We start from the raw sequence: 70,587 nt of genomic DNA, 5'->3' as shown, positions 1-70,587 counted from the left end.
CTGTGCAGAGATATGACTTCTTCCTGCCACCCAGAACTGTTACTTTTCAAAATACTTTGCTATCCCTTTGGGTCAGCATATTTTGCCACCCTAAAGTCCTTGTGGTTGTTAAAAAGTAGCCAGTTAAGATGGCTTGAATATAGAATGTCCTCTCCCCCTCATAGACTCTGTGTTTGTTTGATGAAATCTCGTACTTAATCACCAGCTGGTGGTGATTTTGGACGATGGAACCTTGCTAGAATAAGTGTGTTGCTGGGGGGGGGGGAAGCACCTTGGGGTGTTATTGCTCAGCTCACTTACCGCACCTAGCTAACTCGTTCTATTTCCTCCCTGCTGATGTGAACGTGTGAATCCTGTCTGCTCCTGCCATGCTTTCCCCACCATGATAAAACTTCCCTTCAGAACTGGAAAACAGAGCTGGAGAGATGGCTTAGCGGTTAAGGCATTTGCCTGCAACGCCAAAGGACCCCAGTTTGATTTCCCCAGGACCCACATAAGCCAGATGCACAAGGAGGCACATGCATCTGGAGTTTGTTTGCAACAACTGGAGGCCCAGGCACACTCATTCTCTGTCTCCCTCTCTCTGCCTCTTTCTCTCTCTCTCTCTCAAATAAATAAAAATTAAGTTTAAAACAAAAAAGGCTATAAACCAGAAATCAACTCTTTCCTTCCATATGCTACTTCTGGTTTTGTGTTTTGTCCAAGCAACAAGAAGGTAACTGTCACAAGATATTGATACCAAGGTGAGCCCATCACTGCAATAAACCCACCCACGTGGTTTTTAGTCTTTTGGAACTAGTTTGCAGGAGCAATATGGAGGATTTGGAACTTTGGACTAGAGAAGGTATTTGTCCTGCTGGTTTTCCATCTTTCATTGGTTCAATCTTTCCTTACTACAGTCCCATTACTCCCTTTTGGAATGGAAATGTTTAATCTCTACCAGTGTGAGTTGAGAGTAGGTAACCTGTGTTGCGACTTAACAAGTACCACAGTTAACTGTCTTGTGTCTTAGATGAGACTTTGGACTCTTGAACTGTATTGAGATGAGTAAAGACAATGGGGACTTTAAAAAGTTGGACTGGAGCCAGCCATGGTGATATACTCCTTTAATCCCAGCACTAGGGAGGCAGAGGTAGGAGGATTGTTGTGAGTTCAAAGCCACCCTGAGACTACATAATGAATTCCAGGTCAGTCTGGGCTACAGCAAGATCCTACTTCAAAGAGGAAAAAAAAAAAAGAGTTGGGCTGGATGCATTTTGTATCATGAGATGGCCATGTGTCTATGGGGGCAAAGGGCACAATGTGTTGATTTGAATGTAGATTGCGCCCCATAGCCTCATGTGCTTGTGATTAAGTCTCATACTTATTTCCTACCTGGTAGAGACTTTGGGTAGTGGGTCCTTGCTGAAGAAGGTGCGTCACTGGGGACAGGCCCGAGGTGTATTATTGCCCAGCACCACTGACCACACTTGATTGGTTCTCTGCCTCTTCCCTGCTCATGTGGGCATGGGACACCTGTCTGTCTGCTCCTGCCATGTTTTTTCACCATGATGGAAGATCCATTTGAAATTGTAGGCTGGAAATAAACCCTTTCTTCCGGTAAGCTGCTTCTGCTTTGGGTGTTTTGTCCCAGCAATAATAAAGAGGTTCCAGGTGAAGAAATATGCTTACAATTGGTTGGTGTCATTCACTCCAAGGATGTTTTTGAGAAACACCAGTGAAAGGATTTCTCCTTCTATCAGGTCACCTGATGTTATCAAATGACAGCCCGTGGGCAAAGATGACATCCACAGAGAACAATAACACATAGAAAAAGAGACAGCAACATATGCCTGGGTTACTCTATACCCGAATCCTGAACCTTATGGTAATTGAGTCAACTGTCATATTGCTTGATCCAAATATGTACTGGTTCTCTAACACCTGCAGCTTCACGCATCCCGGCCAAGCAGCTTCCATGCCCCTTGACGTGTAGAGTTTGGAGCTTCCCTCATCCTAAAGTTGTTTTCCTGCTGAATTCACATCCATGGTGCTGAGTCGCAGCTACACAATTGTCAAAGGAGGCCCCTGATCTGACACACGGGGGAACCCGTGCTGCACTGGCCACTTCTCACGTGTGTAAGGCATGCACACGCATCCGCAGCCTCATGCTTGCAGAATCCACCCTCGCCTTGGGTTGAGGACTGAAGCTGGCATATACCAGGACAACTTCTGCTTCCAAAGACCAGAAGGAAGAGTTTTTATTGAACTCTAATGTCCTAGAGGGAAAACATGCAGTGGAATGAAGGAGGGACTGGGCCTAACATCAACTAACAGGGGAGTTCTGTGCTCAGCTGGAAGGCAGCTCCAGTGAGGATTTTTGAGAAACTAGATGCACCAAAGGTTCCCAAGGGCCCCAAGAAGTGAGCTGACGATGAGTGAGGGTTGTCAAGAGGCTGGGGAAGTCCTGTTCACAATTACAGGTCCACTCCCAGGATCCTTTAGTTTTCCACAGGACCCACCCTTCTCCAACTCACTGTGAGCTCAGGGAGAAGGGCGCAGTGTGGCTCCTCGCTGAGCCCTAGCTGGCCCAGTGCTACAAAACAGAATGGAAAAATGCTTATGTGAGCTCCCAGGAGCTTAGGGCAGACAGGCAGGGTGCCCACTCCAGTGGGGCTCTGTTCCACAGTAGCATCTAAATGAGGGAAAGATGATGCCATCCTGCCAGGGTATGTGTGGTCCACAGCAGCCCTCTCTGTGCCCAACCCTGTCAGCTGTAACTGTCTGACCTCCTAAGCAGCGCTAAGTATCTGCTGTCCACGCTGATTTCCTCCAGTGTCTTTCCCATCTCTGCATTTGCAGATTTCCCTGAGCGGAATCGACAGAGGAAGTGCAGCGAGGTCTCAGGAGTCAGGGATGAGGGCTGAGCTCATGAGTGCAAGATCTCCTTCCTTTCCTCTCCTGAGTTCATGCAGCAATTGGTGTCCACCTGGTCCTTAAATGTCTCTCTCTCTGCAATGAGCTTTCCCGTACCCATAATCCGCTCTAGTAGAACCTAGACCTTGCTGTTTCAGCCAGACGTGGGCATGAGAGCTCAGTGGCTGAGTTCTGGAAGGTCTTATGCAAACAAGTACCCTCCTCCCCATCTACCCACACTGGGCTCTGTGCGGCAGAGCGGGTCTTGAAAGGCTCCTGTTGAGCCGTGGGACCTCCTCACTCTCTGTCCCTTGACCGCTTAGGTGCTCAAGGTCACATCACTCCAAGTGACTTTCTGTGCTGATGCTCCTCCCAAAAGTAGTTCCGAACTGAAGTGTGACAGTGTACCAGCATCTGGCAGGCTGAGGCAGCAGGATGACAAGTTCTATGCCATCCTGGGTGACATATAGTGAGATCCATGGTGACACTCTGTCTCAAGAAATCAAGGGCTTTGAGGCTGAAGAGATGGCTTAGCGGTTAAGCACTTGCCTGTGAAGCCTAAGGACCCCAGTTCAAGGCTCGATTCCCCGGGACCCACGTTAACCAGATGCACAAGGGGGCGCACGCATCTGGAGTTCGTTTGCAGTGGCTGGAGGCCCTGGTGCGCCCACTCTCCTCTTGCTCTCTCTCTGCCTCTTTCTCTCTCTGTCACTCTCAAATAAATAAATAAAAATAAACAAAAAAAAATTAAAAAAAAGAAATCAAGGGCTTTGGAATAGTTCAGTGATTGAGAGCTTGTTTAGCATGCACCAAGGCCCTGGGCCCAATTACCAACATAAAAGAAAACATCACGTAAGGCAGGGCTGGTGGCGTGGCTCATTAGTACTGCACATGAATGAGACTCTCTGTTCAATGTCCACCTCCAAAAATCTTCAGATATGGGAGCTAGAGAGATGGTTTATCTGTTAGGGTGCTTGCCTGCCAAGCCAAAGGACCCAGGTTCAATTCAGCAGAGCCCACGTACAGTCAGATACACAAGGTGGTACATGCATCTGGAGTTCGTTTGCAGTGTCTAGAAGACCTGGCGCATGCTGTCTCTTTCTCTCTCTCTCTCTCCATATATATGTAGTCTGCCTCTTTTTGTCTCTCTCAAATAAATAAATAAAATATTAAAAATTTTCAGATATGCAGGCACCAACTACTCTCCCAACCTCTCACAGACCCTGAGACATAGGGAGGGAAGAAAAGGCTCCTCATTTTAATAACAGAAACTGAGGCCCAAAGAGAGGAAATGGCTTTGTGAAGTCACAAAGAGCCTCACACCACACCCGCCCTCAAGACTCCTACCCAGCCTTCTCGTCCCGCTGCACTGAGACGTGAAAGCCATCGAGCTCTTCCTCTCACCCTGAAGCTACTGAAACAACCAATTGTCAAAACGAGCGGACTGCTCTAGAAAGATAGCTCAGTCAGTAAAATGTCTGCCTCGTAAGCACGAGGGCCTGGGTTCAGTCCCCAGTCGCCATGCGAAATCAGGCATCATGGCGTGCATTGGGGAGGCAGCGGATCCCTGGGGCCAGATGGCAGCCATTCTAGACGAGTCAGAGTGCTCTGAGCCGGTGAGAGCCCCATCTCAAAAAGCGATGGATGGTGCGACTGAGGGGGATACCCAAGGCCACCCTCTAGCCTTCGCAGGCATACATACATGTGCCCAAGCACCTACACACATGCATCCCCTGTACACAGAAACACACACACACGTATGTGCGCACAGGCAAACAAAAAAAAAAAGGAATAAGAGACAAGATTACAGAGAAGGTAGCAACTATGTAGTGGTTTTCCAAAATTCCTTTAATGCTTGAAAACGGATCCGTTCTCCAGACCAGCCCCACCACAACCGCCCCGCCCCCACACACAGTGCGGAGTCTGTCACTTTTGTCGGTGCAGGAATGGAACCCAAGGCTTTGTATATGTTAGGCAAGTAGTCTACCACCGAGATGTATCTCCAACCCTTTTTCGCTTTTTTAAGTATTTAGTTATTAATTTCCAAGCAAAAAGAGAGAGAGAGAAGAGAGCAATGGAGAGAATGGGCACACTGGGACCTCCAAGCCATAACAAACAAACTCCAGATGCTTGCACCACTTTGTGCATCTGGCTGTATGTGGGTACTGGGGAATCTAACCCAGGTCATTAAGTTTTGCAGGCGAGGGCCTTAATTGCTGAACCATCTCTCCAGCCCCTCCATCTTTTCACTTACTAAAAAAAATTATTATTTATTTATTTGAGAGAGAAAGACACAGGGGGAGAGAGAAAGAGAATGGGCATGCCAGGGCCTTCAGCCACTGCAAATGAACTCCAGACACATGTGCCTCCTTGTGCGTCTGGTTTATATGGGTCCTGGGAAATCGAACCTGGGTCCTTTGGCTTTGCCAGCAAATGCCTTAACCACTAAGCCATCTTTTCACTTTTTGATACAAGGATTCACTGAGGTACATAGGCTGACCTTGGGTTCACTCCGTAGCCCAGGCAGACCTTGAGCTTATGATTCTCCTGCCTCAGCCAAGTAGTTGGGATTACAGGGCCATGCACCATGCTCAGTACCAATATTTTTTAAAGTGGCAGATCAAATCGTTTCTGATGTCTTCAGGAGCTCCATGTCAAAAACTGATGTTAATACTTTGTGAGAGGCAGGCCCAGTGAAACAAATGCACAATCAATGCCATCTGTCTCCAGGAAACTACTGGGGACTCCAGACATCACCGCAGCCAAACGCACGCAGGGTCGGGAATGACAGCCCCCACTGAACAGAGGGAGGGGGAAATGAGAAGACCCATGTCTGGTCAGAAGAAATCCCTCTTTGAACGTTAGAAAACAAACAGCCAGGGGTAATGAGATAGCTCTAAAGTCAGTAAAGTGAGCATGAGGACCATCCCCAGCTCCCACATGACAATCCAGGCCCAATGGTGCACGCTGGTAACCCCAGTGCTGAGGAGGCAGAGACAAGACAATCCCAGAGACTCGCTGGCTAAGCCAGTCTAGCTGAATCAGTGAGCTCCAGGTTCTCTGAGAGACCCTGTCTCAAAAAAAAAAAAAAAAATAGTGCTGCAAAAGGTTGAGGAAGACACTTGGTGTCAACTTCTGGACTCGACATGCATGCGCGCACACGTGCACACACACACACACGCGCGCACACACACACACACACACACACATGGCTGTTACAGGGCAAAATTCCTCTGCATTGAACGCAATGAACAGCTACCGCCTGTTCTATCAAAAGCAGATGGGACAACTCATGAGCAAAGGCATGGAGAGGCTTATCCCGCCCCCACCCAAGACCTCAAGTGCCCTCTGGGCCAGCTGTATACAAGGAACACACGGGGGAAGACAGGGAATATACAAGGTAAGCGATCAAGGGATACTGAGCTCCATCGAGGTGGTTTCTTCAGAGTCTCCATGCTCCCTGTTTAAGTCTTCACCCCAAGGCTGAGGCAGGAACATCCAGGGGGGTAACCCTGATAGAGTGAGCCCTACTGAAGTGCTGCTTTGGGGTCTCCGTGCTCTGTAAGTAAACCCTCACCCCCAAGGCTGAGAGAGGAGCATCCGATGAGTAACCTTGACAAGTGGCTGCTTTGGGATGCTCCACGTTCCTGGAAATAACCCCTCCTCGTACTCTTTAAGTGACTTCCCAGTAAATTTCATTGATTCACCGAACCGGTATCAGTGAGATCGTACTAGGTATGCCGTCGCAGTCCTACTTGGAAAAAGTGTGTTCACACCTCCAGGGGAAGAGTTTCCCATGACAATGTCACACTCACACAAATAAAGTACACAAAACAGCAACAACAACAAAAGCAGTGATTGGGCTATTTCTGAATGATTCTTCACTCTGAAACCCTCAGTCCAAACACAAGTTTATAACAGCTACACTTGACAGCAAGGCGGCCCGTGCTCAGATAGAGGTGTGGGGCTCGGGAACAGGCCAAACAACGAGGCTGGTGGACACCCGTTAGGACCCATGCCTGTTCAAGACATGCCCCAGAGCTACTTGCAGGACAAAGTTATTTATTAGCAGCCAGGCTCAGCAGGTTCCCTCGTCAGAAGCCAGGTCTGGGCTGGGGCAGAGATGACTGTAGAAAGGACACTGTATCAGTTACTTTTGAGAAGCTGTGGCCAAAGTCCCTGACAGGGTGATTTTGGCACACGGTTTTAGAGGACTTTTAGTACATCTTGGAAAAGGTCACAGTGGCAGGAGTGTAGACTCAGGACTCCTCACCTGGTGATGGGTCTGGAAACAAAACACAGCCAGAACCAAGGAGGGCTATAACCTCCAAAGACTGGCCTTCCGGATGCATTCCCGTAAGCCAGGCGCCACCTCCTAGGAGGCCATCAAAACAGCACCACAGGACAGGGGCTCAGTGTTCCAACCGTGAGCCTAAGGGGGACATTTCAGATTCTAGCCATACCTGACACTAAAGCCTCATGGATTCGCAAGGCTGAGTAACCAGTGGCAAAAGCCCAAGCCATGGGGTTTACCAAAGAGTCCCTGGAGAAAAAGGCAGAGCCCAGGGCTGCACTTAATGCCCAGGGGCATGACCTTTCCAGCTCTAGCACCCCAAAACATGCATAAGCTCCCCGAATGGCAAACATCCTCTCCCACTAGGCACAAGACCACTGGTGTGGCAGGGGTCTCCGGACTAAGGAGGGAGCATCTAAGAAGTAATCTTGACACAGGAAGCCCCATCAAAGTGGCTTTTGGGGAAGGGACACCTCTTATCTCTAGGTGACATGGTCCTCAAACCTTGGCAGGACACAGAGTTTGATATGATGCCTGGGCATGGGAGCAAGGGAAAGATTGAAAGCTTAGAGAACGTGGGCCACGGGGTGGTTCTTGTCACTGCTATGGACCATCCTGGTCACCCCCACGGCAGTTCCCCGCTTGTCAGCTTTCCTGGGTAGCAGTGAAGCTCGCTGAGCCAACACACAGGGACCAACCACCTCCTTCCTCTTCCCGCATACACTGAGCAGACGCCACGGGGCTGACGGCTCACTACAACCCTACCTCCACCACCAGCCCTGCACCCGCCACAGCTGAAGGCTCCATGGTCCTCTTCCCTTCCACTCGCTTCTCAGCCTGGGTCCCCCGAGGACTGCCATGGTCTCTTGACTGGATTGGGCTGCCTCTGAGTGCATTAGTGACAAGTGACAGTGTTGGAACAACCGAATCGAAGCAGATCTGCCGAAGGATGAGATTCTCTGCCACCGCTGCCCTTAGGGTGATAAGAGCCAGGGGCATCTAAGGCCATAGAAATAGGCTTCATGTGGGTGTGACAGCCAGGACCCTTGGTGACAAGTGACAGAAACACAAGTTGAGCCAGCTCAGGCAAAGAGGCAGGATTGGTGGATCTAAAGGTCAAGATGCAAGGGGACCAGGAGTCCTGTTGTGGCTTTCTGGGGTCCCGCGAGGGTCTCTTGTCTCCTGGCCGCTGTACCCAGAGGCTGGCAGCTCTGCAGCGCTACGTCCTCCAAGACCACACGCTGCCACAGCCCCGGCTCCCAGCTCCCAAGTCTCCTTGTAGGGTTGTACGAACAGCGGAGATGCTCCTTTGGACCCACATGGGAAATTCATGGTTTTCTGCTTCACATCTGTACCCGTGCTTCCTGTTACGCTTTAGGTGCGAATGAAATGTCTCCCACAGCCTCGTGTGTTTGAACACCGAGCCTGTGGCTGGCACTGCTCTGTAGCAGGCGATGGAAGAATCTTTAGGACACCTTGGCAGTCTTGGGTGACTAGGGTCCGGGTTGCGAGGGTGCTAACTTCCCACACCACTTTGGGCTTCGTTCTCTGCTTGCTGACTGCCAGAGGGGATGTGCGGAGCCCCGGTCACATGCGCCCACCACGGTAAACTCCACCATGCTCCCTTCCCATGATGGACCACAACTTCTGGAAGTGTGAGCCAAAAAGAAATCTTCCCTCTCTCAAATTACTTCTTCCAGGTATTTTGTGACAGAGGCAAGAAAAGTGACTGAGGGCTGGAGAGATGGCTTAGTGGTTAACCACTTGCCTGTGAAGCCTAAGGACCCCGGTTCAAGGCTCGATTCCCCAGGACCCACATAAGCCAGATGCACAAGAGGACGCATGTATCTAGAGTTCGTTTGCAGTGGCTGGAGGCCCTGGCGTGCCCATTCTCCCTCTCTCTCTCTCTCTGCCTCTTTCTCTCTCTGTCTGTGTGTTGCTCTCAAATAAATAAATAAAAATGATCAAAAAATATTTAAAAAAAAAAAAAAAGAAAGTGACTGACAGTGTAGACTGAAGGTTTAAAAAGTGGCTGAGCATGCTTCAAATACCCTATAAGACTACCAACTGACTAGGGTTTCAACGTGGAGAGACTGGAATGCCACGGGTCCACAGCCAAATTATCTTGCATTATCTCAGCCCCTTGCATCGCCAACACCCCACCTGTGCCTGATTTAACGTGCTATGAAATGTATGAACAGATCCCCAGCCTCCACCAGCCCAAAGGCTAAGAATGTCATCAAGCAATATGTGATGGCTAAAGAGGTTTCTCCCATTTTGCTATAATGTACCTACATGATGTTTCTGACAATGTTCCTTAATTTTTTAAAAATAGTATTTAGTATATATTTAGTGTATTTAGTGTATTTAAAAATAGTATATAGTGTATTTATTTATGTGTGTGAGAGAGAGAGAATGGACACGCCAGGGCTTCTAGCCACTGCAAACGAATTGCAGACACATGCATTACCTTGTGAATATGGCTTTACATGGGTGCTGGGGAACCAAACTCAGGTCCTTAGTCTTTGCAGGCAAGCACCTGAACCACTGAGATATCTCTCCAGCCCCCCGCCAATGTATATTTTTTAATATTTTATTTTTATTTAATTATTTGAGAAAGAGACACAGAGAGAAAGAGAAAGAGAAAGAGAAAGGGCATGCCAGGACCTCTAGCCACTGCAAATGAACTCCAGCCTCACGCACCATGTGCATCTGGCTTGCATGGGTCCTGGGGAGTTGAAACTTGGTCCTTTGGCTTTGCGGACAAGTACCTTAATGACTAAGCCATCTCTCCAGTCCCCCTACCAATGTCTTTTAAGAGTAGCTTGGCTTGGAATTTTCTTTTGTTCCATAACTATAAAAATCTTCATGAAGTTGTTGACACGTTGGAATATGGAATTTGGGGTACCCTCAATCTGTGTTCCGAGGCCATGGCCACTCCTATTCAGCTCCAGAATAAGCTATCATGTATTTCCCTTGAGACGAGAGCTATGTGGTTTGCGTTGACAACAGAACATGCCCAGTGCATGAGTCCAGCCCCACAAAAGAAGCTGCATAGTGAGGGAGGGAGGATGCCCCGCAAAGATGAAAGAGAAAATCCACGGTAGGCAAGGAGAGGTCTCCCAGGACAGTGCCATGGCCTCTGGCTTCCCTGGCACACCGAGCAGCCCTTCTCCTCGGGGGCTTCTTGGTACCCAAGAGTTAGGTTCACGTAGGTGACCAGATCTTAATACGCAGGTATGTCCTTGCTGGATGTTAAACGGCAGAGAGGCTGGTAAGCAGGGGAGAGGGGTGACAGGGCAAAGTGCCCACTCCAGAAAAGACATCCCCCGAGCAGGCCCCCAGGGCAGTCTACAATGACCTGGCTGAGTGCCAGGCACCAGGGTGAGTGTGGGCATGTTGACCAGCCCGAGAACACAGGAAGCTGCAGTGGCACAGTGACGTCCTCGGGCGCTGCCATCGGTCACCACTGAGCAGAGACCGCTAGTGACTCACGGCAGGCCTGGCCCGCGGTCACCGCAATGAGCTGAGCAGAAGCCCACGGTGACGGCAGAGCTGGTGGTGACAGTTACGGTGCTGTGTCGGCATTCCATTGCGGGAGGGCAACGCGTACCTGGAGCTCCACCCACAACTTCAGACCCTGTGCCACCTGCACGTGGTAATTAGGAAGTGGAAGTTTGGTGACACACCGGAGATGCGGCTTTCATGACTCCTCACCTATGAGACTTTTCAGTGGTACAACTGCCTTGAGCCACCCACCGCCCTGTAAGTAACACCAGTGCACTCAGGGGTTCACCACGCCGGATGGGGATGAGCTGCCTGTCACTGGCGCTCTAGCTGGGGTTAGGAGACGTTGGTTCAGGTCTCCTCTGGAAAAGGTCCTGTAACAGCGGGCAGAGTCTCGCTACACAGCCTGGCTAGCCTAGAACACACGGTCCCTCCGCCTCAGCCTCCCAAGCACTGCCATTCCAACACACCCAGCCTCTCGTAGTTTGCTCAGGGGACTGGAAAATAAGACCATGAAGCAGGAGGTGGTCGTGAACCTGTATTGTGGAGAGACGGATGAGCCCACGGGGAGCCTCTGGGCAATTGTGCGGAACTGCCACCCGAGATACGGGAGAAGGCTGGAGATTTGCCACCACTCTCTTTCTAGCCTCGGCTGACCTGGAATGCACTATGTAGTTTCAAGGTGGCCTTGAGCTCATGGTGATCCTCCTACCTCTGCCTCCCAAGTGCTGGGATTAAAGGTGTGCGCCACCATGCCCGGCTTAGGTAGGATTTTTTTTGTGAGGGGTCCGAAGTAGGATCTTTCATTTCTTGGTTTTGCCACCACTTTCATTGGCTACCAGCTCAGCGTGCTCATGGGCATGGTACCCCCAGGGTCTACACGGGCCTGTGTAGAGAGCCGTCCAGCAGGGTCGCAGGTACGGGCTGAGAGGTGACCACAGGTGGAGCGACCCAACCATGAGTGATGGGGGAGTTTGGGCTACAGGCTTCCAAAAGGCTGGATGAGTGGGAGACAAGCTCTAGGTGACAGGAAAAAAGCTTTAGTCCCCACGGAAGAGGCTAGGCCACATTCTGAAACCAACCAAAAGTTCCCACTGGCCCCCAGCAGGTGTGGGAAGCTGTGGGCTCAAGTTGACCGCTAGGAAGTAACGAGGACCCCCGAGTAGAATTCTGCCCAGGCTGAGTCCAATCCATAAGCGCTACGTGAAAGGCTTCCAGAAGCAATCACAGCATGCTGATGCCAATGGTGAGATGGGGGGGGGGGGAGACGGAGAGAGAAACCTTGTTCTGAATGAGGTGGACAAGTGAGAACCAACCGAAAAAGTGTTCTCTGGCATCCTCACATGTGAGCGGCACATGTGCATATACACACGAACACACACACACACACACACACACACACACACACACACGCTAACAAAAGTTTATTTTAAAGAATTCTGCCCCAGGTTTGGGCAGGCAACAAGGGAGGGGAACACTGGCTCAATCCACTGTTAAACCAACTCAGATAATTCTCTTGTCTGCATCATAAATTACTTTCTTCCAAGAAACACATTAAGGCAAAATGTTGGGGGATCTTAAGAAAGAAAAGCCATTTTCCGTGCTAGTGTTATTGTTGATGAGCTAAATGGTGTTAGCTCTTAAATTGCGATGGAGGGAGAAGCGCGCGCGCGGCGATCGACAATTTTAATTTTCAACGATTGTGAGGGTGAATAGCGTGGGCAGCGCTGAACAAGTAGCTTCTCTGACAGTTTATATTCATTGACCAAAAGCCCAGCCCCAGACTCTGATGGCGAAAGACAAGAGGATGACATGAGTCAGTTAGTTCACATCTCCCGTGGCCTTTTCTGGAGCTGCACCCATCATCGATAATGGAGTGTCCTGTGGCCCTCACAGGGAACCAGAGAGGGAGAGATTAGAGATTTCTTTTTTTTCCGCCGTGAGCACTATCCCTCAGGAAGGTTGGGTTACTCCCTTCAAATGAGTTCACTGGCCAGAATCCACAACACTCCCCACAAAGCGTCCACAGCCCCGTATACTACAGCCTCTTAACAGGAGGGCCCTTAGCGGAATGGGCCAGAGAGGAGGGCAAAGATGGCACCAACACATGACAGCCACACAAAGTATGTTCTCAATTTAAAAAAAGGGGGGCTGGAGAGATGGCTTAGCGGTTAAGCGCTTGCCTGTGAAGCCTAAGGACCCCGGTTCGAGGCTCGGTTCCCCAGGTCCCATGTTAGCCAGATGCACAAGGGGGCGCACATGTCTGGAGTTCGTTAGCAGAGGCTGGAAGCCCTGGCGCGCCCATTCTCTCTCTCTCCCTCTATCTGTCTTTCTCTCTGTGTCTGTCGCTCTCAAATAAATAAATAAATAAATTTTTAAAAAAAAACTGCTCTTCATTGTCAGTTAATAGCTCTAAAAGACAATTGTTCCTAACCAAGAGACCTTTCCCTTCCCTCCAAGACTAAGATGAAATCAAGCCACAAGATGTTATCCAGTGCCAGGCCCATTCCTGACCAGAGCTTGGAACCCATGCTGCAGTCTGCCCCCAAGCCCCCAAGGGCTCAGGTCCATAGAACATGAGGCCTTTCTCCAGGATCAACCTCCCCTCTACACACAGGGGCCATAGGGGAGACCAGAGACAGACTCAAGGGTCACCCTGGCCCCACCAGGGATACCCAGCGCTTTTCGCTCTGTCCCCAAGAGCCGGCAGTTTCACCAGTCCGGCTGCAAGCATAGCTCCCTCAGCCCTATTATGACTAATTCTGGATGTATCCCCCACCCCACCACCTCCACCCTGGGCCCAGGGTTGAGAGTTTGGTCCCCAGCAGGTGACAGTACTTTGGGAGACACTGCAGACTCTAAGAGAAGAGAGCTGGAGGAAATGGGGCCCCCCATGTGTGCTTGGCACCTGTTTCTTGGCACTTTCTTCCCTCTCCTTCCGCCTCGTCACCTTCCATCTGTCTCCCCACCCCTTCCTGTCTCATGAAGTTGCTCTGTCACCCACTCCCACCACCAGCACGGTGCCCAAGCGTATGGGGCCAAGCGGCCATGGGCTGAGATCTCCAGAACAGTAACAGTAAAAGTTTGCTCCTTTTCATTGCTCTTCTCCAGGACTTGGTCACAGACACAAAAGCCAGAGCTCCACTCACTCTCTTACTGCTGCTTCCTACCGGCTGTGGCAGAGGTGACGCCCGGTCTCTGCTCATGCCATGCTTTCCCCTGCCATCACCAAGCTTCCCCTGGAGACCGCAGGCCTTTCCCCCCACCGGCTGCTTTGGGTCAGGTTTTCTGCCCCAGTAGCGAGAAGGTGTCGACAACAAACAACATCTCTGACTACTTCTGTTAACAGCTCACACCCTACCTCCAGGCCAGAGGCGCCGGGTCCGCGCGTTTTCCCGGTGACAATCCTTCAGCTGCTGGTGTTGAACTGTCTGCCTCCAAGACTCTCCTGCCGCCTTGTTCCCTGGACGCCAGCAGGCTGGGGTGGGCCTAAGATCCACATGGGAAACTGAGGACAGTGGCATACAGCCTCACTGGAGGCCCCGAGTGATCACGCACCCGACTCCCCAATTCTTCACCCGCTCTGACGGTCCCAAAGCCCGTCGCCCACCATTCCTCAGATGCTATTCGTTTCCCCCAGGGCCGTGCACAGCCATTCCCTCTGCCAAGCATGCCTTCCCTTTGTTCTCCACCTATCTGTCCCCTGTTCTCTATCATCGAGGTCCCTGATCCTTGGGGTGACGTTCCTTAGTTTCACAGCTAAAGTGCATCCCAGTCATGCCCCCAGAACACCTCACTTTCAATCTTCTATGTAGAAGGTAGCACTGGTTTTTCTTTTCTTCCTTTCAATCTACATGATTGTGAGCTTTTCCCCTACTGCAACACAAAGCTAAGACTAAATCCTGGGCAGAACTCAACAAGTGGTGGCTGTCACCCAAATAAAGAAAGCCCTTTGGCAGGCCAAAGAAACCCCACGTGGAGCCAAGATGCCCAGAGAAGCCATGGAGTCTCCTGGCTCTGAGCTCAGGCCTGAGAGGGGTAGGTGAGGAATGGCGAGCTTATGTGGTCTCATGCAAGTTACTTGATCATCCTGAGTCTCTAAAACAACCTGAGAAATAGGACAAGCTGTGTGTGTCTCTGGGCCATGGGGATCAATGGGGGAAACAGGGTAGAGCAAAAGGCTGGCCAAGGAGGAGATGGTCCTGGCCAGTGGGGGATCAGGTGGCCTTGAGTGTTACGTTCAGGCCTCTGGCGATCCTCCCTAAGGAGATAAACACAAAAGAACTGAAAACATACACAGCACCGAGGCGGAGTTTGGGAGCACAGGCTCCCCTCAGCTGTCACCTGTAGGCTCTCCTTTGAACCCCATGGAAGGGCCTCTGGCCTCCTGGGCAGCTGCAGGGTGGGGGTGGAGGAAGGGGACAGCTTGTGTTTTTATTTGTCTTCTTTTTATGTTTGTTTGTTTGTTTGTTGAGGGAGAGTCTCCCTGTTCAACCCAGGCTGGCCTGGAACTTGTGAACCTCTTGCCTCAGCCGCCCAAGCGCCGCTGGGTTAACCGGCTACGTCACCATGCCCCAGGGCAACTTGCTGCTCACAAGTCCTGTGTGCCAGGAGGCCAGTGAGAAAGGAACCAGTTCCGGCACTTGGACTCATCCATGGCAGCTCCCTCCCCTGGCACATCCTCTGCCAGGCTGTGAGAGCAAACAGTAGGTCCTGGAGGACTGGCTCCCTGAGGGCCTAGCCTCAAGGCCCACGACCCCCTGCAGTCCCTGGGCCTCAGCCAAGGCGCTTCCGTCAGCTCCTGGACCCCCCAGACACAGCAGGGATTGTGTGGGCTCCTGAGCCACAGCTGAGCGGACAAGGCCCGGCTGTTCCTGAACACAAGTGTTCAGCTCTCTTCCCACATGAAAAGGGAACCTGTGTTGCCCGCCCAAGGGACAGAGAGGAGGAGGAGGGAAGGACCAGGGGAGGTGCGGGCAAGGCTGTAAGCCCCGCTCCTCATCGAAGCCCCCTGGGTGTCCTCCGGGTGTCCAGGTGGGGCCAGGGACAGACGGAAGCTCTGGCGGCTAAGGCATCAGCCGAGCCTTGAATGGATACCAGCCACACCAAGGGCTCATCCCTGAGGAAGCCCAAAGCCAGGCCTCTGCCCCTGACTGCCCACCTCCCTCCCACCCCGCCCTTCCGACTGTGGCCTGGCCCCGTGCATCCCAACAGGACTGGGAATGTGTCCACCACAAAAGTGTGGGTGAAGAGTTTTCCCCCTGATCCTCATGGAACACTCACTGGAGGAAAAAGGAGGAGACATTTTCTAGGAGGGCCAGGCTCCCTGGGTGCCTAGGGAAGAGGGCATGGCAGGCCAAGCCCCCCAGGGCCCTTCAGTGCCCTTCCTGCCCTGCCCGGCCCACAAAGTGATGTGAGCAGCCTCACACTGGCTTTCTCCTCAAAAGTCCAGGGAGGTGGGGCTGGAGGGATATCTTAGCGGTTAAGGCGCTTGCCTGCAAAGCCAAAGGACCCAGGTTGGATTCTTCAGGACCCACGTTAGCCAGATGCACAAGGGGGTACACGTGTCTGGAGTTCGTTTGCAGTGGCTGGAGGCCCTGGCATGCCCATTCTCCCTCTCTCTCCCCACTCTATCTCTATCAAATAAATAAATAAATGAAATTTAAAAAAAAAAAACAGGGCTGAAGAGATGGCTTAGCGGTTAAGCGCTTGCCTGTGAAGCCTAAGGACCCCGGTTCGAGGCTCGGTTCCCCAGGTCCCACGTTAGCCAGATGCACAAGGGGGCGCACGCGTCTGGAGTTCGTTTGCAGTGGCTGGAAGCCCTGGCGCGCCCATTCTCTCTCTCCCTCTATCTGTCTTTCTCTCTGTGTCTGTCGCTCTCAAATAAATAAATAAAAAAGAAAAAAACAGCCCAGGGAGGTGCCAAGGGGGAGGCACTGAGGTTGGATTAGGACAGTCTGCCTTACAGAAGAACAAAAACTATCCAGGTGGGGGGGGGGGGGTCTCATTCATGTCTCCTCTCCACCCATCATGAACATACACGTCATTTTTGGAAAAGGACCATCCACCTATTTCTGCATGTGCGTGTGTGCATGTGTGTGTGTGTGTGTGTGTATGTGTGAGCGTGTGTGTGAGACATCTCCCCGTGGGAGTCCAGCACAGGCTGGTTTCTGTAGACTTCACCTTGGGCTTCAGTTCAGACAAGACGGGGTGCCCTTCTTGAGTACCAGCCCATCGGGGACCCCCCGCTGCAGAGCAGAGCACGTGAGACCCACTTCCCAGGAGGGCCAAGTCCACGGCTGCAAAAGAATAGACACGGCCCGCCATTGGGGTTAGATGATCAAGCTGGCTGTGGATGAGCAGAAGCTTCTAGAAGGAGGTGGGGCACACGTGATAGAAGCCTAATTAAAAATAGTAATCTCAGGCTGGAAGGATGGCTTAGCAATTAAAGCATCTGCCTGCAAAGCCAAAGGACCTGGGTTCGATTCCCCAGGATCCACATGAGCCAGATGTACCAGGTAGTGCATGCGTCTGGAGTTCATTTGCAGTGGCTAGAAGCCCTGATGCATCCATTTTCTCTCTCTTTCTCTCTCCCTCATTCTCTCTGTCAAATAAATAAATAAAAATAAAAGTATTTTTTGAAAAATGGGCTGGAGAGATGGCTTAGTGGTTAAGGCATTTTCCTGAGAAGCCAAAGGACCCAGGTTCGATTCCCCAGGACCCACGTAAGCCAGATACACAAGGGGCACATCATCTGGAGTTCGTCTGCAGTGGCTACAGGCCCTGGTGCACCCATTATCTCTCCGTCTCTCTTCTCTCTCTCTCTCTCTCTCTCTCTCTCTCTCTCTCTCTCTCTCTCTCTCCTTACAAATAAATAAATAAAAATTTTTAAATTTTTAATTTTTTTTTAAAGCAGTAATCCCAGATAGTGGCGGGGATATAGCTCAGTGGTAAAGCATGTGTCCAGTATGCATAAGGCTCTGGGTTCCATCCCCAGCTCTGTGAAAGCCAAACACGCAGACATGGGGTGTGGCTCAGTGAGTATTGGGGGAGTCGAGACAGCGAGGGTTGGCAGGTCCCAGTTCAGATACAGCTGGGCCATCCTCGTGCCGCGTGGCTCAGGCTCCTGTTGACTCTCCAATGCTGTGTTCCCAGTCCGGCCGAGGGGCATCCCCGGGCCTGCTACTGTGGCCAGAATGCGAGAGTCCATTTTTGGGGGGGACTGGGTCATCTTTCCGAGTGTGAGGCTGGGGCGGGGGACCAAGCACACTTGCCTAGTAAGGACAGGGTGGAGGCAAGATTTATCACCTCCGCATGGCAAGTTCCTCGTCATCCCTGGGACTCTGGTGAGCAGGCGAGCTGTCCCACATTGGCCAAACAAATGAGAGCCCCTGAGCAGTGCCCGCAGCCTCCTTCCCTCGGGGATGGCCATTAGTCGCATTTTGATTGAGAAGTTTCTAGGAGGCCCATTCATGTGACTAGAGAGCCACCTTTAGGACAGGTGGCGTCCCTGCCCTGCCTGTGCAGAGGGTGATCCCTCTCCGGGACCACCCTACCAAGCTGCGGGCGCACACCGGCTCTGGCCAACCCAGAGCAGCACCTCTGCAAAGGCGGCCAGAGCCCAGGACATGTTTTACCGGGGAGATGGAAGTCGTTAGCTCCCATTTTAATTTAACAAGCCCAATTTTATAAATAAGAGTGAATTTTCCCAGGCTATTATTTCTAATTATGCATTTACATCAATTCACATTATGCGGTTGATGAAATGTTAATACCAAAGGCAATTTTCAAAGAAAAAGAGGGGGCGGGCTGGAGGGATGGCTTAGCGATTAAGGCATTTGCAAAGACAAAGAACCCAGGTTCGATTCCCCAGAACCCATTGTTAGCCAGCTGCACAAGGGGGCGCATGTGTCTGGGATTCGTTTGCAATGGCTGAAGGCCCTGGGGCGCCCATTCTCTCTCCCTCTCTCTCTCTCCCTCTTTCTCTGTCAAATAAAGAAATACTTTAAAAAAAAACGGGGGGGGGGAGGGAAGGTGGGTGGAAAGGGGAGCTACAGACTGCAATGTTAAATATGGTGTGACAAGTGGGCCACATTGGAAAAGTGACAAAAAAACAGAACATGATAGATGAGCCAGATAGATGTGTGGGGAAGAGCGTCCCAGCCAAACGGGACAGCTGATGCTCAGGCCCTGTGGTGGGCACATTTCTAGAATGTTGCACTGCAAGACCACATGGGGAGAGGTGGGTGGGGCAGAAAGGAGAGGAAGGCAGAGGGGAGGGCAGCGATCCCATCGGATGGATCCTTTGGCCTTGTGAAGGCGGCTGGTGTTCGTGCTGAGTGAAGTGGAGCCACTATAGGCTTTTGAGTAGAAGAGTTGGCCTGTTCCTGTTTGGGAAGGAGATGCCATGCTGAGAACTGATGCATGAAGTGTGCAGCCAGGGTCTGCTGCGTGGAAAGCACGTGACAGCTCGGAGCTATTACTGTTATTCAAAATAACACCAACGTGTGTCATGGGCCAGAAACGCCTTACCCTGCAGGGTGACCAACGTTCACCTCCACCGAGCTGCAGGAACCCCCCCCCAACACACACCCCTAACCCCAGCCAGCCTTGTTCACTGCCTGGGTCTGCTGAGAGAGCAGAAGCTCGCTGCCTCTCAAAAGCACACCGCTGAAAAGTGGGCTAGCTCCTGCCTTCCGATTACTGCTTGGAACCAGGGCGCAAATGGAAACTGCTTCCCTAGACTCCAGCTCCAGGCCTGGATCTGAACAGCACGATGCAAGTCTGCCCCCTCCCTTCAGAAGCCCAGGACAGCAAGGGGCTTCTAAGGAAGATGGGATTAACCCGAAGAATGAAACGTAGAAGGAACTAGCAAAGCCACTCTTGGGACCCTTGCAGGGAACTCCAGGGACAGCAGCACCTACATGCTGCCCTGTTTCTGGCAGGAGACGGATAAGCATCAGCGACCGAGGTGATAGAAACGGACCCAGGACCGAGGGAGGCAGTGCCCAGGGACCCGCTGGGGAGGGCAGAGCTTGGAGGGTTCCCGGTCTCTTCTTCTGTGGGGCTCTGCTTGCTGTCAACCCTGTCTGGCAGAGGCTCCAGGAGGCTGGCGAACGGGGAAAGCAGACGCTGGCTGCCCCACCCCAACTTCAACCCGAGCTAGAAAATGAGAGGCCAGGACGACCCCCCAATCCCCCGGGAGGCCTCTCACGGGCTGGGGAAATCCCATGAGAAAGGAACGTGAAGAATCCCAAGGGGGGACCTCTGCAGCCTCGTCCTTTGCTCGAGTGTCTGGTCTAAACCACTCGCCTGCTCACAGGGCACTTCCCAGGGCAGGCTGCCCTCCCCCCCGGCGAGGGCCAAGGGGGTGGCAAGCTGTGGGAGAAGGCTGGGGTAGGCTGGTGGGGCGCGGAGGGTGGCAGGACAGGGGTGGGGGATGGGCTCTGGAACGCTCCTGGGGACTCCACCTCGGACTCCTCGCTGCCTCGGGACCGAGCGTGCCAATGGCCCCCCGAAGCGGGTGCTGGGACTCGGGGACCGGCCATCACGGGGCAGGAAGTCCGCCCCCCGCCGCAGAAACCTCCTGGGCCCTGAGTCGTGCCCGGCGCTCCCCACCCCACCCCACCGCACCGCGCCGCACCCCACCCGCGCCGCCGCTGCCGTCACTCACGGCCGCTGCCTGCCGGCTCGCTGGTGCGCTCCGCGCCGCGGGCACCTGCTCGCCGCCGGGGCCGGCTGGGCGCTCACTTCTCGCCCGCACACTGCAGACTCGGCGTCGCCGCCGCCGTCCGTCGTCACCCGGCCTCGTCCCCCCTCCGGCTGGACACGGCGCTGCTCCACCCTTCTCCCCCCTCCCCTCCCCGGCCCCCTGGAGCCCACCCACTCGCCATGGCTCGGGCCTGGGCCAAAGAGCGGTGCGGCTCGTGGTCCAAACCTGGGTAAGGAGTTGAGGCCTGGGGCAAGGGGAGGGGCGGTTGCTGCAGCAGAGCTGGGGACGGGGTGGGGTGTGAGGCGAGGGTGGGGGGGGCGCACGGGGAGCAGCTGTGTCCAGGATTGGAACCGGGAGGGGGTGGGGGAGTGGAGAGTTTGGGTGGGAGGACTCCCCGGCAAAGCGCGGGGCGGGGGCGGGGCGCAGCCCGAGAGACGGTGGTCCAGCGGAGAGACCCCCCCCCCCTCGACTCTCCCAGCCCAGGGAGGGGGCGCGCTCGGGGCGGGCTGCGAGGGGAAGGGAGGGGATTGTGGGGGGAGGGCGGGGGTGATCGCCGAGAAGGCGGCTCGGAGCCCAGCCACTGACCGCCCCCTCCCTCCCTTCCTCCCCTCCCCTCCCCCGCTCTCCCCGCCTCTCTCGGGCTGCGGGGCCGCCGCGCCGGACCGGTTCTCCTCGCGCTGCGCCGGGTCCCGACGCCAGGTCTGCGCGCCGCGGCTGAGCGCCCACTCGCCCGCCCGCCCGCCCGGTGGCGGGAGCCGCGGAGAAAACCGGCGGGGGCGGCGGCGGGAGAGCTCGGGGAGAACCGGAGGAGGTGGCAGCCGGGAAGCCGCCGACCTGAAGGAGAACTGGAGGCGGCAGAAGCTCGCGCCCGCTCCAAGGTGCCACATACTCTCCTTCGGCCAGGGATGGGTCCTGGCACAGCCCGGCCGCTGCCCAGCCCACCGGGCAAAGACTGAACTGCGGATCCCTATAAGCGTCCTGTGGACTACCGGCCGGACAGAAGGAAGCGCCGACAGACTGGTCGCCTGTAGCCAGCCGGCGGGACCTCGCCTGCGCGCGCCCCCAGCCCCCACCCCGCCGGAGGAACCGTGCCACCGGGCTAGCGGGCGAAGGAGCGGGGCTGATTGGTGGCCGCGGGCGGCCAGGGGAGGGGAGCCGTGCGGGGCAATGGCAGGCTCCGAGGCGTCCTAGCCCGAGCCGGGAGCACGGGAGCCGAACCCACGCCGCCGCCGCCGCCGCCTCTCCGCGCCGGGCCCCGCCGCCCCCCCTGCGGGAGATGGAACAGCGGAACCAGCTCGGCGCCCCCGGATACCTGCCTCCCCTGCTGCTGCACGCCCTGCTGCTCTTCGTCGCCGACGGTGAGCGCGGGAACTTCGTGGTCGTGGTGGGCTCGGGGGATCCTTGGCCGGGCTGCCCCTCCCCCGGGAGTCATTCTGCCCAGTCGCCAAGGCGGAGGAGGAGGAGGAAGAGGAGAAGTGACAGGTTTCCACGGTCTCCAGCAATCCGGGTGCGCAGCCCGGGCCCGGAAGGGTAGTGGATGGAAAGCAAAGCAGGGTGGTCGCTGCGACAGCGGGCATCCGCGAGGGCATCTTTCAGGGTGCGACTGGTCTTCGGCTACGCAGAGAAGGCCTGCGGGGAGGGAGGGGAGCGAGAGTAGGCGCACTCCAGCCGGGCTCTGGTGCTGCGGGGCCCGATTGCCCTGCGCCCAGCGGGATCCGGAGGGGAGCGGCCTGCAGCTGGAGGTGGCAGCTCCCCGCTGCTGCTCCCTGAACTTTGCTAGTGCCTCCGGCCGAGGTCGCAGTAGCTGTTGGGGGGAGGGGGGTTGGGGAGCCCAAGGCCAGCCAGAGAGCTGGGCACAGACAGCTTCAGACTAGAGGTGCCCCAAGCCCCCGCCCTACAGCTGGTCACGCCTGCCTCTCCCCCCTCTTTCTCCCGCCCCCAGCTACATTTACCGAAGTCCCCAAAGATGTAACAGTGCGGGAAGGAGACGACATCGAAATGCCCTGCGCGTTCCGGGCCAGCGGAGCCACCTCGTACTCACTAGAGATTCAGTGGTGGTACCTTAGGGAGCTGCCACACGAGCTGGCGCTCAGCGTGCCAGGCGCCCGGAGCAAGGTAACCCCGCCCGCAGGCCATGTGGCACCGCGCTCACCCTACTGGAACATGGGGAGGGGGGAAGGGGTGCCGCCCTGTCCCGCAGTCATCTCCCACCCTCTCTGTCTCTATAGCATTGTCCAAGTCAGCGTCCACAAATTCTTGTCTGTTCTTGACACCTCGGCTTCCCCACTCTGAAGCCTGCCCACCAACTCCCTCCACCTCACCTCCTCACAAAAAGCCACACTCCTCGTCCAGTTCTTTCTTACTAGCTGCGGGCAGCTAGCCTCTGGTGGGTGCCACGTAGTGACAAAAAAATCACTTGGTCCCAACCAAACTCGCCTCTGCCACTCTCAGATTCCCCCAGCTCCTCCTAGCTGCATTCCGCAAGACTTCACAGAAAGTAATATGGAAAAGACAAGCCTCCGCAAAATGAGAAGGTGCCACACTGGTGTGACTGCTACATAACCCGCCCTGGAGCGCAAACACACACGCGCGCGCGCGCAGAGACCCTAGGGTCCCACCCAAAGTTCCCCCTCTTGGCTTCCTGGGCCACTTGTCCAGACATACCAGCCAAATTAAGTGGAGGACTTGGAGGAATTGAGTAACCTCCACCAGGCCATTCAGCAACCCCCCCCATACACACACACACACACACACACACACACACACACACACACTCCCTCCAGCGGGCAGATGTGTGCCGGGGCAGCCAGTCCTTGACCCCCGCACTTCCTGCTGGTGCACTGCCGAGTCCTGAAGTCATGGGTGCCACACCCCAAGTGGTTTCAGCTCCCAACCCACCAAAGATGGATCTGTGTCGTCCCCCCATCTCCCCCCGCCCCCCCCCCCGAGCTAAATGCCACCAACCTAATGTCTCTCCTCTCTCGCTTTGCATTTTAGGTAACAAATAAGGATGCAACCAAAATCAGCGTAAGTGTGCAGCGCAGCGTGGGCCGCGGGAGACCCCTTCTGGCCGCTTCGCGCCTCGCAGCTCCTTCCCTCTAGAAAGCTCACCTGGCCGCTGGGTGCACGGCTGAGCTCCCCTGCGGTGCTAGGCGTGTCTGGGCGCCATCCGTCGCCTTTAAAGGGGTTGGGGGTTGACTTTCTTTAAAATCAAGGGTCGCAAGCCTCAGACCCCCACCTGCAGTTGGAGCTCACCTGTATAAAGCTTTCCACTCTCCTGAGTACAGCGCCCAGGCGCAGGCGCATCTGCTCTGGCGGTTCTCCCGCGGTCTTTTCTCCGACGCGGTGAAGACGGCGGCCCGCCCTCAGTGCGCGGTGCGCGGGCTTCCCGTCCGGGTCTGCCCCGCCCCGCGGAAGCGCCTAACTCCCCCAGGGCGCCCTGGGCTCGGCTCTCCTCAAGGAGTGCAGTGGAGTAGGATGGAGAGGGGAGGGACAGCGTTGCATGGGGCCCGGGTTGTGGGGTTCACAAAGCTTGAGGGTGTAAGCAGCTGGGATTGAAGACCAGGGGAGCCTCTGGTGGGTTGTGCGCAGAGGTTAGGACTACCAAGGCTCTTGGTGAGAAAGATGCACGCTGTCTCTCTCTCTCTCCCAGGCAGTTTGGAAAGAGCGCTTTGTCATGGATTTCTGGCAACCTTAAGAAAGAAAGGGATCTTGGGTTGGGGGGGGGGGAGCGTTGCTCAGGCTGCTGCCTCTTAGAGAGGGCCAGTCCCCCCCACCCCCGTGAGTGGCTGGCCAGACGTGTGTATTTGTGGATGCTGTGTGCAAGGCAGCTTTTCCTGGTACATGACCCAGGCACTGTGTGTGACCAGCATGACTGCAGGTCAATTTGGGGACCTGAAGTCATGGCCCAGAGCTGTCTATAGGAGGGCCAGTCTGCAAAAAGTAAAATAAAATAAAATAAAAGGTCGTAGATAGATAGCGACCCGGAGGCCCAGTGTGAGCTTTCTTGAAGGTTGAGAGGAGTGAGGTCAGAATGGGTTCTGCCATTTCTAAAAGGAAGGCTACCAGAAACCCCTGAGCAAGCTTGGGCATGTGGAGCCTAGCTTTGGGTTCGAGACAACCAGGAACTGGGGTATCAACCATGCACATAGCAATTTGCAAGCAGAGTTGAGCGCTCCAGGGCGCATGGGGGGGGGCGCATATGGGAGCCTCTGGGGAGGGAGTGCTGGCAAGCGGGCAGGTGGCCGGGGTGGAGAGCCCGGTAGCCTCCGCCGCCCGGCGAGACCGGCCAGGTCCCTAACCACGCTGTCTTGCAGACCGTTCGCGTGCAGGGCAACGACATCTCGCACCGGCTCCGGCTGTCGGCCGTGCGCGCGCAGGACGAGGGCGTGTACGAGTGCCGCGTGTCGGACTTCAGCGACGACGACACGCAGGAGCACCGGGCCCAGGCGCTGCTGCGCGTGCTGTCGCGCTTCCCGCCGCCCCACATGCAGGCGGCCGAGGCCGTGTCCCACATCCAGAGCAGCGGGCCCCGGCGGCCGGGAGGCGGCGGCGTCCCCGGCGCGGTCAGCGCCTCCAGCAGCAGCGGCAGCGGCAGTGGCAGCGCGGCGGGGGACCGCACCACCTCCGAGCCCGGGCGGGGCGACCGCAGCGCACTCCCCGAGAGCCCTCCCGCGGTCCCCGGGCCCGGAGACCCCGAGGCCGCCGCCTCCTCCTCCTCCTCCTCCTCCTCCTTCTCTTCGTCCTCCTCCTCCTCCGCGGCACACTCCGCCGCCACCACCGTCGCGGCAGCGGCTGCGGCTTCGTCTGCATCGCCACCGCCGGGCCGGGCGGTCCTCCTGCGGCAGAGGCACGGCTCCGGTAAGGATGGGCTTGCGGGCGGGACGCGCGGGATGGGGCGGAGCGGGGGGGGGGGGTCGCGCGCGGGATGACCGGCGATCAGCGTTGGCTGCTCGGGTTGCACGCCGGTGGTGGTGCACGGCGCAGTTGCCCGGGGTGCTTTCTGGGTGCTCTCTGCCGTCTTTGCTGTTGACTTCGTGGAGCGTTCTAATTAAAATGCGTTTTATGACTGAAGTAGGAGTGGGGGTCGAGGGGGGTCGGCGGGGGACTGTCCCATTCTGAGCAGCACTGGAGCTGGGGTGACGTACGCGACCTCCGATGGGCTTTGTGAACTGACATCCAAGAGCTGCTCAGGGGATCCCCAAACTTGGAGATGAGACCCACTTGGGAGAGGGAAGTGGGGGGAGTGGTCTCTGTCGGTTGGCTGTGGCGAACAGAAGGGCCCAGAGGTGTCTAGTCTCTGCTCCGTGGCTAAGTGCAGGACGCTCCTAGGTCTTAACTCTGCACCCTGTAATCAAGGCTCCAGCCCCCCCTTGGGCCCTGAGGGGAGAGTGATAAGGAAGGAGCCACGTGCCACTGTTAAGAAGGCACCTAGAGGCTGGGGCCTACTGTCCTAGGGAAGCAAGTCTGGGGAGGCAAGAAGCTGGGAGGAAGGAAGGATGTGGGACTACAGAAAGCCAAGAAAAATATAAGTATAAAAATAAAAAAACTGCAGGCCATCAGGGCATGTAACCCAGTGAAGGCAGCGCGGCAGGTGTTGCCCACTCTGACTCAGAAAGGGAGCGGCTACAAGGCTTACTCCTACTTTGCAAGTCACTCTGGGCCTGAACACGCCTCCCTCCCAGTCTCCTGTGATGCAGTCTCTGGGAGAGCATTTCTACTGCTGGAGAGGCTGGAACCCCGTAACCAGGGGGATGGGTCTTGCTGCCATACTCCCAGCCAGCTGCTCTCAAAGGGGTCTCCCCATCCCAGTGAAAGCTGCTCTGTGCCTCCCCCGCCATGTGTCCCCCCCTTTGGGAGCCTGTTCTTGTCTCCCCCCCCCCAGCCATGTCTCCCCCATGGGAGCCTGCTCTGTGTCTCCCCCTTTCCCCGTGTCTTCCCTCCGTGACAGCTGCTCTGCGTCTCCCCCGTGGGTGGGAGCTCTGTGTCTTTACGTCCCCTGGGGACCCTTACTCTGTATGGTCCCTCATGGGAGCTGTGTTCTGTGCCCCTGTGAGAGCCTGCGCTGCGTCTCCCCATCCCCAAGAGATCCTGCTCTGTCTCCTAGTCTGCGGCTCTGAAGGCCTTCCTCCCGCCGAGCTCCCCACAGAAACTAGGCTGCCTTCTGGCAGGCCATGAGGAAAGTTAGGTCAGCCCCCTACTTAACTTGGAACTTTCCACCCTCTGTATTAATTTAAGATAACCCTAGGTACTGTGACAAACTCAAATGTCAGTAGCTTGACACATTTCAAATGTATTGTCTTGTTCACATCACATCCTGCCCTGGAGTGTGTGGGGGGGGGGGGAGGGGGCTGTTCCATGGAGTCACACAGGCAGACAGAAGGTTCTAGCTTGAGCACGTGGCTCCCAAAGTCTCACTGGAGACCAACCTGTGACAGCAGATGAGGAGAGAGAGAGAGATGACAATGCCCTTCCTGACCCAGTTCCCAGAGAGAATGGGGCCTCAGGCTGGGAGGCATGCATGGCGCTCAGTGAGTGCGTGTCTCTTCTGGGCGCCTGGAATGTCTGCATACACATCATTTCTGAGGAATTGAAGAAATAGTCATGCAAAACTGCTCTGTGGTACTTCATTCTCTCTGGGGGAAAAAAAAAAATCAAAGATAGCAAAGGCTTTCTCAGGCCCTGGCCTAGAGCTGGCAAGCACCATCCTACCTGTATCTACTGGCCTCCCAGCGGCTCAACATAGATGAAGGGTCTTTGGGAAATGTGGTGCTCGGTTTGGCAACTGTTTTCCAAACTCCACTCTCTGCGCTGGCGGGGAGCTTTCCGTCTCTGTGTGCACACAGTAGGTGTGTTTGGAAAGGTGTGTATTGACTTGTGCTGTGATATGTGTAATTGCTGCTGACTGGAGAAAAGACCCTACGAGAGCCATCCTCTTGGACCCTGGGGCGTAGACATGTCCGGCTGGATGGAGCGGACCTCTGGAGCGCTCCCCTGAGCAGCAGAGGATCTGCAGGCCAGAAGCCCAGAGGCTTACTGTCTCTGTGACGTAAGCGAGTGGTGAAATATTTTTCTGAGCCACACATGGAACGGACAGACTTCTCGCTGCTGGTCCAGATACTTGAGATAAACAACTTAAAGGAGAAGAAGGGGTCTTTTGCTGATTTGCGGTTTCAGAGGTTCCAGCCCACGGGATGGTCAGCTGCTCTGGTCTCTCTGGACTGCGGTAAGAGCGCATCATGGCAGAGAGCATGTGGTGGAGAAGGCCACTCGCCTCGTGGTGGACGGAACACCAGGAGCAAGCAAAGGGGGGAACCCTCTCTCAGCGACCTTTTCCCTAAAGTTTCCACCACCTCCCACCATGAGACCCCTGACTGGGGAGCAAGCCTCATGAATGAGGAACACCTCATGTTCAAACCTTACCAGGATGGGCCTGCCCGCAGGGAGCTTGCTCCGGGAACTGCTGGCCCCGTGCACCCCTCGTCATTAGCGCCTCTGGCTGAGAGGAAGGGAGGGGAGAAAATGAACCGGTTGGCATGTGGAGCGCAAACTGTGGAAGGCCTTGAGAGATACGGAACCAACAGGGTTGGTTGAAGGCTTTGGCCGAGAAAATGCCATGTGTTAGAGACGCACAAATTACAAACTTGGTCATGCCACACAGAATGGTCGAGGCCGGGCTTGTGAGCTCATTCCTCTTCTGACCAGACCCTGGCTGACCCAACTGCTGGGCCTGACCAGTCAGACCTCCAGGCTCTGTGTTTGGCCACAGGGATTTAACAAGAGAGTGAGGCTGCTCCAGGGCATTCATCCCCACAGCAGAAGACCCACCCCTGGAAGGCGGGATGGATAATGCCCTTTTTCTGAGAAGAAATGGGGTCCTCAGCTCAGAATTCTAACAGCATAGTGCCCAGGGCCAGAGACCTGCCAGCCACAGAGCCGTCCATTAATGCCATGGAGGTCAGAGCGGGAGCCAGTCTGGAGACCCCTGCTTTTTTCTTCCTGTGAGGGAAGATAGTGTTCACTGCCATCCAGAAAGCAAAACCAACTGGGTTCTCCGTGGGGCAGACAGGGCAGAGCTCCCAAAGTTTCCATGACCCAGTAGCCCTTGCCAGTTTCTAAGCAGGCCAGAAATCAGGTGTGCATGCACGTGCACACACATGCACACATACACACATCTCAGAATGAGCCCGGTTTCCCCCAGGGCCCTGATCTTGAAGGGAAGCTCTTAGGAAAGTCACTTTGCTGTGGGCAGCTGGGTGCCCCACTCTGAACTGGAAAAGAGGGCTTTGTGACCTCTTGTCCACAAACACACCTAACCATCTTGACCTCAAGGAGGGAATGCACCTAGTCTCGTGTCCTGTCTTCCCCTTGGTCCTCAGGGCCACAGAGACTGTGAGTGGGGGTGAATCCTACAGACTATTTGGATGGTGGGTGTTAATACCTTTTCTGTAGGATGGCCCTGAGCTTTCTGCCAGTGCAAGGCCTTGAGAGGCTGCAGCCCAGAGCCTCCAGCAGCGAGAGCTGGTGGTGAGAGAGACCACAGAGGGTGACCTGGGCCAGGCCCCCCAGCTCCCAGAGTTCTTAGCACACGGGTGAGGAGGGAGCCAGAGAGGGTCGTTGCTCTTGGGTAATAGGTAGGCATGTTTGCAGCGTTCCCAGGGCACTGATGGAGCAGACGGCACAGTCACCAGGAGGAGGTGGCACACAGTATTTATACAGGTGCAGTAAGGGTCTGGAGAGATGGCTTAGTGGTTAAGGTGCATGCCTGTGAAGCCTGTGAAGGACCCAGGTTCAATTCTCCAGGTCCCACGTAAGCCAGATGTACATTGTGGCACATGCATCTGGAGTTTATTTGCAGTGGCTACAGGCCCTGGCATGTCCATTCTCCCTCTCCCCCTCTCCCTCCCCCCCACCTCTGTCTCTAATAAATAAATAAATAAAAATAAAATCTAAGAAATAAAAAATAAAGGTGCAGTAATGTTAGGTCAGCCTAACATGGCTGCAGGTGCCCAGGGCCAGCGGCAGCTGTAGCCATTAGCACTCCTAGGCTACAGAAGCGAGGGAGAGAAGAGGCTTAGCATTAGATGTCAGAGAGAGCAGTTGGAATGACAAGGTACATGATAGGTGCTGTGACCTCGGCGGAGGGACACGGCCCACCTTCCATGACCTAACAAGGAGGTCCTGCCTGGCCTCCATTATCTTGTCGTGGCTTCCTGTTGTTCCAACCCTCCTTAGAGACAAGGGTACCTGGAGGAAGTAGTCTACAAAGGTTATCCCAGGCCTCAGCGCATGGTTGACAGGGATCGGGGCTGGAGTCCACGCTGGCCCATTCACACCAGTGACCTCTGGGGCCACGTCAGGCATCTCTCCACATAGTCCCATGAAGCACTTGCCCCCAGGAGGACTTCAGGAGAAGGCCTGTGTTTCCTTAAGTGAGTTACTGTGGTAAGACCAGGAGGGAGTGGATATCGCAGTTCCTTTCTTGTTGCTGGTCAAAAGACCCAACCAGAAGCAGCCTAAGGAAGGAAAGGGGTTTTTTGGGGGGGGGTAGAGTGGGGCAGTTTCATCATAACAGGCAAAGCACAAGCAGGTGCAGCCAGCCAGGGTCCGCACCTCCAGGGGAATACGGAAGGAGCAGCGGGTGAGGCAGGCAGGGCCGGGCTGGAGGACCCCAAGACGTGACCCCACCTCCTGAAGTCGCCACCGGCTGGAGATCAAGTATGAGGTCCAATCACAAAACTATGAGGCTTAGGGGGACATGACACTTTCAAACGACCCTCCTTTAGCTATTTCTCCGCTAGGAAAGAAACCCCTTACTTGCACCCATGGGTGCCCAGCATGGACAAATTTTCACTAAAAAAGTTCACTCATTCATCTCATGTCTCATTTTTTTTAAAAGAGACATTTTCAACCATTTTTTCATTAATACTTGTGTTACCAGTTGCTGTTGAGAAAGAAGACAGCCCAGAGAGAATGAGCAGAGTGCATTCCAGATGCTCTCTGTGAGGAAATGAGCTGCCCAACCCCAAAAGAATACAGTTGGCAACAGAATGACTCTGGTGTTAGCAAGAGGTTTCCCCTCTGTAGGGACCTTGGAATCAGACCGTGGAGTGTGAACCTCTAATTAGCCTCAGGGCTCCGGCTCTGAGGAGAGGTGTCATGGCCCCCCACAGAGGGTGACTGGATGTGGCAAACTGCTGCCTGGTGCCCACATGGAAACCTGCTTCCATTATTTCAATTAATAGTGAGACAGCACAATGACAGCCAAGGCTCTGAGTGTAACCGTGCTCGGCACTGGAGAGGCTGTTACCGCTGGGAGCCATCCAGGGGGAGCAGCCTTGGGTGTCTCCATGGCAACGGTAAACCGTGACCAAAGCGGGCTACGGGCAAGGTGAAAACACTCACTATACCTCAATCCGTGTCCTGGGTGGATGGCAAGGCGGGCACAACGATGCCAGGGTGACCCTGGAGAGCCACAGTGCTGTAGATTCCCCAGTCATGCCTGCTAGGCCAGCAACCCGGGGACCCGTGAAGACCCTGTAAACCATTGCCCTAAATAAACAGTCTGCTCTTCCCCCGAGCTCTGATGTGACATGAAGGTTCTTGTGCAGGAGGAAATAAACCTGGCAGAAGGTGTCCTGGAGAAGAGGTGGAGTGTCCCCAAGGAGAAAAATGAAAGAATTTCAGGAAGAGTGTCAGACGCTCACAGCTGACAAGGGGTAACTGCACCATTGCAGACAATATCAGCAACAGAAGACCCTCTCCCGCCCAGCCAGGCACTGGCATGCTGCCCAACAAGGCCCAAGCTTGCCATGAGTGGGAATCGAAGATGGCAGCCATCAGCTCATACTGCGGCTATCAGGGGAGGCTTCCTGGAGGTGGCAAGCATGTGATTCCAGGCTGCAGAGAATCCCCTGAGGCTGATGTGCCCTCCAAGCTGTCCAGAATGGCTCTGGATGCCTTCCTCAGTTCCCTGCCCTACTCCGAGAGGACTGAGGTGGTCACATGAAATGGAATGGCCTTGGTCCTTCACACCTACCATGGAGTGGCCACTTGGCACACAGCTCAGCCTCTCTGTCGGTATTAGAGAGCTCCAAGGAAAACCAGCTGCTCTTGGGTTGGAATAGTGATGTGGAGTAATTACATGCGTAAAAAACATAATGCCGTTTTTATGGCACGCGCATTGCTGGCCCGCCGTGCCCGCCTCTCTCTGCCTGTGGTTCTCCTGAACTCAGCCTGCTTCACATCACTCCCTGAGGACCAAGCCCCCTCCCCTGCTTGCAGCTGGGGGCCAGGCTCCTTCCTCCGGCCGGAGCGTCAGCCCCCGAGAGAAGAGTGAGCGCCAGCCTTTCTAAATGTCACCAGGAGCCAAAGCCACTAAGGAGCGTCTCATTACATACATTAAATACGCCAGGCACACGTTTTCAAAGCTCTGAATATTAAGGATTCCCCAAGCATCCGCAGGGGTGAACGAGGTCAAGTGTTTCTGTAATATGATATTGATTAGTTCTGCTCCGTGTGGACAGTGGCAAGGGCTTGCCTGTGGTCCAAACCCCTGAGCTTTAAGGAAGACGTCAGCATGGTTTTAAGGTAGTTTTGTAGCACGGTGAGGGTGGGGGAAGGGAGTGCTGTCTTTTTTTTTATTCCCCCATGCTTGGCCGACGCTTACCAGGCATTCCTTGGAAACTCACACTTCGCCTTGTATAAAGGTTCCAGCGAAGTTGAAGATGGCTAGCCTGGGCCCTGTCTTCCCCGGTGCCTACCTGCTCTTTAGAAAGGATGTCAAGCCTCCTTCCCTAGGGTGGTGTTAACCAGGAGATGAGTCTGCTTGCTGATGCCTGTGGCGTTTTCTGGACAGATGCTGTAGAAACGCCAATGCCACCGCCCCCCCACCCCCGGCCTCCTCCAGGATAGTGTTTGGCTATATGGCTGGCAGCAAGATGTGCTTAGCAACAGGAACGCCCTCAGGGGCTAATGGGAGTGAGAGGCTAGGCCATGTCTGTGCCCTCCATGAGATGGCACCTGAGACACAGATGTGCCACGCCCAGGCGGAGACTTGTTTTGGGAAATTATTGCCTGTTTTGTTGGGTCATTATCACTGTGCAGGTTAAATATGAACGCCTTCTTGGACTGGCTAAAGTTCACTCTGGTTCTAAAGTTCCTCAAGAGGGTTTTCGTTGACACCCAATATCTGTTCAAAGTAAGAAGCTGCGTCAGTCACTGTGGTAGTTGGAATATGTGTCCCCACAGACTCACGTGTCACTAGGTGGGTCGGTCTAATCTCCAGCCCCAAGGTATACAGAGCAGTCCAAGTTCTGGGGCTGGAAGTCGGGGTGGGGGGGGGGTCTTCGCAGCTGGCTGCCCCATTCATGCTGGCTGCCTTTGATGTTTATGAGCCACTTGGTAGTTTCTCTCTGCTTGGATGTACGGAAGCTTCTTCCGCCATTGATGGACCTTCTCCCCAAGATCTGTAAGCTTGAAATGAACCCCTTCCTCCCCCGAGCTGGTGTGAATGTCCATCCCAGCGACGTGAGACTATCCACAATGGTCACTGTGTCCAAAGAGAACAGAAGCCACTTAACGGAGGAAAGGTTGATCTGAGTTCACCGCTCCAAAGGGTTCAGTCATGGTGACGAAGATGTGGCAGCCAGTTCTGCAAGTGGCATGAGGAGCTGACAGAGGCAGCTTCTCACGGGGCACCCACCAGGAAGCAGAGAGCTCAGGCCGGAAGTGGGGCTGGGCTGTAACCCCAAAAGCCAGCCCTCAGTGGCCCACCTCCTCCAGGCACGCCTCACACATCCGAGGTTCCACAGCCTCCCACACAGTGCCACCAGCCGAGGACCAAGTGGGGAGCATTTCACATTCAAGCCGTAACCAAAGCCGGAGTGGACATTTCAGAAGCCCTTTTTCCTTGCCTCTCTACAGTAGAGGGGTCCTTTTCTGTCCACCTCAAAGGTGACCAGCCTCTAGGAGGACTGCAGTGAAAGGGGACAGACCACACAGGGATCCCTGAAGGCCAGCTGTCAACAAGACATGAGTCCCGACATGGGGGTACCCGGTGTGTGCTAGGCATCAGAAATAACCCTAGTCATTCAGGCCTCCATTCTGGTAGAAGACCCAGACCTGAAAGATGCTAGGAGCTCAGGAGCGAGTGACAGCCACCACCACTTCCAGCCTTTCCTTGTTTCTCATCATTCCCTACTGTCCACCATCTCCTCCATAGTCAGGACAGCAAAGGAATGCCAACTCGCTCATTGTGGGCTTGCTGTCTTTTTTGTAATGCCTAGAGCATTGTAAATAAACACCTCTTCACTCCAGATCAGGCACCAGCAACAGACCAAAGAAATGATTTCACCCAAGTTCCGCTTAGTGAGCCAGGCAGTTTTGTGGGGTTACTTATAGGAACGTGGGTGACTCAGAGGTAGCTGCCTCACCAGCGTGAGTGAAGGCTCAGACTCAGGGAAACTCAACACTATGTGAGTCTTCACCCGGCCACAGTTGTCACTGCTGGCATAACCTGGGGGAAAGGACTTTGGGCATCTTGTAAATACCAGCTTGCCTTACTTGTGAGAGAATCAGGAGGCCCCTGCCCTCCCTGCAGGAGCCTTCTGGCCTCTACCTTTCGTAAGTCACGTGTGTCCCATTCTCCAGGGGCTGGAGTCCACTCTCCTGTTCCCCTCAGCCAGAGGGCAGCTGACAGGATCACAGAAGATCATCTGTGTGGATATTAGCTCCTTTTCCCGGCTCTGTGACCAAAAGACCTGACAGAAACGGGGAAGGAGCGGTTTCTGTGGGCTCACAGTTTCAGGAGCATCAGCCCATCGGGGCAGGGAGGGTCTGGCAGGGCAGAGCAGTTCCCGTCATGGTGGGTCGGGAGGCTGGGGAAGGGGCTTCTGGGGCTTGCTTCTCTTCCTTGTCTTTCCACCCAGGCCTCCAGCCACTGGGGGTGGTGCCGCCCACATGCATGGTGGGCTCACAGACAAACCCCGAGTGCCCCGCCGCATCTCTAGGTGTTTCTATTCCAGTCCGTTGACAGTGAAGACCAGCTGAAAGAGGGGGTTGGTATAGCTTCAAGCCCAGTGCCTAGGAAACACTCAATAGATGGTGCCTGTTGTTATTACAAGCTTTTTTGTGGGGCAGCATTAAGGGTCCATGTGGTCTAATCAGCTGAACAGTGCATCCACAGTTACTTCTCCTCCTGCTCACTGGGTGACAAGCATCCTGCAGGTAAGGGTAGAGGGGCAAGTTGGTGAAGTTTTGGAACAGCGAGTACAGAGGATTGCAAATGCGCAGGGAGCTGCTACTTTTTTATGCTCTCTCTCCCTGCCATTTTCAGGGCATGAGCAGGAAATGAAGGTGCATGTCATGGCCTCATCCTTTGCCTGGCCAGGGCCATTTTCTGAGAGTCAGGAGCCTGCTTCTTGGTGAGGACAGTTTCCTTATAGCCACTCATGTTCCGCCCACAAGCAAACGAGCACCCACATTCTCACAGGTGCCCTGTTGGCCTGGCTTTGCCAACACAGGTCTTTGGGAAAGTCACACCGTGTGGTGCCTGGTTGGGCATTGCTGCCCAGGCTGCCATCATTGGGTTGGGGGTGGGTGCCATCGTAATGCAAGGAGGTGAGGACAGAGCGCGAAGATGCGGAGCTTGGAGGGGAGGGCGGACTTCGTAGCACTGGTCAGCTGCGTCTCCATGCAGGATGGAGCTGAGAGAAGAAGGCGCCTGGTGATGTCTGGTAGATGCAGAGCCTCAGGGGAAGGCCTGGAATGCTGGGAAGGGGATAGCTGTAATCACCTGCAGGGGGTGACAAGAGCCACTTGTGTTGGGAAGAGCCGCATCCTGTGTTCCTGCCTTTGGGGGTAGATGTGTGCGTGATGGAGCCCTGGGCCACCCTTACAAGCTCAGGGCTTGCTCTGGCTCTTCCATCGTGCTCCTGCACCTTGGGGTTCATTCTTCTTGTTGTTATGTTTTGTTTGGCTGTTTTGAGGTAGCGTCTCACTTTAGCCCAGGCTAGCCTCATATTCACCTGCCCTCAACCCTCCAGAGTGCTGGGAGGAAGGTGTGCGCCACCACGTCTGGCTTTTTGTATGTTGTTTTTCATCCTTAATTCTGTTCATCTTTCTCACTGTGGCAGCTAAGCCTGATCATTGCCAGTGAAAGTGCTGCATGGCACCCAGGGACTAGTGAGAAGGCAGGATGAAGAAACCCCTGGGAGTATTGGGTGCTTGGGTGGACCGCCAAGAGGCAGGAGGCCGGAGGCCTCCTTCCTGCTCCACCTTTCCACAGCAAACTCCAGCCCCTTCCACTTCCTGGAGCTAGATAGTACCAGACAGAGAGTCCCTCCCTCTGCTAACCTTCATCCCCTGACCTCAGCTCTCCTCAGGAGCAGGAGGCCCAGCTGTAATGTCCGTTCTTTATAGTGACTTTTATTACAATTGATTTGTGTATAAATGGTCGCTTAGCCCAGAAGTGTCTTTAGTAAACCCAGGGATGGGAGCTGACATAGTGGCAGTGTGCCCGTGGAGCTGGGCATGGGGTTTCTGCCCACACGCGTCTGGTCTGGTCCAGGCCATGGGGCAGGCCTGCAGAGCCAGGTAGAGTTGTCCCATCTCTGAGATAAGCTCGTGGTCTACCGCAACGGCCACACAACAGGGGACACTTAGAAAGTGAACTAAGCGCTCCTCTAGGACACAAGAGGGCCTGGAAAAAGCTGGGGTGAGGGTAGCTGGTAGTTGGGAAAATGGCTTTTATGATATGCTGGCCAAAGCGCTCACCTGTGGCCTGAGCTTCTAGAAGTTCCTTGATGCACCTTGGGGCTCCAGCCATTCCTTCCCTGGAACGCATGACTTCTGTGCTTCCACTGTTCAGTTTCATTAGGCCTGCGACTCCATTCATTCATTCATTCATTCATTCGGTGAGTGTCTACAAGGCGTCTTGTGTAGGTAGGAACTATCCTGTACCAAATGAGCATAATATGAATATGGACGGTGATGGTCCTGAGAAGCGAGAAGGGAGAGGCAGACCCATGCTCCAGTTATGGCTGTATGTTAAAGGGCAGGCCCACGTGTTCTGGGAGTTAAGAGCAGGACGCCCTGACCCTGGGAAGTGAGGTTGGAGCCATGATCTCCTTGGAGACAGTTCACAGTTGGCTAGGGAGGCCCCAAGCAGCCGGCTGTCAGAACTCCAGATTGATAAGGGCTATCCGCCCTGGAAAGGAGATCCCCGTGGGGGTGCGGCGGGCTGACTGCTGTGAACTACCAGCTCAGTCATCTGCAGAGGGGGCACTGTGCCTCGCTAAACCTCGAGGGCACCCAAGCTCGAGAGCCTGAGGATTGTGCCTGGAAAGGTTTCACAGCCTGTAGGCCAGAAGGTGACAGTTTAACTGCACTTCCCAGAGAGTGTCCCTTTTATTTTATTTTTTATATTTTTATGAGAAAGAGAGAAAATATATTGCAGACTAGGGCCTCTTGGCACTGCAATCGAACTCCAGACACATGCGCCACCTTGTGCACATATATGACCTTGTGTTCATGCATGACCTTGTACATCTGGCTTATGTGGGTTCTGGGGAGATGAACCCAAGTCCTTAGGCTTTGCGGGCAAGCGCCACAGCTGCTAAGCCATCTCTCCAGCCAGAGAGTGTCCTTTTTATTTTTTTTTTAATTTTTTTGTTCATTTTTATTTATTTATTTGAGAGTGACAGACACGGAGAGAAAGACAGATAGAGGGAGAGAGATAGAATGGGTGCGCCAGGGCTTCCAGCCTCTGCAAACGAACTCCAGACGCGTGCGCCCCCTTGTGCATCTGGCTAACGTGGGACCTGGGGAACCGAGCCTCGAACCGGGGTCCTTAGGCTTCACAGGCAAGCGCTTAACCACTAAGCCATCTCTCCAGCCCAGAGAGTGTCCTTTTTAAATACATGCTGTTGCATATCCTGGGTAAGGTGCTTGGCCCTGGAGATTCAGAGATGGTTTGGGGATGCAAGAGAGCTGGCTCTGGGAAGTTCAAAGGAGCAATGGAAATGGAGAACAGGTTGATGTCTACCCTTGGACCCCAGCCTCTCGAACATTGGAGGGACCACTCAGTAGGGCTTTGGAAAAGAAACCTAAGCAAAGAGTGGGCGTGAGCCGGGCACACGACCTCCATCTTTGCTGTTCCCCACCCTTGCTCCGTGCCATTCTGCTCCGGTGCCCTGTGAGCATTCTCCTCCTCTGTTCCAGCCCGGGTGCTTCCTCAGCCCTCAGTAAAAGTTACCTAGAACTCACCTGGATCTTATTCAAGAAGACCAAACTGTTATCACACCAGCCAAAGGCTGCTTAAACTACTGGGGGCCTGGAGTGGGTGTAGGATGCCCGGCCTCGGGCGTCTTCCCCCGCATCGTGGCGCTGGTGATGCTGATGTGTCGTGACACTCAGGGGGTCCAAAAAAGCAAACCCTCAGCAGAACAAGCACTGGCCTAGAAGCTCGTGTGACAGCGGGGGCCTTGCTGCCATGATTGTGGCCGTGGACAGCCCTTCTCCTCCCTTTAGCCTTCTCCTCCAAAGAATAGGAGGGGGGATGATAAGATTTTGTTTCTGGTTTGGGCTTGGTTTTGATTTTTTTTTTTTTTAATTTTTGATGTTTGATCCAGGCTCTCACTCTGCATACAAAACTGGCTGTGACCTCATGATTTTCCTGCCTCAGCTTCCTCAGTGCTGGAATTATAGATGGAGTCACCATGCCGAGATTTGGTTGATAGCTTCTGAATTGAGGAATTCTTACTTCATGGTGGTGCATGACTGCACTTGGAAGGCTGGGGGTAGGAGGATCATGAATTCAAAGCCAGGGCTGGAGAGATGGCTTAGTGGTTAAGGCGCTGGCCAGCGAAGCCCGAGGGCCTATGTGCTTCTCTCCTGATGGAGCGCGCATAAGCCAGACTCACAAAGGTGAGGCAAGTGCAAGGTCGCACAGGCCCACTAGGTGGCGCAAGCGTCTGGCGTTTAATTGCAGTGGCTGAGGCCCTTGGCTAATCCTCAATCTCCCCCCCTTTCTCTCTCTCTCTCTCTCTCTCTCTCTCTCCCTCTCTCTCTCTCTCTGTCTCTGTCTCTGAAAAAAAGAAAGACAGAGAAAAAAAGAAAAAGAAAAGAATGCAATGCCAGACTAGAGTACATAATAAGATGAGAAGGGATGTGGGGAGAGGAAGAAGGATTGATTTTGAGAAATTTGAGGAAGGGATGTGAAATGTCATCCCACCTTACCCTTCTTCATTCAAAACAACTGGGCTTTTGTCTATTTTCTGTTTTAGTGAAGAAAAGAAAAACTCATGTACTTGAAAATTACCACATAGCCGGCACTCAAGGCTTATGTCACTTGTAGTCTCAGTTACAACCAGAGCTCCTAGAAGCCGTTCTGTCCGTCCTCCTTCCTCCCGTGGCAGCGCTCAGAAGGCAACAGTTGTCTGTGGGACCCTGGTCACTGGATGTGGGAAGGAGAGTCTGGCACTGCCTGGTCCCCATGGGGTCCACTGTGGGCTGCGGCACCACACTGAGTAGAGGAGTGGACAAACATGCATCTGGAATGTAGTGCGTGCTTAATGCAGGCCACCGTTGTGGGCCAGCTTGGTGAAAAGGAGCCATTTTGTAGTTTGGCATTACAAATTAGTACTGGAAGCTGTTGCAGGGTGTGTCGTAAGGTCCTGGTTATGTCTGGCTGGATCCCACATCATTAAAGACTAACATGACCAAACACACACGCACACACGCACACACACACACAGCAGTATTTCATGTTGCAGTCTAGCCTACAGAGTCATATTTTAATGGGTGACATATCCTGAGCAGCTCCTCGGTGTTCATTTTATTTAATGAGCACATGCTATGGATTTTTTCAGAGCATTCTCCCTGTGCAATTAAAATGCATTAACTATTGGAGCTAAATTAAATTTGTAAAGAGAAGTCCTTAGAGAAAAGCAGAATTATCCAGGTACCACTGAGCCAGAGAACACAGAAGGTTGTAAAGGGGAAGAAATGGGTGAGACTGGGGGGTGCTGGCCTGCAGATACTATCTGATGTCCTCCGTGCCCTTGGCCACGCTTGGCCAGCTCTGCTTGGAGTGGAAGGAGGCTGGGACCTGAGCTCTGCCTTGAGCAGCCTGTATGGGGCTGCGATTGCGGGACCCCTCTGCCTGCTGTGGGGGATCTGGAGCCCTCTGACTCGAGGATCATGAAAAATGTGAAGGGGGGGGGGATGCCCTCAGACTATTGAGATTGAAATGGGCTGGGCGGAGGGCAGTGCCTCCATCCTGCCACTGCGTTCCCCGGGCAGCACGCCAGAATCTGCAGGTCTGCTCTCAGATTGGGAAGTAGACTTCGGCAGCCTAGAGTTCCCAAACCATCTTCTCAGAAGCCTATACAGACCACTAGCTTCAACCAGTTCACATCCTGACATGTCTGATTACTGCAGTGCTGAGGATCAAAGGTCTTGTGTATGCTAGGCAAGCATTCTACGGCCACACCACCCCCAGCCACTCCCTGGTTTATCCTAGGAAAGCACTCTACCAGTGAGCCACTCTCCCAGCCTCTAATGGCTTTAAATATCTTCATTCCATGGAGCATTAGCTTGAGAAAGAGATTCTACTGCCTTTTATTTAAAAACAACTGAGGGCTGGAGAGATGGTTTAGTGGTTAAGGCACTTGCCCGCAAAGCCTGAGGACCCATATTGAACCCTCCAGATCCCACATAAGTCAGACTCACAAAGGTGAGAGCAGCACAAGGTTGCACGTGACCACTAGGTGGCGCAAGAGTCTGGCGTTCAATTAAAGTGACTGAGGCCCTGGTGCACCAATTCTCTCTCTCTCTCTTTTAAAAAAAGAAAAAAAAACAACTGATATAGTGCAAATATATAGGTACATATAAATACATACAGTATGAAATATATAAAATCTGCAAATATTTTGTAAACACAGATGCCCTATTTTCTACTGAGAGAACTTGGACTAGTCTATCAGACCGTCACATAATACAATGAAACACTTTAATAAAGAAATTGGAATGGAAGGAAAAAGAAGGTCAAATGACGTGAAGAGTTTGAGACTGAGATGGATTTGAGTCACGGGCTGTTGGAAGGTCGGATCGCTGGGCCCTGAGCTCCCTGAGGACCCTGGGGCGGTGTCCCAGGCCGGCTCCTTTGGAGGAGGCTGTGCAGGAAACCCGTGGCTACTGCCCTGCCATGTGGCCAGCCAGGGAATCTGAGAACGATGTTCCTTCATCCCGCACACACTGCATCTTGCCGTCGTGGGCAGTGTGCTGAGAGATGGGGAGGCACCCAACTGGCACCCATGGTCTGCCCCTCTCCATGACACACCCTCCAGCAGAAGGGATGGACGCCAGGAAGCAAACACAGTCATGACCAGAGGAAAGAGAGCTTGCTCTGGGGTCACTGGGACAAGGGAGCCTCTGGCCCAGTGTCTAAAGGGAGCTTGGCATGAGGGGAGGCAGGTGGGTGAGAGAGTGGGGAGATGGAGTTGAAAGGTGGCTGCATGCCATACTGAAAAGGCGGCAAGAGAGACAGCGGCAGGGCAAGATACCAACGGAGTCAAAGGTGCCTTCGGGTCACTTTATGGCGGGGCGGGGCCGCTCTGGGCAGGGCAGGTAAGCACGAGGGGGTTCTGGAGTGGACAGAGAAGGGCGATAGATTGGGGTGAACAGCATGGGCAAAGGCCTTGGGTTAAGAGAACCTGGCATGCGCAGCCAGCCTCCGAGAGGGGGGTCTGTGTACCTGGAACACTGGGGCCCTTGGGGGAGGCAGGTGAAGATCTGTCCCAGAGACTGGTGAGCCTGGAGGATTCAGCAGTACCAGGAAGTCACTGGTCAGACCCCTCTACCAGCTGAAGAACTTCAGGCAAGTCACTTAAGGTCTCCTGGACTCAAGTATGAAATGGGGAAATGGGTTTCACTTCCTAAGCCATTGAGAGAGTTACAGGACAGAATCCTCACAAGGGGCTGAGTATGTATGGTTCCTGCCACTGGGAATCGTTAGGGTACCTATTTACACCCCATGGCCCCAAAGGCTGTTACATCCAGAACAGTGGAGAGACTCTGTGTATGAAGTCTGAACCCTGCGTTGAGAGAGGCAGCCCAAGCATCTCTGCTTGGCAAACATCCCCCCATACCCGCTGTGGGCAGGGCTGTTCCTGATTGTGGATCCACAGGCTGCCTGACCACAGGGGGTATGAGGATGCTTGCCAAGCAGAGAGGCTGGCGGGGACTGCCTGTCTTAGTGGTGGAACAGCTGGCTGGGATCCTCCAGTGAGGGGCTAGGGGCGTGGCTCAGTGGTAAAGCTCTTGCCTCAAATCCACCAATGAGGGGCTTGGGGCATGGCTCAGAGATTCAGAGATAGAGCACTTGTTAAAATCCACCAGTGACGAGCTAGGGACATGGCTCTGTGGTAGAGAGCTTGCCTAAAATCTACCATTGAGGGGTTAGGGGCATGGCTTAGTGGTAGAGTACTCTAGAATCCACAGTGAGGGGCTGGGGGCGTGGCTCAGAGTTAGAACACTTGTCTAGAATCCACAGTGAGGGGCTGGGGGCGTGGCTCAGTGGTAGAGCACTTGTCTAGATTCCACAGTGAGGGGTTGGGGGTGTGGCTCAGAGGTAGAGCACTTGTCTAGAACCCACAGTGAGGGGCTGGGGGCGTGGCTCAGAGGTAGAGCACTTGTCTAGAATCCACAGTGAGGGGCTGGGGGCGTGGCTCAGAGGTAGAGCACTTGTCTAGAATCCACAGTGAGGGGCTGGGGGGCGTGGCTCAGAGGTAGAGCACTTGTCTAGAATCCACAGTGAGGGCTGGGGGCGTGGCTCAGAGGTAGAGCACTTGTCTAGAACCCACAGTGAGGGGCTGGGGGCGTGGCTCAGAGGTAGAGCACTTGTCTAGAATCCACAGTGAGGGGCTGGGGCCGTGGCTCAGAGGTAGAGCACTTGTCTAGAATCCACAGTGAGGGGCTGGGGGCGTGGCTCAGTGGTAGAGCACTTGTCTAGAATCCACAGTGAGGGGCTGGGGCATGGCTCAGAGGTAGAGCACTTGTCTAGAATCCACAGTGAGGGGCTGGGGGCGTGGCTCAGAGGTAGAGCACTTGTCTAGAACCCACAGTGAGGGGCTGGGGGCGTGGCTCAGAGGTAGAGCACTTGTCTAGAATCCACAGTGAGGGGCTGGGGGCGTGGCTCAGAGGTAGAGCACTTGTCTAGAATCCACAGTGAGGGGCTGGGGGCGTGGCTCAGTGGTAGAGCACTTGTCTAGAATCCACAGTGAGGGGCTGGGGACGTGGCTCAGAGGTAGAGCACTTGTCTAGAATCCACAGTGAGGGGCTGGGGGCGTGGCTCAGTGGTAGAGCACTTGTCTAGAATCCACAGTGAGGGGCTGGGGGCGTGGCTCAGAGGTAGAGCACTTGTCTAGAATCCACAGTGAGGGGCTGGGGGCATGGCTCAGAGGTAGAGCACTTGTCTAGGATCCACAGCGAGGGGCTGGGGGTGTGGCTCAGAGGTAGAGCACTTGTCTAGAATCCACAGTGAGGGGCTGGGGGCGTGGCTCCGGGGTAGAGCACTTGTGTGGCATGTGCAGAGCCATGGGTTCAATCCTCGGCACTACATAAAATGTCAGATGAAGCCCCATTGTTTTGTGTAATTGGCATGTACTAATAAAACACAATGAAACAAGTTGCCATGAATATTAAGATTCATGAGGAAAATCTCTCTTCTCCCCCTTGCATGAAATTAACCTGGGGTTGGGGACATGGCATTAACCTAGGGATTTGAGCTAAGGCCCATGAGGAAGGTGACTTTCTGCTCTTTGGTCCCAAGAGGGCCATAAGTGGAGGCAACTGTCTGTTATGTGGGCAGAAGCTAGACTGATTTTAGTGCGTCCTTTGGCTGTCAAGATTTAGCAAATAAAAACATAGGATGCCACACTGAGCTTCTATTTCAGAGAAATAACTAACGACACCTTAATATAAGGTCCATGAGATGTCTGGGAGATGCGGGTACTAAAATCTATTCATTGCCTCAAATTTAACTGTGAATCCTATATTTTGTCTGGCAACATAAGGCTTTAGGCAAGTTACTTCACTTTCTTGGATCTGTTTCCTCATTTATAAAACCAGGATAAAAGAGTAACAGCTGGTGGGGTGGTAGCTACACCTGTGATCCCAGCATGTGGAAGCTGAGGCAGGAGAATTCCATGCCCCAGGACAGCCTGGGCTACCTCGTAAAGGCCACGGGGACAGCGTATGCATATTGGTACTGGTACTTCTGTGCCTTAGTGCTCAGAGCTGGCTCCCCGGCTCCCAGCGAAGACCTAAGTGATGGGACAGACCTGGACGGGCTGGAAAGAGGTCCAGTCATTGCGCAGGCTCAGCTCAGGTGCCGGCAGAGGCAGAGCACGTGGCTGGTGGGTGGGGGCGGGACAGTGCCGTGATGGAGAGGTTGTTTCCTGGGAAGGACTGTCGAGAAACCCTAACGGTGGCACTAAGGTGATAGCTCTTCCCTCTGTGTGCAGACAGGGACCTCCGTCCAAGACTGAGCACCTCAGGGCACATTCTGCAGGCGCAGGCAAGGAGCAGGGTGGTCACTGGCAGTGATGAAGGGAGGAAGGTGCTTCTGGAGGGTGCTGTCACCCACAGGCTGTGGCAGGAAAAGTGAGAGCCAGCTCCTGGTTTGGGGTTTGGGTGCGAAGCATTCCGCAACAAAGACTGCCGTGGTCTCCAGACCAGATGAGAGGCACTTGCACCACGAAGGTGCTAACTTCATCCGTTAATGAAGCAACTAACCTGCCGTTGCCGTTCATACGTGAGCGTCGATAGGAGAGGGGTCTGGTTGGAGGAGGTAGGCAGGGCGAGAGCGGCTTCACGGGGCATCTCTTGCCCTGTCCCCTGGCCTGCGTTCTCCCCTCCCCACCCCCTCTGTTTTCTGGTTGCCAGGAGGTGAGTTTTCCTCCACCACACCCTGTCACCATGATGTTCCCCCTTCACCATAGCATGGGATAGCAGGTCATGGACTGCAACCATAAGCCAAAATGCATCCTCCTCCTAGAAGCTGATTTGCTCAGGTGTTTTGTCGCGGTAGGAAAAAGTGACTAGCGTGCCCAGCCCAGGAGCACCTAGGCTCCTTTCTCCTCTGTTGTGGTCAGGTTCGCGTTGCGGTCAGGTTCGCGTTGCTGTTATAAGTCACCCAACCAAGAGCAGCTTGTGGGAAAAAAGAGGTTTATTTTGGCTTTACAGGCTCGAGGGGAAGCTCCATGATGGCAGGGGAAATGATGGCATGAGCAGAGGGTGGACATCACCCCCTGGCTGACATCAAGTGGACAATAGCAACAGGAGAGTGTGCCAAACACTGGCAAGGGGACACTGGCTATAACACCCATAAGCCTGCCCCCAACCATACACCGCCTCCAGGAGGCGCTAATTCCCAACTCTCCATCAGCTGGGAACCCAGCATTCAGAACACCTGAGTTTATGGAGGACGCTGGAATCCAACCAGCACATCCTCCCGCTCCCTAGACGCGAGCACGGTGCCTGTGCAAAGCCAGGCGCTGGCTCCGCAGGGCAGCCGGCAAGAGGAATCAGCCAAAGCAAGAGGCTCCACAGGCCTGAGTGCAAGACAGGGCAGCGGGCGCCATCAGCACAGGTCACAAGTCCACATCTCACCTGCTGTCCATGGCTCCATGTCCCACACTGGACTCCTCCGTGAAGATCTCCATCTCCTTTAAGACACAGCAACATTAGTTAGTTGCACCTAGTTTTTTTTTTTTTTCCTGGCCCATATTAATTTAATGGTATAAATAAATGAATTCTACCCAAACAACCTCCCTCCATGTGCAATTTATTCCTAGCTGACTCCCTTCAGATGAATATCCATGAAGAGGCTTTAGCTGAAATGTCAGCATGGGCAACTGTCTTGCACACGCTATTTTACCACTCAGCAGCAAGCTGGACCCCTACAGCATCCTGGTAAGAGCCAAGAGCTGGGCCCCGCCAGGAAGGTCGTGCCACATCGGGCAAAGGGCTTGTCCACTGTATGCTGTATGGTGACCCAGTGGGATGGAAGCCCCTCCCTGGGTCCTGCATCAGGGCTGGCTCAGAGGCTGCAGACTCAGACACTGGCAGCGTGCAGAGAATGGGGGCCGGAAGTGAAAGAAAGAGACTACACAGGGACCCACTGCCCGGGCACAAGGATGGTGGCTGGCAGCTTACCCGGGCCTAAGCGATGGGCAGGAGGGAGCCAGGACGCAGAGAAGCCTGCCAGGAAGGACAGCGAGGCTCGGTGGGAAAGTGGGAGCAAGGTGACTGATGCTTGGTCCTTTGCAGAATCTATGCTTTTATGTCCGCTTAGAATTTGTAATTTTGAAGACTCAGGGCGCAATCTCAACCCTTTTGCTCTCGGCCCTGGCTACCTTGACCTCTGAACTCTGCAGAAGATGGTTGTTTTGTCTTGTTTTGTTTTGTTTTGTTTTGTTTTGTTTTGTTTTGTTTTGTTTTGTTTTGTTTTGTTTTATCAGCCAGGCTGGGTGTGGGGGAGGTAGGAACATCACGAGAAAGAGTGAAGGGCCAGCTTCCAGAAGTGCCCAATGCTGCCCTTGGCATTGGCCTCAGCTTCTGGGTGATCTGCAGAGGGACGGTACGTGACCTTGACCTTAGCGAGGATATTGCCTATGTCCTGTCTTTGTTTTCCACTGCCTGAGTGCCTGCAGATTGGTATGCATAACGCCCTGGCCCTGGGATGCTCAGAGAGAGTTCTTCAGAGAGGTGGCCATCTGCTGCCGTCAGAGTGAGGCTCAGCGTAGCTGGGACAAGGGGGATGGCCAAGTCAGGTGATGAGAAACAGGGAGTAAGAGCTGTTTCTAGAAAAACAGGCCCCTCTCCGGCTTTGAATGAACGTTCAAGATCAAGCCCAGCCAATGAGGCATCTGCTACGTCTCGTTCTCAGAGGCCGCAGAAGAGGAGAGAAGTAGAATTGCACATCAGCACTCCGCAGGCCCCCATCTAGGGCAGTCAGCTTAGGCCCCTAACTTTTCCAGCCAAGAAGCCCATTCTGAAAGATCGGTTAGAACCCACACAGGGCGACACACCCGTGTGCGGCCACGGCCTGTTCAACAGATCAGGGCCTCACTCGCCTGCCCTCCTAGTGGGTCCTGCTGATGGTCCAGCAAGGCTTACCAGCGGAATGGCTTTGCCCATGCCACCAGCCCATAGACCATTTCTGCAGCTGGCTGCGCGCACGCACGCGTGCGCACACACGCACACACACACACACACACACACACACACACACGTCACGTTCTGCACGGTTCCGGAGAGTGAAGCGAAGCCTATGTCTCCAATTTGAGTTGAGCTCCACTCTCTCGGGCTGTTGAGGCTGGAACCAGCCTGCTGACCTAAAAAATATAACTTCCCCCAGGATTCTCAAACCTGATAAAAAAAAAAAAAAAAAGAAAACTGCTGCCTGAGGGAAACTCTGGGAAAACAGACAGACAAACAAACAGCCTGGCTATGCGTAGCATGGTAACATGTGTTTTCAAGCCACTTACCAGGCTGTCCTCCCCCGGCTCTGCTACAGCTGGCTGTACTTAGGCAGACAGCGGGCTGAGCGGGGGGCTCCTCTCAGGCTGTACACAGAGCAGACCCCCTCAGCCCACGTGGGTCCTGGCCAGAGTGTGGATGACCTCAGGCCCACTGGCAGACTTTTGTCACTGTGATGACACATCATAGTGAGCAAGGATAATTTTTTTTAATTTTTCATTTATTTATAAGCAGAGAGAGATAGAAGAGAAACAGAGAGGACTCCAGATGCATGTGCCACTTTGCGCATCTGGCTTTATGTGGATACCGGGGAATCGAACCTGGGTTGTTAGGCTTATAGGCAAGCACCTTAACCACTAAGCAATATCTGCAGCCCAAAAGGCTATTTTTTTTTTAATTTTGGCTCACCGTTTCTAAGGCTTCTGTCTGTGGCCCTGTGCGTGGAGCCTAGCATCAAGCAGAACATCATGGTGGAGCAAAGCCGCTCATGTCATGTTAGGCAGGAAGCAGAGAGAGAGAACGAGGAGGGAAAGAGAGTGAGAGAGGAAGAAGGCAGGAAAGAGCCCAGGGGTAAATGCAGCCAAGGACACAGCCTCGATGACCTACCCTCCTCCTGCTAGGCCCCATTTGAAATTTCCAGAACCTCCAGCTGACAGAACGAGCTTTCATTCCACGAAACTTTTGGGGAGTGTCACTTCATATCCTAACCATATCCCACTCCTAGGAACCCAATTAACAGGCTTCGCCCATGACGAGGATGGGGCAAGTTGAGACGTAGTAGTTACTGTCTCATTGCTGGGACAAAAATATCTATCCAGAAGCAACTTAGGGAAGTAAAGGGTTTAATTTTCAGCTTGCCATTTTGAGGGGAAGTCTGTCATCGCAGGAGCAGAAAGCAGGTGTCGCGTCCTCACAGCAGCAGGGAGGACGCAGAGGAAGTGGAAGCTAAGTTGTGAAACCTCAAGCCACCTGCACAACACGCTTCCTCCTGCAAGGCTCGGCCTCCAAGAGGCTTTATAACTGGCCCCAGTGGTACCACCAAGTGGATATTAAGTGTTCGAACACACGAGTCTATGGGAGACCTTTCCTTCCTTCCTTTCTTTCTGAGCGAGAGAGAGAGAGAGAGAAAATTGACATGCCAGGGTCTCCAGCCACTGCAATTGAACTCCAGACGTGTGCGCCCCCTTGTGTCTATGTACGACCTTGTGCGCCTGCATCACCTTGTGTGTCTGGCTTGCGTGGGGTCTGGAGAGTTAAACATGGGTCCTGGGCTGGAGAGATGGCTTAGCGGTTAAGCGCTTGCCTGTGAAGCCTAAGGACCCCGGTTCGAGGCTCGCTTCCCCAGGTCCCACGTTAGCCAGATGCACAAGAGGGCGCACGCGTCTGGAGTTCGTTTGCAGAGGCTGGAAGCCCTGGCGCGCCCATTCTCTCTTTGTCCCTCTATCTGTCTTTCTCTCTGTGTCTGTCGCTGTCAAATAAATAAATAAATAAAAAAAATTAAACATGGGTCCTTGCACTTCACAGGCAAGTGCCTTAACTGCTAAGCTGGTTATAGAACCGGGAGTCTGTTTTTTTACTCAAACCATCCCAGCGGGTTACAGGGGAGGACCTGGACATGACCTCCTCCTCTTTTTCTTTTTCTTTTTTTTTTCTCTTTTAAGGCATTAAACGGCTTTAGTATTTCCATAACCTTTCCTGGCAGGGCTACGGGATTCTGTTGCTGCTGGATGAATTGGAAAGGAGAGTTTCTTAGGCAGAAACAGCTTCCATGAGATGTGGGGGTGGCACGAATGCCTCCGTTGTATTCCTTCTGGTTCTCTTATCTATTTTATTTATTTTCTTTGCTCTCCCCAGACAGGATCTCATTTTATAGCCCAGGCTGGCCAGAAAGTTGGCAGTTCTCCTGCCCCAGCCTCTTACGTGCTAGGATGACAGGTGTGAGCCAACACACCCGTCTCAGAGTCCCTTTTAAATGGCTTCGGTAAAGCTGACAACTTAAATGGTAAAAATGACCTCCACTGCCGTCTTCATCTTGAGCCAAAGGAGGCTTCTGTGTCTTTAAGAAGGATTGGCAGCATGGCAGTGCTGGTTTGAGGTGGAGGATGAATCAGCCAGCCTTTGACCAGAGGGCCTCCCTCGCCTCCCAGACAGCCTCTTTCTGCAGCTTCATCGTGACAAATAAACTTGTTCCAGCGCGATGCCTGGTTCTCCTCAGGAAGGGAGGAAACAGACGGCTAGCATCAGATCAGCGAGGCCGCCTGTATGCCTGCCCAGCCTGTGCCCTGGGCCCACGAGAAAAGAGGCTCTGTGACAGGAAGGAGAGCCCACCCCCGCTGAGCCAAATGCACCCTCCCAGCATGTGCCCTGCGGGGCCAAGATGAACTGGGACCTGTCAACCCAAACCGCAGTGGACTGTCCTGGCTGCCTTCAGGACACAGTAAAGCAGGGCCTTGGGCCCCAGACACAGAGGGAGGCCTGTGGCTCGGTGGTAGACAACCTCAAAAAGAGGCACAGTCCTGGGAAGGAGTGACCCATGGACTACCATACTCCTGCCTCTGAACCATTGATGGGGCACGGTTCCAAATCCTGAGTCTTTCCACCAAGATCCAGAAGTGTCTTAAGAAACACCAATGAGAAGGCAGTCTGCCTATTTTGGAAACGTTTCCTCTTGAGACAACACCCTCAAAATTAGTTCTCAAGAGCTGGAGATGTGGGACTTTCTTGCAAAGCCTGATGGCCTAGGTTCGATTCCACAGCACCCTCGTAAAGCTAGATGCACAAAGTAACACATTCATCTGGCATTTGTTAGAAGTGGCGAGAGGCCCTGGTGCACCCGTTCCTACCTCTCTCACTCTCAATCTCCCTCTCTCTCTCTCTGTCCTTGCAAAACATGAAAAAAAGTTAATTAGTTCTCCAGAGAGAGATGGCTTAGCAGTTAAGGCGCTTGCCTATGAAGCCTAAGAACCTAGGTTCAACTCCCAAGAACCCATGTAAGCCAGATGCATATGGTAACGTATGCATCTGGAGTTCATTTGCAGTGGCTGGAGGCCCTGGCATGCCCAGTCTCTCCCTCTAATAAATAAACAGATTTTTTTTTTAACGTAGTTCTTCAGGGCTGGAGAAGTGGCTTAGCAGATAAGGTGCTTACCTACAAAGCCAAAAGACCCAGGTTCAATTTCCCAGGACCCTCATAAGCCAGATGCACATGGTGGCACATGTGCCTGGAGTTTGTGTGCAGTGGCTGGAAGCCCTGATGCACCCAATCTCTCTCTCTCTATCCCTCGGAAAGGAAGGAAAGAAGGAAGGAAGGAAGGAAAAAAAGAAAGAAAGAGGGAAGGGCATGGGCGGGAGGGAAGGAGGAAGGGAGTGAGGAAGGAAAGAAGGAAGGAAGAAAAGTTGCTATCAACTTTACATTGCTGGCAGAAATCACCCGACCAAGAGCAGCTTTTGGGAAATAAAAGTTTATTTTGGCTTACAGACTTAAGGGGAAGCTCCATGATGGCAGGGGAAAACAATGGCATGACAGAGGGTGGACATCACCTCCTGGCCAATATCAGGTGGACAAGAGCAATGGGAGAGTGTGCCAGACACTGGCAAGGGGAAAGTGACTATGACAGCCAAAAGCCCGCCCCCAACAATACACCGCCTCTAGGAGGCGCTAATTCCCAAATCAACATCAGCTGGGAATCTGGCATTCAGAACACCTGAGTTTATGGGGGAACAACTGAGTGAAACCACTGTACCAACCCTGTTCAAATAAGCAGCTATATTACTCTTTCTTTCTTATTTGTTTATTTATGTATTCACTTACTAATTTTTTATCTATGCAATGCTGCAACTCAAATCCAGGGTTTTGTGCCTGAGTAAAGTGTTCTCTCATTGAGCTACATTTCCCTGATTTTGTTTTTTCTTCTTTTAAAAAATTTTTTTTGTTTATTTTTATTTGAGAGCAACAGATAGAGAGAGAAAGAGGGGGGGAGAGAGAGAGAGAGAGAATGGGCACACCAGGGCCTCCAGCCACTGCAAACGAACTCCAGACTCGTGCGCCCCCTTGTGCATCTGGCTAACATGGGTCCTGGGGAATCGAGCCTCGAACCGGGGTCCTTAGGCTTCACAGGCAAGCGCTTAACCGCTAAGCCATCTCTCCAGCCTTTTTTTTTTTTCTTTTTGATACAATTTTTCTGTGAAGCCCAGGCTGCCCTTGACTGAGTGTTGGCCCTGCCTCGGCCTCTTGAGCGACTGGCATTTGCCTCCACACCTGGCTTATCTTGCCCTTTCCTGAAACATCCATTTGCGTGGCATTTGACTACTTGGGTCTTTTCCGTTGATGAGCTGTGGAGGCTGCCTTTTGCTGTGTGACAGAGAACCTTGGAATTCAGTGGCTGTGGTGTAACACCGCGACCCTATCCTTCGCTTGGGATTCAGTGGCAGTGATTTTGCTGGGCTCATCCGGGCAGTTTCTGTCCTGGCCTCTGCTGCGTCATCTGGACAGTCAGTGACAATCCACTTGGGAGTGGTTTACAGGGACTGCAGCTGGGACATCTTCGGAGCCTTGCCCTGCAGCGGGCTGACCCGGGCTTGGGAAGTGGGTTCCAAATGCCACAACCAAGAGAGCAAGCGAGCAGCAGCATATGGCCCTTCTGCAAGCTTTGGCTCACTTCATACGGGATAATGCTCTCCAGGTGAGAACAAGCCACGAGGGAGGACACTGTCAGAGGATATACACGCCAGGGACCGGGGAGGGCGCTGGCGGCCATTTTTGCGGTATGACATGACTTAATAATATTGCTCTGGTACTGCCTAATCTGACCCTAGCCTAGTGACATAAGCAAGCCATGCACATATTAATTTTATGGAATGTGGTATAAGACCCGGAGAGGCATAGGGGGTTCCCTGGGGCCACACAGCCAGGTGGCAACAGGGCTAAGCAAAACTGTGGGCACCGTGCAGACCCTGATCACCACCTTATGCAGGCATTAGCTGCCACCTCGCTGTGTTGTGCATGCTAGGAATTGAGCCCAGCTCCCTAATTATGTTAGGCAAGCACTCCACCACGGAGCTACATCCTGCTCCGCCCACCAACTTTTAAATTTTAGCAAGTGAAATGTAATAGTGTCAGTAACTAGTCAGAGGTGCATGGAGGCCAGCTTGAGTCTCTCCTCTCATGTCCTAAGCCCATTGTTCCACCCAGCTCGCCTTCCCTTGCCTCACTCCCTCACCCATGGGCCATTTCATCTGCTGCTACAGAGCTTGGCAGGTTTGGAGTTCTGCACAGAACTGCACCAGCTTCTAGACACCTTGCATGGCACTGCATAGGTGCCAGGGTTTGGTGGGGTGTAGATTAGAGGCCCACGTGCCCAGGTGACAGCGCTCTCTGCTACTCCAGCCAGATCCCTCTTTGCCATGCGCCTGTGCATCGTTGAAGACCACCCAGATCCCTGGCCATCCGTCAGCGCCCCATCACCACATCTGCTTTCCCAGGGCTCTGTGACAGCGAGGAGCGCCGAGGAGGCCCGCGGGCTTTGGGATGCTCACTGCGCTGCGATTCTTCCTGCTGACGGATGGCCAGTGACAAGCAGATCCAGGCTATGGAAGGCAGGAGGGAGGATTGTCTGGAAAATTAAGACCTGAAGAAGGCAGCTAACACAAGTGGAAGAGTCCTTTGCATAAGCTTCTCGGGGGCTGTGAACTGTGCACCGAAACAGTTATTGCTGGGTGAAAACTGGACACAGCCTGGCCCTACCCTGTCCTCACTCAGGGGCTGGAGTCTGCCCCTGTTCCTGTATGGATGGCTAGAGTTACGGAGTTGCAGGCTGGATTGTGTGTCCAGCCCCTCCTTTTTTAAAGGAGAGAAGGAAGGTTCAGGGCATGAATTCCGTCATACCGATAATGGGGCCAGAACTAGAATGGTTAGGGAGTAGGAAAATACTTTTGGATAGAAAAGAATAATAGTGGCTGGAGAGATGACTTAGTGGTTAAGCGCTTGCCTATGAAGACTAAGGACTCCGGTTCAAGGCTTGATTTCCCAGGACCCGCGTTAGCCAGATGCACAGGGGGCTCACACATCTGGAGTTCGTTTGCAGTAGCTGGAGGCCCTGGTACACATTCTCTCTCTCTCCTCTCTCTCTCTCTCTCTCTCGCTCTCACTCTCGCTTTCTCTCTCTCTCTCTGTCACTCTCAAATAAATAAAGTAACAAAAAAATTTTAAAGAAAATACTAGCTGAGACTAGAGAGATGGCTTAGCAATTAAGGCGCTTGCCTACGAAGCCTAAGGACTCATGTTTGACTCTCCAGATCCCACATAACCCAGACGCACAAAGGTGAGGCAAGTACAAGGTTGCACATGACCACTAGGTGGCTCAAGTGTCTGAAGTTCGACTGCAGTGGCTAAGGTCCTGGTGTGCCAAATTCTCTCCTTCTGTCTCCCTCCCTCTCTCAAATAAAAAATAAAAAAGAGAATACTAGCTGGATCCAGCTTTGCCACTCCTGGACATTTACCCAGAGAAATCTAAGGCTGCACACCCATGTTTTTTGGCGTGCCTGTAAGGAACAGCCTAAGTGCCAACACCCAACAGATGACAGATTTAAAAAATGTGGTACAGGGCTGGAGAGATGGCTTAGCGGTTAAGCGCTTGCCTGTGAAGCCTAAGGACCCCAGTTCGAGGCTCGGTTCCCCAGGTCCCACGTTAGCCAGATGCACAAGGGGGCACACGCGTCTGGAGTTCGTTTGCAGTGGCTGGAAGCCCTGGCGCGCCCATTCTCTCTCTCTCCCTGGATCTGTCTTTCTCTCTGTGTCTGTTGCTCTCAAATAAATAAATAAATAATTAAAAAAAAAAGAAAAAAAAATGTGGTACATATGCACAATGGAATTTGACTCCAACATACAGGATGAAATTATGACACTTGCAGGAAAAAAAAATGGATGGAATTGGAGAACAGCATGTTACACAAAATAAACCAAACCCAGAAGTAAAATATCATGTCTTTCTAGATTAAATAATTACTTTGCATGTGAAAGAAGAGAGGCAGAGAAAGTGCATGTGTGAAGGTAGAATGGAATCTACTTCAAATGAGGAAGATCAGCAGGAAGGGGAAGGAGGAATAAGATAGGGTAATAGAGCCAGGAGTGGTGGCGCACACCTTTAATCCCAGCACTCAGGAGGCAGACGTAGGAGGATCTCTGTGAGTTCAAAGCCATCCTGAGACTACATAGAGAATTCCAGGTCAGCCTGAGCTAGAGTGAGACCCTACCTTGAAAAACCAAAAAAAAAAAAAGATAGGATAATAGGGCTGAATATGAGCATAGTGCAATGATATGCATCTATGAAGATGTCATAGTGAAATCCATTATTTTGTATGCTAATTAAATGAATAATTTTTATATGAGCAAAGTACAATGATATACATATATGAGGATGTCATAATGAAACCTATTATTTTGTATGCTAATTAAATGAACACTTTTTAAAAAAGACAGACTAATAGCAAGCAATAAAAAAGGCTGATAGCTCTTCCACTTGAGAAGTGAAAATCATATGTTCAAGCCCAGTCTTCTCAGGGAAGTCACGTGTTGGCCTGACAGAGACGGGAGGACCCTGATCTTCCTGGTAGCTAGGAGAGGTCTGTGTGCCCTCTGCATGTTTAATGTTGGCCCAGGGAAGCCCCAGCTCCATGCACCCCGCCTACGTACACAGAGTCAGTGCAGTTGACGGGGTGGATGAACGCAGGGGAAAAAAGATCTCCAGGGAGTGCAGAGGAGCAGGGTGGGGTCAGAAACTGCTTCCGGGGACATGCTGGACTCCAGGCCAGTGGGTAGTGAAACCCCCAGGGCTGAGGCGGCTGAGTGTCAAGCGCTGGCACAACTTGCTCCTCTCAGAAACCCGAGGGATCAGCCCACTTCACAGGCCAGAACCGGGGGGTCACTGGTGAGCTTTGGCTGGCTGCATAACATGATTTGTAACAGCTGGAGACCAAGGTAACAGCCAGGGGCCAAGGGCAGGATGAAGGTATAGTGGGGTTATGGCCTCACAGGTAGGCCAGACAACCAGATGGACAGTGGCACTGGAGAAACAGGTGGACATGGCCCAGAGCTAGGGCCATTTCTATAGGGACTCGACTTGTACCAACCCATGATTTCTAAGCTCCCACCATGAGGCAAGGGGTGACCTGACAATGCGATTGTAAAAGGAAGGCTCAAGACCGAGGGGGTGCTTAGCTGTGCCATTGAAGTCGGAGGCCCAAGAGGAACCTGAAATTGTGGCATCTTGGTGGGAGATGAGGAGACACTAGACTTAGATGCCAGGAATTTTTTTTTTTTTCAGTATCTTACTAGGGGCAGGGGAAGCAGATCATCTTTAGTAAGTAAAATAAAATGGCTTATTAAAATATAAGTATAGTGCTAGAGAGATGGCTTAGCAGTTAAGGCACTTGCCTGCAAAGCCTAGGGACCCAGGTCCAACTCCCCAGAGCCCACATAAGTCAGACACACAAGGTGACACATGGGTACAAATGCATCTGGAGTTCCCGTGCAGTGGCTAGAGGCCCTGGGGTGTCAATTCTCTCTGTTTCTCTCTCCCTCTCTTTCTCTAGTAAATAAATATATATATATATATATATATATATGGTTTTATGTTTTATATATATATGTTATATGTATATAAACATATATGTTTTATATATATATAACATAAAACCTTTTATAAAAATGACTTACTAAAATTTAATAAAAAAAGCCAAGCGCCACATGTTCTCTCTCATATTTGGATCCTAGCTACAGATGACTGGGCTTCTGCGTGAGAATGAAAATACTTAGTAGCAGAGGCCAGTAAGTTAACAAGGAGACATAAAGGGAAGAGAAAGGAAGGGAGGAGGATACTTAATAGGTTGATATTGTATATATGTAACTACAATGATTGTGATGGGGAGGTAATATGATGGAGAATGGAATTTCAAAGGAGAAAGCGTGGAGGTGGGGGAGGGAATTACCATGGGATACTTTTTTTTTTTCATTTTTTATTTATTTATTTGAGGGTGACAGACACAGGAAGAAAGACAGATAGAGGGAGAGAGAGAGGATGGGCGCGCCAGGGCTTCCAGCCTCTGCAAACGAACTCTAGACGCGTGCGCCCCCTTGTGCATCTGGCTAACGTGGGACCTAGGGAACCGAGCCTCGAACCGGGGTCCTTAGGCTTCACAGGCAAGCACTTAACCGCTAAGCCATCTCTCCAGCCCATGGGATACTTTTTTATAATCATGGAAAATGCTAATAAAAATTTAAAAAATAAAAATAAAAAATAAAGTTTTGCGACGCATCTTGGGCACTGCAAGTGCGATCTGGCACGTCTCCCTCGGGCAGAGGCACCTGTGTCTGACTGACCACGGGGACTTCCTGACGTGCGAGGTACAGGTAACAAACAACAGCTTCCGAATGCCCCTCCGTGCAACCAGGCGTCCCCATGTGCAGCGTCCCGCTGGCTGCTGCCGCCACGCGGAGGCCTTGGAAAGTCTCCCCCTGCCCCTGGTCTGCTCGTGAGGGCTGCGGGCTCTGGGAGTCCTCTTGACCGCGTCTCTTTTCTCCTCCGCTGCAGGCACCGGACCCGGCTACAGCGCGGATCCACTGCTGTCGCTGCTCTTGTTAGCGCTGCATAAGTTGCTGCACCCGCTCTTGGGGCACTGACGGCTGTGCAATGAGACCTCGGTGGGCGCCAGGGAGGACAGCCCTCCACGGGGACACAGGGAGACCAAAGGAAGCATGAAGAAGTCCACGCGGAAATAAACTAATCATATTTTCTGGGGGAGTCACACAAATCTAGAACACCTAAAACAATGCATCTAGTTCCCAAATACGACGGAGTTTGGACCATGCGGCGTGCATGAGTCACCGAGCTCTCCACTGCGATGTATTTTTCTTTCCTCCACTTTTCCTCCAAGTTCTTCATTTTGCACGAACTGTTGAGCAGTTACCTTTAGGAAGATATGTAAAAACATTGGGTTAAAGCCTTTCTGACAAAGCAAAATATTTTTAGTAGATTATTGTGCTTAGGAATTTTTTTAATTTACATTTTCTTTGGGGGAGGGGCTTTTCTTTTTTATTAAATTATTTCTTTTGAGACATTTTGATTAAAAAAAAGATACATCATAATTAAAATTCACTGTCAATAATATTTATTTTTAAATAAAGATTGGAAACAAGGTCAGATACTTGTTTATAAACTGTATTGTATATTGCTGGATAACAGTTGAATAAAAAAAATCAACTTTGAAGTAGCCTTTCTACAGCCATGTATGACTTAAGCCTCGGTGCTTACTGCAGCTGGGCGCTGCCACCTCTTGGACTCAGACACCAGCTGGATGTGCCACAGCATGGCGGGCAACCTAAGGCACCTGGCCTGACCACTGCAAGCAGACAGGAGCACCTGCCCAGCCTACCAAGGGACAGGGCACTTCCCGGAGACAAGAGCGGATCCTGAGGGAAAATAAGCCACCTGTGTAAAGCGAGAGCCAGCCTTCCCGCTGCTTCCGGCCGATCGTGCATTTCTCTGCGGAAGGCTCATGTGCCTCGGGCGCTCACTGTTGCTGGCCTCGCTGCACCTTAAAGAGTGCGTTTGGAGGGAAGTCGGGCCTCCTGCACCCTGAGAGTGCTCTGAGCCGCTGAAGTCCGTGGGTTTGGGGACAGGCTACATGTCTCCACAAGACTGACATGTCCCGGGAGGTAGGATCCTCCTCATTCTGTGACGAGATCCAATTAAAGCTCCAGACCGTGTGGATTTCTTTAAAATCTAACCAGATTTTTTATACCTGCAGTTTATTTTGTTTTGTTTTAGTTTCTTTTTTGGGGGGGGTAATCTTTTAGTTTGTTTTGTTCTTGTTGAGACAGTGTTTCACATTGGAACCGTGGCTGGCCTGGATTTCCCAGTGTAATCTGAACTGGTTGTGGCAACCCTTGTGCCTCAGCCTCCCAATTACTGGGATGGCATGTGGGAGCCACCACACCTGGCCATACCTGCAGTTTAAACAAGAGGGACTATTGATATTTCTTAGCAAATGCTTCCATTCTCTGCTCGTTGGGCACATGGTGAGGTGACACTTGCTGGCAGCTCATAGCCGGCAGGACACGGTGCCCACAGAAAGAATGGTTTAATCCGAGCCACTCGATTTGTTGATATAAGGGCCTCTGAAGCACTCTCCTCCAAGATGACAAGTGAAAACATTCAAAATAGTGAAATCCCTGTGGCTCGGGGCCCCACGTGACAGGCAGAGCCTCTCCTGGCCAGCGCTGGGCACGGTGCCTGGGGAATGGGCCTTTGCTCTATTGAGCCACTGAGCCAGAGGGTTGCTTGCTACTATAGCATCAGCCAGCCTATACCAACTGGATTGGTATCTAGATGACTGTTTAGTTGAGGAGCGAGAATTCACATGTTTGGAGAACCCCAGACATGCAAAGACCCTGGTGTGGAGCTGGTGCCCTGGGCGCAGTGTGAAGAAGGCCCCAGGACTGTTCCTGGTGGGTGCGGGAAGCTGGCCCGTGTCTCCTTTCTACTGATCAACGCCAACTGAGTGGTAAATTTAATCATTGTGTCTGGAGGATGGCGATTCTGTCCAGAAGGATCATCTTTTCTCTTAGTTCGCTTGCTCCTGGGGCACATTAAGTACTGGCCCTCTGTGCCCAAGCAGAGAAGGGTGTTTCCCAGATGCCAGGCTGAAGGGAGGTGTGTTGGAGATAGGCTGACGTGCCACGTGGCTTGAGGACAGGGAGCTAAGGAACCTCAAAACCAAAGGCAGACCCCTCAGGTGTAGTCAGTCAGGTTCCTGCCACATCTCTGGCCCCGGTGTGATGGGCGTGGGAAAGGAGAGGCGGCTGGCCCCGGGGGATACTCTCTCCAGGCCTGCCCCGTGTTCTGCGCAAAGGTAGCATCCCCAACACAGAGGAGTAAGTGCTTCACCTGCCTCCTCACTGACAGCCTGCAGCCCCTGGCCGAGGCCACAGCGAGCACTTGCCAAACTCCCTAAGGACCAAGTGACCAAGAGCACCCAGGAAATGAAAGCTAAGTCCCTCCGCCTGTGCCCCATAGCAGGATACACAGGACTTGGAGGGAAGCTGTGCCCAAGCAGGAACGAAGGTGGCACACCGCAGTTCTTCCTGAGCCCTGTCCAGTGGGCCAGCAACCCTCTGCTCCAGGGCCCTGGACGCAACGCAAGGAGACACGTGGGCTGCGCAGGAATGGAGTCAGAGATTGGCCCGCCCACAGTGAACTGGGTGAGAAACGGACAAACCTGGAGGGGTGAGCAGCTGCCCAGACTGGAAAACAGAGCGCGGCGTTCACCACCCAAACTGCCTTGTCCTCTGGGCTGGCCAGACATGGGCGGGATACAAAGAAGGACAAGATGACATTTCTATGTGAGAAGAATTCCCTATGGGGGAGTGGGGTGCTTGGGGTCCAGCCTGTGAGGATCATCAACTGATCTGCTTAAAGGGACTGTGGGACACTGTGTGTTGGTATTGCAATTAACTCCAAGATAGAGGACAGGAGGACAAAAGGAAGTCACCGGCAGAGTGAGAGGGTGGGGAAAGAGTGAAAGGAAGAAAAGCAAGGAAGGCAGGCATGTGGAAAGTTTTCCATGCCCCAGACCCTCATGAGGGAGGCCCTACATCCTCACCCCTAGCTGATGGCACCTCATAGGGGCCAACCCATCTGTAGCCTCCAGAATTTAGGGCCATGGATTTGAGAGAAGGACACAAATTCTCCGATTTTAAAGAAATATTTTTATTTACTTATTTATTTGACAGAAAAAGGGGGAGAGAGAGAGAGAGAGAGAATGGACACGCCAGGGCCTCCAGCCACTGCAGACGAACTCCAGACATGTGCACCCCCTTGTGCAGATATCTGGCTAACGTGGGTCCTGGGGAATCAAACCTGGGTCCTTTGGCTTTGCAGGCAAATGCCTGAACCATTAAGCCATCCCTCCAGCCCCAAATTCTCAGATTTTGACAAGACGTGATTTGCCCCTGCTGAGCAGCATTTTGAGTTTCAGTTCCACCAGGACCATGTGCTCCAGTTTAGAGTCGTGATCCAGCAAACACAGGGTGTGTGTGGCCCATCCAGGCGGTACGAAAAGCAGAGAGACACTTGGGAGCTGCTGAGTTCAGCGCTACGAAGCTTCGGGCGCTGATGGGCAGGGTGCCTCTTGCTTATTTTTTTGCCTCACACCTGGCAACAGTGGGCATTTATTCCACCGAGAGTTCATTCAGGGGGTTCAGCCCCTGCTTTTCCTGGAGGAGACACGGCAGTAGGCTCAGAGCATCTGTAACGTGTCCACGCACACAGCTGTGTCTGGAGGTCTGGCTTCCTGGGGAACCTCAGTCAGCCTGCTTCCAGGAGCCCCCTGTTCCCATCAGCCCAAATGGGAACAACTCATCAACCATATGAGAACACCCCAGCCTAGGAACGAGCTGGAGACCCATGACTTTTACAGGACCCACTCCATTTTGTGGCTGCCCACACAATATGAGGTAAAGTCTAGAAAAGCCACCAGAGGTGACCACTTATAAATGACAAAGACCCAGTGTGCACCAAAAATGTATTTCAAGTCAAAGAAAATATGACTTCATACCCAGTCTATTCCGCCACCAGCTAGCAAAACACCAACAGAGCTCAGACTTGTTGCTTGTACTTTGATGTTTTTAAAGAGTTGAAGTGAGAAGACCCTTAAGTAGAAAATACAGGTGGAACTTGTGATGCTGAGGCAGGAGGATCTCGAGTTTGAGGACAGTCTGAGATACCTAGCAAGACCCCCACCCAGATTGAAAGAAAAGAAAGTATTAGCACATACATGTGGTCACTTTAAGCAGAAAAATAAGACCAAGAACCCTTGTGTTGCCAGGGAAACCTCAGTCCACTGCCTGGGCTGCTTCCTATGAGCAGAGCAACGCAGACCCTCCCACTGAGAGACCTTGAAGGACCCGCTAGCGGCTCTCTCTCTCTCTCCCTCTCTCTCTCTCTCTCTCTCTCTCTCTCTCTCTCTCTGTCTCCCTCTTTCTCTCTCCCTCTCTCTCTTTCTCTCTCTGTCTCCCTCTCTCTCTTTCTCTCTCCCTCTCCCCCTTCTCTCTCTCTCTCTCTCTGTCTCTCTCTCTCTCTCTCTCCCTCTCTCTCTCTCTCTCTCCCTCTCCCCCTTCTCTCTCTCTCTCTCTCTCTCTCTCCCTCTCTCTCTCTCTCTCTCCCTCTCCCCCTTCTCTCTCTCTCTCTCTCTCATACTGGCTTTGGAATCACAACATGCTGCTTTAGCATGGCACTTTAACTCTGCTAATGAAGCTTTCATTCTAAAAGGGTCAATTGTCTCAGCTGCCTCTCATCAAAGTAGCCTGCTTGCTCCCCGTCATGTGCGCGTGTGCACACATGTTCTGGCGCATGCACACTGCATGAACGTGTATCTGCCCTTTGCAGCATCCTATATGTTTGTCTGTAGTGGGGGGGGGGAGGGGTGTTTGGCTTGCGGAGGCCAGAGCATAACCTCAGGCAAACCACTCTTGCTTTTCTGCCTGGTCTTGTTTTGAGCCTGTCTCCTTTTACGGATTTCAGAGCTAGCAAGGGCGCCCCGGCAGGACTGAGCCAAGCCCAGCTGTTTATGTAGGATCTGGAGATTTGAACTTGCAGACTCAGGCTGCCCTCAGGCCCTCATGCTTGCACAGGAAGCTCAATTAACGATGAGCCATCTCTCCAGCGCCCCCCCTTTATTCATAAGGAAGAAGGAAGGAAGGAAGGAAGGAAGGAAGGAAGGAAGGAAGGAAGGAAGGAAGGAAGGAAGGAAGGAAGGAAGGAAGGAAGGAAGGAAGGAAGGAAGAAGGGAGGGAGAGGGGAGGAAGGGAGGGAAGGGGATAGTAGGTAAAATAACAATTTGAAGTTAGGAGAATGTTTTAAGTGGATAGTTCTTGTTTGTTTAGGCAAAGTCTTACTATCTAGCCCCTGCTGGCCTCAAATTCTCAATGGTCTTCCTGCCTTCGCTTCATGAATGCTGGGGATTGCTGAAGTGAGCCGTCACACCTGATGAGTAAGCAGTTTCTGCACTGTTTTGTTTTGTTTTGTTTTGTTTTCCTTGCGTGTGTGTGTGTGTGTGTGTGTGTGTGGTGTGCATGCATGTCAGTACGCATGTTTGCCCATATGAATGTGCAGCTCAATGTGTGTATGGATGTATGCCAGAAGTTGACATCAAGTGTCTTCCTCTTCACCTTATTTTTTTAATATTTATTTAGTTAGTTAATTTGCAAGCAGAGAGAGAGAGAACCAACACAGCACCAGAGCCTCCAGCTGCTACAAATGGATTCCAGATGCATGTGCCACTTTGTACATCTGGCTTTACGTGGGTACTCAAGAATCAAACTGGTTGTTAGGTTTTGCAGGCAAGTGGCTTACGCACTGAACCATCCCTCCAGGCCTCCACCTTATTTTTTGAGATACTCATTGAACCTGGAGCTCATCAATGCAGTAAGACTAGCTAACCAGGAAGTCTCCAAGCTCTTCCTTGTCTCTGCCTCCCCAGTGCTAGGATTATAAGCACACACCACTCTGCCCAGCACCTTACGTGGGTGTTGGGGGTCCAAACTCAGTTCCTCTTGCTCACACAGCAAGCTCTTTATTGACTGAACCATCTCCCAGCTCTTGTAGGCGGTTTGGCTTCATTATATCCAAGAGAGTTTGTTTATCAAGAGCCACTCAAAAGAAAGTCAAGAGTAGCTGGACATGGTGGTGCATGCTTGTGATGCAGCACTTGGAAGGCAAACACAAGAAGATAACTGTAATTTTTGAGGCCGGCTGTGTCTACCTGGTATGCCCCATGCCAGCTGTGTGTAACTGGTATGCTCCATGCCAGCCAGGGCTACCGAGTGAGACCCTATCAACCTCCCCTCCCCTGCTAAATCAGAGGACTTACAAGTACAACCAAACAGAGGACTGCTTAAGGATGAATAAAGGATTTCTAGAAATTAGCAAGAAATGCATCAGCAAACCAACAGGAAATTGGCAAAAGGCATGAACCACCATGTCACTGAGGAGAAAATATGTTCAGTAAATAAAAATAAAAATAAAAATTCTTTTAAAAAAAATACATCAAAATAGAAGATAAACCAATTGAAAAGAAGGAGTTCAGTAGAAGGGTGGTAGGGGAGGGGCAAAAGAAGGGAGTGGGAGGAGATTGTGAGTAAAAGAACAACTTTCCTTACCCCAAAACCAACTTAATTCTAACTCCATCTTGTACCAGAGCTGCAAACTGGTGGTCCGTAAGCCACATCTGACTCACATATTGTGTTTGGCCTACAACATGTGGGTTTTTTTTTTTCTTTTCTTATTATCCTACTGTATCAGGAACTCTTTGTAAAAATCCACAAGACACAGCTACACGGCGTCCACATTCCAACATGGTGACAGTTGGTGGGTGACAAGCTGCGGATGTCCCTCAGAGACTGAGCACTGTCTCTCCACTTCCCTACAAGCCCTGCCAGCCCACCAGCAAGCTTCACATAGGCATGTGACCTCCGAGGACCCGTGGGCACATGATCCTGCACCCAGAGCTCCTTACCAGCCCCCACCACTTTCAGCCTCCACAGCCTCTGCCAGCCATGGCTCCCTACTGGCTTTCCAGGCCCAGAAGACATGGGTCTCCATCCGAGTGCTTTCCAAAGAGAGCTGAAGCCCAAAATGTTTCAAAAGGTTAGCCCCCACTCCTAAACCAGGTGGTTGATGTTTTCAAATAACATGTGTCCCATTTTCAGCTTCAGAACACAGCCACAGAGTTAAATTGGATTGCATATGACCTAACTTTTCTTTGCATACTATTTTTTTTTTGGTAAATTACAGTATGCAAAATGTTCTATTTTGCTTTGGGAGAAGTCTGCAGTGTGTCTACAACACAATCTGCTAACGTGCTCTTATCTACATAACCAATGGGCTTCCTGTCACAGCTAAACATAGTCTTGCTCCCTAAATACCAAAAGACTTAGCGATGATTATGTAGCTCCCCTTGCTGCACCAGCCCTCACACCATCCACAAGAAACCTCTGCTCCCTTCCACCATTGGCCCCCACCAAGTGAACCCCATGAGTGGGGGCTCTCAACTAAGGAAGTGCATGGGCACAATGCAGAATGTTAATTCCAATAAAATGGGATGTCAGTCTTGCATCCAAGTCACTCTTTTATCAGCAAAAACTGATTCCATTTGACTGATTAGTTGTCCTTGGAACTGTCAACCGCTTCCAGACTAAGGGTGATGACTTGGAGGGAGGTGGCTGTGCAGTGCTGTGATGTGGGACGATTCTGGGATGGAGAAGCCAGGAGATTACAAATGCACGAATCCTTAATTCAAATCAATACTTCGAGGGGTTCAGGCTGAGAGACATTCAATTATGTTGTTCAAAGAGAAGATGCTGATCTTCAGCTAGTCTGCTCCATACTGCAAATAGAGCATTTTTAATTTGTGCAGCAGGGATGTTAATCTTTTACTGTGCAATCTGACCCTTGGGGAGCACCCTTAATATGTTGCCCTACATGCATGAGGTTCCTAACAGAGACAATCAGCCAGCCTGGCTTTCCTGATGGACTTTCTACATCAGTCTCATAACGCTTCATTAGGAAATATGTGATTAGCTAATAAATGATAATGGATGGATGAATGGATTAAGGAGTTGATCAATCGATAGATTGATGAGTGGTTAGAAGGATGGATGGGGTGGGCAGATAGATAGGTGAGGTGTGTGGGTGGTGAAAGGGAAAGGTAGGTGGGTGATGGGTAGATGGGTGAGTGGTGATAGAGGAATGGATACAGAGGAGAAAACAGATTTGGAAATTGTCAGATTGTCTGTATAGACCAGCTGACAGAAAGCTGGAAAAAGCTATGCTGCCTGCAGTTCAATGGGAAAGAAAGAAATCACCTGTGGAGATACTCAACAGTGGACACTGCAAGCCTTAGATTTGGCCAACCAGGACAAATGAGCCAACAGGTACAATAGTTGCATGTCTGTTATGGGGGAAACTAACCACACTCTAATAGGGTTGGAGGCCCGCTCCATGGGAGGGAGTACATGCCTGATACTGAAAATGTACAACAGGAATAGTCATGAGCCCTGAGGGTGTAACGTCTGCTGGTGTCCAGCTGAATGTGTGTACTGTGCTCATCAAACTGCTTGGTAAGCACTTCTCTTAATGTTCACACCCTTATATTAACGCTACTCTCACTTTTGGTCATAGAACCTTCTCTTTTCAGATGGCATTGACCTTGGGATGACTCTGAAGGCACCCTAGTGCTGAGAAGAAGTGCAAAGGAGTGCTTAGCACTGAAATATCTCTATCACACCTTCCATGGCTCAGAGTCCATTGCAGAAGAGGTGGCAGAAAGAATGCTCCTCCAGGCACAAAATGGCCTGGATCTCCATGACTTCACAGTGCCTGACACAGGGCCATCATAATAGGAGAAAAAGATGATGACATCAAAATAAAAGAGAGACTGGTTGAGAGGGGGAAGGGATGTGATGGAGAGTGGAGTTTCAAAGGGGAAAATAGGGGGAGGGAGGGAATTACCATGGGATATTGTCTATAATTATGGAAGTTGCCCATAAAAAAAATACAAAAAAAGAAATGGTCAGATTGTCATGTCACCCACCACCTGAACACATGACCTCTAGATCTTACCTGAGCTAACAGCACAAGAAAACCCCAGAGAATTACCCACCCCTCAAAGGATTCACTTTAGAATTTTGTTACATAGCGAGCTCCTGTCACGGGTTTTAAATAGCATTTGAATGCTAGTTTTATTATACAGAGAAAGAGAAGCGCGCACACATGAATACAGATTTGGAAGGCAATACATCAAGGTGTTGCATGTTTATGTCTGGGGCTGGGCATCAGGAGGAGAGCGCTTACCTAGCAGGTGCGGCTCCCTGGGTTCCACCCCTGCACCGCGCAGAGAACAGCGTCTGTCTCAGGCAGGGGGCCGAGCAGACTTTAGTACCCAGCTGGGACTGGCTGTTACATAACAAGAGTCTATTATTTCTGTAGTAAGATAAAAGCAATAAAATCTTTCTAATTTTAAAAATCAAAAAAGACGATTTTACTCCCTCCCCCACCCCTCAAAATATGTAAGATTTACTTTACAAAGATAACTTTCCACCCCTTGTCAGGAAAGCACTGTATCAAGCGACTGTTCAGGGACATAACACCATCAGTACAAGTTCCTGTGTGTCTGAGCGGGGCACTAAGCAGACGTCTTAGGTGGGGAGGTTGAGGCACATCTGGAATGGGTGAGCCCCTACCTTCCTCTCTCGTCCCAAAATATAACCCAAGAACTAGAGGGGTGACAAGCCGGAGTCAGGGAACAGAGTAGCAGAGAATGTGGGAGCCGTGGGCCACACGGTCATCCGGAGCCTGGGCTTGGCTGATGGTATTCACTCAACACTCACGGGTGGTTATTCTGTGATCAGGAAAAAAGAGCTGACTGGAGGAGTCCCCTCCCCAGAAAAGAGCCAGCGGGTGGAATAAACACTTCTACAGTTAACTGGAACCCAAGCTGAACTGCGGTAAACATGGTTTAGCATGGAGCCTGGGAGGAGAACTAATTCACTGTGATGGGGTCTCTGGGGAGGGGGGTGGCGGGGCTCATTAAGCACTCATGAAGTTGAGCTGAAGTGGCATTTTAGCTATGCCATCAAAAGCCACCTTCCTCTCCCTGGTGTTTTGGGAGTTCTGTTAGACATGCAGCCAGCTTTCCCTTACGACCAGAACGGCTGTCACTTGGGCAAAAACCAGCGCTTTTTCGCAAGTGGCTGTCACCAGAAGTGGCAGCCTTATGGCTCTGTTTCCAAGGTGTCTTGAGATGTAGAGACAAGAACCAGTCAGTCTTGGGTTATCGGAGCCCTAGGTGGGAGTTTCAGAACCGGATCACGAGCAGAATCAGATATGCGGTGTGTGCCCAGCATTGAGTCAGCTGCGGAGCGCAGTGCGCTCAGTGCTTCCAGCCAAGCCAGAGACGGTGCCGTGCTGCGTGACCCACGGGGCTCCTGTCACGACGAAGACAGATGTGTGGGTGAGGTGGTCTTGCCACAAATCAAAAATAACAAGGAAAACTCCGAAGAAAGAAATGTGGACCCTTACCTCCGCCAAAGCCAGGCTGCCCTGGGCAGATTCACCTGAGGCGGCAAAACAGAGCCATTGTGTGGAGACTTTGCAAATGACATGAAGGAGCTAGCTCCCCAGAATGCATTTGTTGTCCTTGTGGAAAACTAGAATCAGTCAAATAAATGAGGTATTTGCCATTTCTTTCCTAAATTTTATGAGGCAGGGACTAGGAAAATGATACATCAAGCAGAAAAAATTTCAGCAATAGGTTTTTATGTATTAAGGAGATGTGTGGCATGCCACAGTGTGTACGTTCTACAAATAGAGATCAAACAAAGACATCCATAAAAATCACAAAGTTAAGAGACTTTTGTCCTTGCTTGTTGCAATGAATAAAACTCCCAGCTGCCTCGCTTAATTCCCTTGGGTAAAGATAACAGGGGAAGCCAGATGTGGTAGTGCATGCCCATAATCCCAGCCCTCAGGAGGCTGATGTTACAGGATTGCCATGGGTTCACGGCTCTCTACAGACCCTTCCTCAAAAACAAAATCAAATGAAAACTAATGTTGGTGAGGCTGTTGGTGGAAATGTAAGCTGGTACAACCACTATGGGAATCGATTGAACCTGAAAAGGAGAGTTACCAACAGACCCTGTTATTCCCTTATTGGGCATTTACCATAAAAGCTCCACATATCAGTTCAGAAATATTTGCTCAACCATGTTTATAGCTGCTCAATTCATAATAGCTAAAAACTGGAATCAACCCAGGTGCCCATCATTAGATGAATGGATAGTCAAGATGTGGTATATCTACATGCTGGAATTCTGCTCAGCAGTAAGAAAAAAAATGACACATTGAAATTTGTAGAAAAATGGTCAGACTTGGAATAGATCATTCTAAGTGAACTCACACAATCACAGAAAGACAACCATCACATGATCTCACTCATCTGCAGTTCCTAACCTGGATCTGCCCAAGTTTCTGACATAACTGAATAGCATCTTGAGGCTTGGACAATAGGGAAGGTACGGTTTGAGGGAAGGGAAATGGGGGGGGGGGGACACAAAATCTGAACCCAAATTGAACTGGTACCATAGAATTCTATATCCTGGAAATCAGACTAAAAGGTGGAACCCTCAAGCAGACTTTAGAGGGAGCACCTGAATTGAAACCTAACCGCCAATTTCTCCTGTTTCTCTTTCTTCTCTGGCTTTTTCTTTTTTTTTCCCTTGGCACTGGCCTATAATTCCCTGTACCAGGATGTGGTCTATATCCACAATGAGCTATTTATCAGATAGACCTACTAGGTCTCCCAAAACAAACAAGACAGACTTCTGTAAGAGCACTTGATTACCCACCAGGGGGTAATGGTGAGACCCTACTGCTGAAGACACCAAATGATGCTGGCTCAGACCACAGAGAGACCTGGTTGGAATCTGGAGGAGAGACAGTCCCCAGATAATTAGCCGATCTAGTGCTGGAAGGTGCTACATGAGCTACCAGGGGAAAGTGTCCAACATCTGTCCTAGCAACTCAAAGTCTAAGTGACTCAGAAGCAAACAACTTGATGTGATGCTTATGCAAGTATAATAGTGGCACACAGCCATGGTTGTAACCAACTGCTCTTGGATTGGCTAACAGACCCACTCAGTAGAAAGAAAACTGTATCTGGAACTGGGAAACAAGTCAGAATCATATCTAGATAATAATTCTGCTCTTCATTGTCAAGCTCCCACTAACCTTACACTATAAAAGTGTCTAAACCCTTTGAACTCTCTAAATAAATAATGGTTATCCCATTTAACTGGTGCTGACTTCACTCCCTGTTGGAGAATTTGCTTCTCTTTTTCAGATGAGAACTGGACTTGAGATAAATGACCCAGCGCCCTCCACTCCAGCCCCAGCTGAAACCACAGAGGAACTGGGAAATGAGTAAGAGTGCTGCTCTCTCAGTTAATCTGATATCAGCACAAGGGTGATGGAGAAAAATACTGAGGACACTCAATACCTACCAAACCAGAGATCCAGATGCTCCTAAGTGCCCATCACTGAAGTAGACTTAAAATGCTCCCAGCATGGCTCAGAGAATTTTGTGGAAGAGGGGACACAAATATTGTTAGAGCCACAAATTGGGACATTTTGCACAGAGACATTTCCTCTCCCCCATAACTGACTGCTGCCCCCATAATGCATGACCCACAATCCCCATGGGGTTGACCTTCATTCTCAGTGAGGAAGGCCTCTTCAGAAAAGGGGCAGGGAGAAGGGAAAGGATGGTACCAATATGTGATGTTTACATACAAAATATGTCCATATCTAATAATAATAAAAGTTTTGAAAAAAATAAAATAAAATTACTTTGCCCTTTCATCTTTAAAAAAAATAAATAAGGGCTGGAGAAATTGCTTAATGGTTAAGGCACTTGCCTGCAAAGCCAAAGTACCCCAGGTTTTATTACCCAGTACCCACGTAGGCCAGATGCACAAAAGGGCGCATGCATCTGGAGTTTGTTTGCAGTGGCTGGATGCCCTGACATGCCCATTCTCTCTATGTCTGTTCTCTCTCTCTCTCTCTCTCTCTCTCTCTCTCTCCAAGTAAATAAATAAGTCTAAAAACTAGATTAAAGGGGGAATTTCTGGTGGAAACTCACATGCAGATGACCTTGAGATAATGACTGAGCCCTTCCAATTTGGGGGTACTCCCTGAATTCCCACAATCTGTATGACCTAGGCACCCAGCAAGCAGAAGTGTGTGACCTTAAAGTGTGCTGGTGAATGTAGTAGATGCTTTTTGTGCCATGTTTGCCATTCTCCCAGACTTCATTCGGGCTTGAGCTAAAGACTCTAGAATACTGATAGAAACAGATATGGGGGAGAAAAGGAAGGTCTGGGTACACTCTGTGCCTCTCTGCCTTTCACCCCAGGGCCTCCTCTAAACTGTAAGGCTGATCAGCCAATGAGAAGGCACAGGGGACGCGTTTTGAACTTGGATGGTGCCTCGAGGATCCCCAAAGGTGAAGGTCACAGTCGCCTTGTTGGGAGGCAAAGCATTCTGAGAGGTGTTGTGCCTGCTCCACGTGTGCGCCTGAGCCCCGGCTGCCAGCATCAGGTGTGCAATAGGTAGTACGTATGCACCACATCTTTTATTGGCTTTTTCATCTTCCAGGCTTACTCTCTCTGTCCCCTTCCTTCTAGCGTCACTCTCAAATAAAGTCCATCTCCCAGAACACGAACCATCACAGACTTCAGCTGTCCTGCCTACACTCTTTCTTCCCCATGACATGGGCTGTGTGTTTCCTTGGGGCATCACCATGCTTTTGTTGTGTGTGGTTTCATAGGAGGTAGATCCACGAGGGAGCCAGTGACACCAGACCCCGTCCTTCCCTAACCCAGGGACAAATGCCATGAATGTGTGAGCCTCAGGATGTCCCTGGAGGGAAGTTTACGAAGGTAAAAAGAACACCATTTTCTGGTGACAGCTCCCTGTAGTCACCAGACTAATGTTGTATTGCCCTGGCTATGACTTCTTCAGCCTGG

At 52.3% G+C, this 70,587-nt stretch overlaps 1 protein-coding gene across 2 annotated transcripts; it reads left to right on the top strand.

The window, feature by feature from the left end:
• The first annotated feature begins 21,633 nt into the window (after positions 1–21,633).
• Positions 21,634–57,148, top strand: Vstm2b (V-set and transmembrane domain containing 2B). 2 transcript variants are annotated; one of them, XM_045154746.1, is made up of 5 exons: positions 21,634–21,766; positions 22,351–22,523; positions 23,406–23,435; positions 24,725–25,268; positions 56,540–57,148. In XM_045154746.1, the coding sequence occupies exons 1-5, from the start codon at positions 21,685–21,687 to the stop codon at positions 56,626–56,628; spliced, it is 918 nt and encodes a 305-aa protein (XP_045010681.1). In that variant the 5' UTR covers positions 21,634–21,684; the 3' UTR covers positions 56,629–57,148. The 2 variants fall into 2 exon arrangements, with proteins under 2 accessions (XP_045010681.1, XP_045010682.1); XM_045154747.1 differs by lacking the exon at positions 56,540–57,148 and adding an exon at positions 31,019–31,877.
• The last annotated feature ends 13,439 nt before the right edge of the window (positions 57,149–70,587 follow it).

This window comes from Jaculus jaculus, chromosome 7, assembly GCF_020740685.1.
Source record: "Jaculus jaculus isolate mJacJac1 chromosome 7, mJacJac1.mat.Y.cur, whole genome shotgun sequence".
NCBI classification, from domain to species: Eukaryota; Metazoa; Chordata; class Mammalia; order Rodentia; family Dipodidae; genus Jaculus; species Jaculus jaculus.
This window is presented reverse-complemented; position numbering and strand designations above follow the sequence as displayed.

Coding starts and splice junctions, on each gene's coding strand:
- Vstm2b (XM_045154746.1), top strand. CDS start 21,685: ATGGAACAGCGGAACCAGCTCGGCGCCCCCGGATACCTGCCTCCCCTG. Junction 22,524..23,405: donor TGCCAGGCGCCCGGAGCAAG/GTAACCCCGCCC, acceptor TTTGCATTTTAG/GTAACAAATAAGGATGCAAC. Junction 25,269..56,539: donor GCGGCAGAGGCACGGCTCCG/GTAAGGATGGGC, acceptor CCTCCGCTGCAG/GCACCGGACCCGGCTACAGC.